Here is a 68,853-nt window from a genome sequence, read left to right on the forward strand (position 1 = left end):
AAAAGGCCGCAACCAACCTGCACGTTTCGCACACCCCCAGCCCATGTTCCGTGCCGCCCTTTCACACTCCGCCCCCGCCCTCCTTCCCCCAAACTTCCCTCGCGCCGGACCCGATCTGACCAACCAACCCCACATGGCGGCGCGCATCCACCGTCCATCCAGCCCCAAACAAACCCTAGCCCCTCGATCCGCCGTCCAATGCCCCATTTCGCACCAACCACGTCCGCACCCCTCGCGCGCCCCCCGCTGGCCGATCCCGCCGCGCGGTCTTCGGCGCGCCGCAGCGGATCCCGCGTGGCGGAGCGAATCAAAAAACCCGGCATGGAACGGAGCGGCCCCGGTGTGGCCCACCGCGTGGGCGGGACGCGCGGATCCACCGGCCCCGCCCGATCGGACGGCCATGGCGCGCGGGAGGCCCCACGCGGAGGGAGGGGGGGTGTACGCGACTGTGGGGCGACGCTGCGGTGGCGGCGCGGCGGAGATAAAAGGGCACGCCCCGAGAGGGCCTTGCTCCCCCTCCCAACTCGACGCGCCTCTGAAAGATCGGAGCCGCCGCCCAGTCTGCCCTCCTCCCCCCGCCTCCGGTGCCGAAGGGTGAGAGTCTCTCCTTCGCGTCCCCGCCTCCCGTCCTCTGCTCCCGATTTAGCCTCGTGCTCTCTGGCTCCTATTTGTGGCGATCCGTGCCAGAGTGGTGTTATATATAGATCTGCTCGTTCGGTTGTCCCCTAGATCCATTTTCTCCGTTTGTTTTCGCTTGGGAATTGTTCGTGTGGTGGTCTCGGCCTCCGGGGTTCGTCCAGATCGGTGCTTCCTGCATCTGGTAAGGACTGAGAGGCTCACCTGCTGGTCGGTTCATCTGTGCTTCAGATCTACCTTGTTTCTTCGTAGATGTGTGCATCGCGGGGTTCTCATGTACTAGCTGGCTCGGAATCTTGAGATCTCCGTGGAATCTTTAGATCGCGAGGTTATTGGTTGGTCAGCCGGGGAAGTGGGACAGGGCGAAGAAAAATATGGCGCTATTTTGACTGTTATTTCGTGATAGTGACGGTGGCGCGTCAGATCCGGCTATGCTGTTTGCACCCGATGGCGATCTGACGGCGGCCACCCGTCTCAATAATATCGGTTTAAATGTGAAATTCTTTAGACTTGATCTACCAATCATCTGAAAACGATCTTTGTTAGCAATCTCCCGGCCGTAGATCTGTTATCAGTTCTGTCTTGCGTACATAATAGCTGTCGTATTCCATGAACACCTTTTTGTGCAGTTTATTTAGTAGGGATATGGGTTTGACTTATGCTTCAAGCTGTTGAAACCAGTTGTATCTAAATGCCCAGTCTCCGTGAACAACTTGTATTTTGTTACTATGTAACCTTAGATCTTTCTGTATTCAAGGTCTTTATTGGTACTGCAAACAGCCACCCCCTGTTTAAGGTTCATCTGTTTTTAAACTACGACTGGAGCAGTCTCCAAACTGTTGATGCTATGATGTTTTTCAGTGCCTATCATAGTTTGGTTTGGAGATCAGGATATTCTGCATTAATACAGGGTTCCTTCGTTCTTAACTAGAGCAGGCTCCTGATGCTATGATGTTTTCAATGCTTATTGTAGTTAGGTTTGGAGATCAGGATAGCATTTGTTATACGGCTTGGAGGAATTTGTTACAGTCCAGAACTGTTAGCATGCTGTATCTTACTGTCTGTAATTTTAGTTGCTTGGTTCCTTTGTATGCATCTGTTTTACTACCTGATAATTGTTTGTTAGACTTAGGAAACATAAGTTCATCTATGTTTTATCTCAACATTGTGCTCTGAATATGCTAATTAACATGATGGTAGCAGATGTTTAATTTTAAGAGTAATTGCTTGGTTGATTTAATATTCTGTTTGTGTTTGAAGGGCCTCCACTTTGTCAACGTATGTTTTGGAACTTAAAAAAATATTGCACCTACTGTAATCTGTTGAAATGTTTGTGCCGTAGCTATGCTAGAAACCTTCAGATCTTTTCTTCATCACAGTCAAATGTAGGTGATCCTATTCTGTTTCTGCTGCTGTGCACTTTCCTAACATATCTGCTTGTTGATGTTATGGTGCAGGAAATTGTTTTGAGGTGGTGATGGCGGACCAGGTCAACCAACCAACTGTCCTTCATAAGCTCGGTGGCCAGTTCCACCTGAGCTCCAGCTTCTCAGAAGGTGTACGGGCCCGTAACATCTGCCCTTCTGTCTCCTCTTATGAGAGGAGATTTCCCACAAGGAACTACATGACCCAGAGCCTTTGGGGCCCTTCAATGTCTGTCAGTGGTGGCATCAATGTCCCAGCGGTGTCATCCTCTCCGCTTTTTGCTAATGCTCCAGCTGAGAAAGGAGGCAAAAACTTCATGGTTGATTTCCTCATGGGTGGTGTTTCAGCTGCTGTTTCAAAGACTGCTGCTGCTCCCATTGAGCGTGTCAAGCTGCTTATTCAGAACCAGGATGAGATGATCAAGGCTGGTAGGCTGTCTGAGCCATACAAGGGTATTGGTGACTGCTTCAAACGTACCATCAAGGATGAGGGTTTCTCCTCCTTGTGGAGGGGTAACACTGCTAACGTTATCCGCTACTTCCCTACTCAGGTAGCCCTCGCCTTTCTTCACTTTCCTTATGCATGGTAGCAGAGTTTTATTATATTTTCCGTTGTTAGCTGTTGTATACCGAACATATGTTTGTTCGGTACTCCTGTGATTACTATCTTTTTTCTAGCATCCCTTTTTTGTCCTAAGGTTGTTTTAGAAACCAGACCCTTTTTATACGAGGTGTATTGAAAGTTCTCTAGCTGTGTATAAAGTTAGAAACTAGATCTGGTTCCTTGATAATCCAATTATTTTGTTTTCTGTTTTGTTGGTGGGTAAATTTTATTTATATTCTTACCTTAACATTTGTTTTTCTTTGTCCTAGGCATTGAACTTTGCATTCAAGGACTACTTCAAGAGGCTGTTCAACTTTAAGAAGGACAAGGATGGTTACTGGAAGTGGTTTGCTGGCAACCTTGCCTCTGGTGGTGCTGCTGGTGCGTCCTCCCTGTTTTTTGTGTACTCCCTGGACTATGCGAGGACAAGGCTGGCCAATGACGCAAAGGCAGCCAAGGGAGGAGGTGATAGGCAATTCAATGGTCTTGTGGATGTCTACCGCAAGACTCTAAAGTCCGATGGTATTGCTGGGCTTTACCGTGGGTTCAACATCTCTTGTGTTGGAATCATTGTGTACCGTGGTCTGTACTTCGGGCTGTACGATTCTATCAAGCCAGTTGTCCTTACCGGCAATCTCCAGGTTTGGTCTACTGCCATTCTGTTTCTCTTTAGCTCAGTTGCTTGGGGTATGAGCGCCCTAAGCTGTGTTTTTAGTGATACGAGAGTAAGTTTGTTTTTGTTCTTTGCAGGACAATTTCTTTGCCAGCTTTGCCCTGGGTTGGCTGATCACCAACGGCGCTGGTCTTGCATCTTACCCCATTGACACTGTCCGCAGAAGGATGATGATGACGTCTGGTGAGGCTGTCAAGTACAAGAGCTCCATGGATGCCTTCCAGCAGATCCTGAAGAAGGAGGGCCCTAAGTCATTGTTCAAGGGGGCTGGTGCCAACATCCTCCGTGCCATTGCTGGTGCTGGTGTGCTTTCTGGCTATGACCAGCTTCAGATCCTCTTCTTCGGGAAGAAGTACGGCTCGGGCGGTGCTTAAATGAAGAAAAATGATGACGAACAAGAGCAGTTTGTTCCCGGTCCTGCCCAATCAGGATCTGGTGAAGTTTTTGCCTTTCATATCCAAAAGTAATAATTCATGTAGAGGGAGGATTCTTCCAACATTCGTTTTGGGTGGAGGCTTCGATCTCCAAACAGTATCTTAACTATCCTAGACGGTGGCATCGGCCCCGAAAACATTTGTCGTCATAGGTTGAGTCGAGTCTGCCCAACTTTTATCAGTCGGGCAATTTTCCTTCATACATTATTACCTTCGATCAAGTATCGGATGAGAGTCAAGTTGCTGCGGTTAATTGTTTTTCTTACATGTTGCCATGCTTTATGTCATCAATGATCTGGTTGAGCTCATTTGTCTTATTTGTTTCGTCTCATGAAAGCTTCATGTGGTGCTTTCCCATGTTCTGATTTGGTTAATTTGGACCTGCATTTGAAGATACCTAGTGCAGCATAGTAAGCTTGGGAAACTTTAGCTCAAAATTGTTCGTTCTGTAGAAGAAGCTCCATAATAAACACATGAGATGCGTCAAGATCCTCCTTTTAGATGCGCTCCTCGTTTAACTTATGATGTACATTGCTATTCTAGCTATTTTCTAGAGAGAAACGGAATCCAAGATCAAACCATGCTATTCTAGCTGTTATCTAGAGAGGAAGTGAGGAACTGAATCTAAGATCAAACCCTGCTAGAAACTGAATCAAAAGGAAAAGATCTGATTGGCATGAAAATGCTGCAGAAGTGAAGACCATCTGTCTCAAAAACGGGTGCTGCAGTGGTCAGTAACTGTAGGTAAGACTTGAGTGGTGGAGGATTAAGGGGGTGTTTGGGAAACACCTGTTAAAGTTTAACACCTGTCACATCGGATGTTTGGATGCTAATTAGGAGTAGTAAACATAAGCTAATTACAAAACTAATTGCACAGATGGAGTATAATTCGCGAGACGAATCTATTAAGCCTAATTAGTCCATGATTTGACAATGTGGTGCTACAGTAACCATTTGCTAATGATGGATTAATTAGGCTTAATAGATTCGTCTCGCGAATTAGCACAAGGTTCTGCAATTAGTTTTATAATTAGCTCATGTTTAGTCCTCCTAATTAGCATCCGAACATCCGATGTGACACTGTTAAAGTTTAGCACCTCGTATCCAAACAGCCCCTAAGAAATAGGAGTTTGGAACCAGATGTAAAGCTGTCTACTGCAGCAGAGGCAACAAAAAACTTTCCAGTTTCTCTGTGATCCTGAGTTCTTATATAGAACACAAAACAGCACAAAGTTGTAGCATTCCTTGTAGTAAACGGGACCATTTTGCCTACAAATTTACAACCTAAACATTCAAGAAACTGAGACTTCGGAGTGTTTATGGACCGAACCGATGCCTAGAGTGTTTAAGGACCGAACCAATGCCGTGATGCACAAATTTGAAGGTGAGTATAATTTCATGCCTTTTAACTTACAAATGAAGAGCCATGTTGAATTGGAAACTAAGGAGCCAATAGTTTTCACTGTAAATCTAACACTGAATTATCAGTTTCTGCAGCAATACTAGCAGCAAACCATATCTGAGGAATTCAGGAGCCCATACAAACAAAGGCAGACAAGTAGCTGCATAAAAAGTTTCAAACAAGCATGCATCTTGGGAATTCATATATAAAACTATGCTGTACGAGATGGCAACCATCCTCTTCTGTGGCTCCTGAACAAGAAACCGAACAGAAATATAGTTTCATTTCGTTATTATAGTGAAACCATAAGTTGGGACAGTAACGAAACCAGTGGACATGTAACCAAAATGACAATGAACCAGCCAGCCTTTATCACTTAATCAATCGTATACATACTAATACTACTTATCAGCAATACATCAGCCAAATCTAAACATTCTCTGATTATCAAATAAGTTAGTGCATGAGAACTAGACTGGGAGGGAATCCTTCATCCAAGCAAGCTGCAGAGGAACCAGTAAGCTGTGTTAAGCAGGAAGAAGACAAGCAGCCAAGAGATCTTCTGAATGCGGTGATGTAACCAAGGTAGCAGCTTAATCACAACATGATTTTAATCAGAACAGTATAAGTCCAATCTGAAGGGAGCATGACTTAACATGAAAACATAGCAGATGTCAGCTTGGGAGACAGAATAGGCACTCAACATCTCTGTTTAAAGTTCTCTCTGTTAGATTTCAGGAGGAAGTTGCCCAGCACATGCAGCGGCATAATGAACTGGTAGCATTGGAACAATTTCCTTGTAACGTTCAATGAACCTTACAGCAAATTTCTGCTCAGTTGAACAAACCACATTGTAGAAGTCAATATCATCTTTTACCAGTCCTTTCGCCCTCAGAACCTTTAGGACATAATGCCGGGGCATCATCCGCCTCTCCATGCTATGACTCAACACTGCTGGCCTATGCACAATGTACTTGGCCTCCAGACCAACCTCCATCTTCAGGAACGCCACTGTACGGGTCAGATTGACCTCTGATAATTTTAGAGTGGTAGGCATCTTGCCAACTGCAATGCGGAGCTCAGTCTCAGAGCATCCAAGAGCTTTCATCAAGAAATCCAACTTTGCGCCGACTCTCTGAGGGTTGATGCTGTAGGTGGTTGCTAAGGCGAACTTGAACATGGCTGAGTTACACGGCACGCCAAGCTTCTTGTGAGCACACTCCACAATTCCCTTGATACCCTCTGGCTTCAACATGAACATCCTAGGGACGAGTAAGAAGAGCTTGGCAATACCATCATTAGTTAAGCCGCATTTCAGCAGAAAAGCAATGTTGGGCTTGACCTCACGCTCGACATTATGACCCAGGAGGTGTGGGTTCATCTTGAGTACTGGGTGCACCTTGTCGTATGAGCCCAGCAAAGAGATGTAGAATGCAAGACGGGGGATCCTGATGTGACTCTGCAAGGCATTGGGCGCGACGGCGATAAAGCGGGAGATCTGCGTACGGGAGAGGCCGATGTCACGGAGCTGGGCGAGTCGGGGGGTTAGGGTTTTGTCCACCCTAGCGCAGAGGATCCGTGGGTCCCTGGAGATTGCAGCGGCGATGTCGGCTTTGGCGAGGCCGATGTCGGCGAAGAAAGCGAGGACGGCCTCTGGGTTGGATGGGGATTTGAGGTGGACGAGGTACCTGGAGGATCTGAGGGCTTGCACCGGCGTAAGGCCGCAGGTGGTGATGAGGAATTCCTCGGGAACAAAGTGAGCGTGGGGTGCGGTGGCGGTGGAGAGGTGGAGGAGGCGGTTGAGCAAGGAATCGGGAGGGAGAGGCGAGGCCGCGCGGCCAGCGGAGAGGAGGTGGCTTCGGAGGCGCAGCATCGCAGCTCCGGCGACAGCGGCGCGCGTGTGCTGACGCTTACAGTCAAGACCCGGCTATTCTCGGTTGGGGTTTCCTTAGTGGGCCGGTCGAGTTGAGTTCATGGCTGCGCCGACTGGGTGGGCTTGACGGGGTGGCCCATGGGGGTGTCATCGGCGCCGGAGCCACTAGGCCCAGCTTCACAATCGGATCCTGATTCACCCGGCCCATATAAGGAGTTGGGTCGCGAACATTATGAACGGGGTAACCTTTGCCGTGCATCAAGCCATCAACAACGGCGCAGGGCCAGCCATACAATTGGCAGATTCGTAGCAGAATTCATCATCTCGATATGCTAGTCTCGGCCTATCTCTAGCTAATATTATATATAGGTGAAGATAAAATATTTCAAAAACTGCGAGTTGATTATAAAAAATTTAAGGGATTTTTTTGCAAAGCTACCGGATAATAAAGTGAGGAAGTAATTCTTCGTGCGATCTGCCTAAATTTTGGTTTTTCGTCCGTCGACGTAGAGTCCCAGTGTAATACCGTTTCCTACACGTGTGGCGGTAATTGAAAGTGAAATTGGAACTGGAACCGGAACCAAATTCTTATTGGCTGCAATATAAAACTCAATCTAACCCAACCCTACAACTACGGACAAGAAGAAGCTTGAAAAGGAACCACATGTACGCCAGGAGGAGGCCGATGTCCCGGGCAATGGCGGGCTCATCATCGATATGCGCTCCGAGGTTGCCGAGCCCGTTCCCGATTCCACCGCACGGCACCCGAGTCAATTAGAGGATTATCCGGCGAGTTGATGGCCAACCTTCTGCACTCTCTGTGCGCATACATGGAGATCAAAGCGGATGTCCTCTGTCGTCTCCCGCTGTGCAGGTTCTTCATCACCTCAAACGGTGCGTCTGCAAATCGCGGCAGGGTCTCATGGACGCGCCAGCTGCAGCTTCCGCACGCCAGCCTCTTCGTCAACTACCTCGAGCACGAGAGGCTGCACTTCTTCGTCGCCCGCTAATCGAGCACGGCGACACGCAGAGTCGCAGATCAAGCACGGCCTTCTCTGGGTGGACTGAGGCAAGAATGCAGTCGGATGAGGAATTGAAGCGGAGCTCCCCGAAGCTCGGCGAGGAACTGCGGGCGAGCCGCCTGGTGGGTGAGCGAGCTGCATGCAAGCCGAGGAGGCAGCGACGGAAACAATGGGGATCAGCCTACGGCCAACTGTGGCTCTAATCAAGCCAACGTGTTAGAGAGTTTTGTAGCAAGAATAGTTCAAATGGATTTACCAGGACTCCATGAGTGCATGACAATCTAGAGAGAAAGGAGAGGGCTCGGTTTCACCATTAATGGAGGAATCTGGCCAGCAGAGCTGTTGCCCAGCTACTTGCTCCTCTCTGTTTTAGCGGTGGTCGGGGGATACACCGAGATAGAGGAGGGGGCAGCTCAGTCAGACGGAAACAGAAAAATACACACACACACACACACACACACACACACACACACACACACACACACACACACACACACACACGAGAGCTGCAGATGAAAGGAAAAGGTACTGAGCACGGCCACGCGACGCCACGACCCACGCGTCCAACTGCTGGTATGTGGGGAGGGGCAGAGAGAGAAAGGGAGGTGATGTGTCTACCGGGGGCTTATGTGATTCAATTTCCAATTCACTTTTCTATTTTAATTAGCTATAAATGGGCATTAAAATTCTCTAGCTATTTTCACCATCTGTACAAAAGTTAAAGTTATAGGTTCTGAAATATTCAAACTAAATCTAAACAACACTGTGGTTATTCAACCGTACAGTACAATGACCACAGTTAGATTACTTACGGGGACGGAAGGAATTACTTAATCAAATCAAAATTTTACTGTACAAAAGTGTACCGATCATATAATATTAAAAAGATTAAAATGAGGAGGTACCCTCAGAAAAGCTAAAGTATATCCGTCCTAATGCTATCCTTCAAACCAAACACGAAACATGATTCTTCCATATTTTTATCCCTCCAATCAAATAGGAACTATGATCATCCCATCCCATCCCATCCTAAAAATAAAGAAAAGTCTTTTCGAACCAAATACTCCCTCCGGTCCAAATTATAAGTCATTCCAACTTTCTTGAGAGTCAAAGCATCTCAAGTTTGACCAAATTTATACAATAAAGTGCTAACATTCATGATATTAAATAGGTACCATTAGTTTCTTCATTAAATATATTTTCATAATATATCTATTCGGTGCCATAAATTTTTGTAATTTTTTTTATAATTTTGGTCAAACATAAAATAGTTTGACTCTCCAAAAAAGTTGGAATGACTTATAATTTGGAACGGAGGGAGTACATGCTAAAAGAATTTGTTTTTGCCGTGATGAGGCATGGCCATTGTGCTATACCCTATATAATTCACTAATATTTTATTCTCACACAACTTTGATAATATTTTCTGGGTCCAGCCAATTTATGAATGTAGGAACCTTTTTATACAAAATGAAGCGCTCAGATTTCGTCCTTAACTCAAAGCTGATTACCCTACGGTAAAAGAGAGCAACATTTTTATTATCTTCGTCCATGCACAAAACCGCGAAAAATAAGGAGAAAACTGGAAATGTGGAACAATGAGATTACATAATAAATAACATTTTTAAAATCATGCTTAAAACCATAGTGTGATATACATATGCTCTTTACCCATAGCAACGCATGGCATATTTGGTAGTATGTTACAAAGTCACTCTAAAAAAAATCTATACAAAAAATTTCCATCACCCTTCTTTTTTAAAAACATTTTTCCGAAAGGGAGGCTATATTAACGCAGCAAGGCCATGGGCGTTGCAATGACCACAAATACTTGCCATTGCCATTCCCAAACTTCACCCGTTGCCTGTGAGACTGTGAAGCTGCTTTCCAATATCAAAGCTTCCATGCACTCTGGACCCCAATGGAGCGGAAAATTCGGCGCAGCAGTTGGCCGTGTTGACGATGCTGAGCCGCGGTACGAGCCACCGAGACGAGTTGGCGTCAGGTGCGCCATTGATTCGAGCGTTAGAGCCAGGCTAATAATTTAGCCTGCGGCTGGCTAAATGCAAGTGCCATGTCATATATAGCTGGTAATATAGCTAGCTCATATAGTAACTTGGCTATTGGCTATAATAAAGATGCAAGTCTTCAATGCTTGCTGTGCATACCATCTGCTGTTGTGGGTTATATCTTTGTAGCCATTTATCAAACAACATGATAAGTATCCCATACAATATAATCTCATTCATTCGTTTTTGAACAGCATAGTTTATTCAATATCTAGATAACAGGCATACAATATTGGACACTTTGATTTGTGCTCTGAAAAATAAGGAAGCACCACATAATAAGCAACATTCTTTATCTTAGTACATCATACCAAGTATCTAAAACATGTATCTAAGTACACCTCAAATTCGTATAAACAAGTAGAATAGACTGGAATTGTATAAAGTGTAAAGCTTCATCGAGACAGAGAATAGACTAGAATCATATAAAGTACGCTGCTTGACAGGGATAAGATTCTATAATCACAAACAATTGCTCTGAGCTAAACATTGTGGTGAAACCGATAGTTAGCAATCTGGCGCACGAGAAATAGCTTTGGCGTGCAAGGAAGGCGGGGTGGAGCACTGGATCGGGAGGGAGGAAGGCGGGCCAAGCAAGCGCCGGCCTTGTCGCCTGCACGGGGCTGGAAGCATGCGCTTTTCTCTCGGGAGATGAGTTTCAGCCGGGCGACTCGCCATCCGCCCGGTTCATTCTCTATCCTCTCCTCCCCTGTCCCTCTCTTCCACCTAGGATTTTAATGACGTGGAACATCTTGCAGCCTCTTACGTACTCCCTCCATCCCTAAATAACTGTCATTTTCGCTTCCCGAGAAACAACTTTAACTAAATACATATAAAAATATTAATATTTATGATACAAATTTATTATCAATAGACAGATATTTGAATTTAGTTTTTTAATAAATTTATTTGAAGATACAAATGGTGCATGTATTTTCTACAAATTCAGTTAAAACGAAAAAAAAACAGTTATTTAGGTGCGGAGGAAGTACGCCGCATCGGATGGCCTTGACGCCGCGGCGGGGAGCTGCTCCAGATCCATGATTGGAGCGTGATGGGCGGGACGGGCCATAGTATCGGACAAGACCCCGGTCCTCGGACAAAGCTGCCCGCGCGGACAGGGAAAGGCACCGGCCAGATCTTTACCTGCCGGATGAATGTCCCGGCAGGCAGGATGAAAACTTCGGCCAGATCAATCACGCCGTACTACATGGAGGTTTCTACCGTCACTGTACTGTCAAACCTACGATTTACCGAGACACTGTCACCGTACACTTGGATTGGGATTCTCCCATGTCGTTGTGCATGGTAGAAACTTTCAAAACCGCCAATGATCTCATCGCATCGAGTCATCGTCTCATCGACTCGGGAATTAAAACTCCTAACCAACGCCACCACGGCTGTACAACCTGTAGAGAGGTTGCATTGCAGGCTTGCAGCGCGGCGGAAGGTCGTGCCCGTCACGTTGTCACCACTCCGTCGCCTCTTCCTCGCGGCGGAGCGAATTAAAGGCCCTTATCCTCTCTGCCGCTGGCGCTCGCTGCCACCGATCGTTGGATCCAACCATCTCCCCCCTCGCCGCCCGCCCGCCCGCCCGCCCGCGCCCTTTGTCTTGGAGCCTTGCGCCGCGGTCCTTTCCCCCTGTCCGAATCCGCCTCGACGTGTCCGCCTCCTCCCTCCCTTCCCTCCCTTCCCTCCTCGTGCGCTCGCCTTTTGGTGCGCTCTTGGTATCTGTGCTCTTCCTCCCGTGCCCCTCGTCCTCCTCGTCTCTGCCACGCTTCCTTCTTCTTGTCTTGCTTGCTACCCCGGCCGCACTCTTCTTCTCTCGGCTGACGCCGCCATTGCACGCGAGAGCTGTGCGCGGCGGAGCGTGACGATGTCGTCAGCGGTGGAGGCCATCTCCTGCTCCAAGGTCGACGTCCCCGCGGCGCCGGAGCCGGAGGCGGCGGCGGCGGCGGCGGTGGCGGCGGTCAAGAATGCAGCGGCGCCATCGGAGAACGGCGATGCGGCGAACGGCAAGTGTGGCGAGGCGACGCCGCATTGCCACGACGACGAGGAGGAGGAGGAGGAGGCCCCCAAGGTCATCGACCTCGGCCCCCGGGTCAGCATCAAGGACCAGCTCGAGAAGGACAAGGTACGTGGGCTCGCTGCCATTGCTGCTAAAAATACGTCCCCATCTCGATCCATGTCTATGATCTTGCTCTTCTTTCGGTTACGAGTAGCTTCAGTTTCAGTGCGTTTCTTCATTTCATTTCTTGGCCGCGTTCGATTCACAGGACGACGAGAGCCTGCGGCGATGGAAGGAGCAGCTCCTCGGCAGCGTGGATTTGAACTCCGTGGGAGGTAAACTAAACTCACGGCAACAGGACACTAAATTTTCCTGCCGAATTGCTGGTCGCGTGCGTTCGATTGGCTCGCGCGCGTCCTCGCGGCCTAGTTTAATGGCGCCAGTGGGGTGGGGCAACGGCACATGCCGCAGCTCCGCATGTGAGAGAGCACCGCCATGGCTGCCGAGATGGTCCCGTGACCGTGAGGCCGTGAGCCATTCGTTTGTTTCCCACCCCGTGCCTAACCCCGTTTCCTCCCTCGCTAATGCGCCACCGGCCACACCCCGTACCGTACGGTGAGGTCCGTGTTGCGTTTTGCCGTAGGAAATAAAGACGCAGGGGTGAAGGTCGGTGGCCTGTGGTGGGCTCGGTTGACGGTTGGATACGTCGGCTGGCCGGCCGGCCGGCCACCGGCTTCCCTGCCTTTTCATGCCGACCAGTTGAAGGAGAGGAGCACTAGTTTTTCTTGAATGCATGGTTATATGGTCTTCTTCTGCAATGTCCAGGACTGTAGTAGTAGAACTAGAGCAGGATATCAATATCAGCAGTCAGCACCTTCCAATCCTGGAAAATGGCATGCTGGTTGTTGGGCTGCTATAGTTGAATGGTGCTGCTTTTGCTGCTTTTAAGGTCAGCGCATTTTGCAGGGCATTTTTCAAGGAGCCCTTGCTTTTAGTTTAGACTTTTTACTTTTTAGACGAACGCTAAACACATTTTCATGCGTCTCGTGTTTTTGTTTAATGTTAAGCACCTTCTGAACAATCCATGTCCCAAGTCGAAGTAGCACATTCGAAACTTTTTTCGGCCATTTAAATGGGAGATGCAAGTATCTCGATCAAGTAGCACATTCAAAATTATTGCTGCTTTTAAGATGAGCGCATTTTCTCAGGGCGTTGTTGAAGGAGACCCTTGCTTTTGGTTTAGACTTTTTAGACGGTGTTATACACATTTTCATGCATTTCGTATTTTTGTTCAGTGTTAAGCACCTTCCCGGTTTCAGTAGTGTTGGACACATTTTCATGCCTTGCGTATTCAGAATAAGCCCTGCTCTCCATTAGAATACAGAATTCAGAGCAATTCAGGTTTGAAATTCAAGTAGCACGTTCAGAACCTTTTCAGCCCTTTGAGTGGGAGATGCAGTAATTCCGATCTCGAAGTGAAGTGAAAATTAATACCATCTGAATTTGATGCCATAAGCAGATCTGAATTTTGAACCTCCTGTACGTTTGCAGAGACGCTGGAGCCGGACGTGAAGATCATGAGCCTGTCGATCCTGTCGCCCGGCCGTCCCGACATCTTCCTGCCGCTACCGGTGGAGCCCAACGCCAAGGGCGTGTGGTTCACCCTCAAGGAAGGCTCCCCCTACCGCCTCAAGTTCACCTTCTCCGTCACCAACAACATCGTCTCCGGCCTCCGCTACACCAACACCGTCTGGAAGACCGGCCTCAAAGGTGAGACACCAACCGCCGGGATCACGCCATTTCCGCGCACGACCACGTTCCGGTCATCGCCCTTGATCAATGATCACACAGCTCACGGTCTGCTGGTTGTTCGCAGTTGACAGGGCCAAGGAGATGCTCGGCACGTTCAGCCCCCAGCTGGAGCCCTACACGTACGTGACGCCGGAGGACACCACCCCGTCGGGAATGTTTGCCCGGGGCTCCTACTCCGCCAGGACCAAGGTAAATTAAATCACATGACGAGGACGAGATCATTCGGTTAATTCAGGGCAGGGGTGGTCAGTAGCAAGCGGTAACTTCAGGGTTCAGAATGAAGGTTTATCTGACAGACATCTTTGTTTTTTTTTGGCAGTTCCTCGACGACGACCGGAAGTGCTACCTGGAGATCAACTACACCTTCGACATCCGCCGGGAGTGGCCGTCGACGAGCTGATCACAGCAGCTATCGGCGGCGGCGAGGCCGGCCTGCTCGAGTCCCTGCTTCAACGTTGCTGTGCCGGAGCAGACCACTCGTTTCGTTTGTGTTTTTGCTCTTCTGCTGGGTTCAACGGTTCATCCTGTCCCTGGGTTTTTATATTCGTCATGTGCGTGCGTGTGTGAATATCGTTTCCATTTGTCAGTTGGCTGTTGTGTTGGTAACGTTGGCAGACGGGCACGGTGAGGTCGGTCCATCGGTCTGTGCGTGCGTGGGCGTGTTGAACTTACGTCAGGGTCTGTCTCGTCTTCGAACTGCCTGTTGAGTTCAGAGCAATGAATTGAAGCTGCGTTCTACGTGATGCACTCGTGACCTTGATTTTGTTTTGTGAATGCAGCTCGTCGATTTTATTGTTTCGGCATCGACGCATCGTTATACTGGGGATCGGGTAACTTGATAACTTTTGAAACCCCTGGCAACATGACATCTCGAAGGCAGTAATCAGTAGCTGTGGGCGTGCAGTTTTCAGCTCACTTTGTGTTCGGTCGTTCTATTTTCTTTCATCGAGTCATGCCGTAAAAGCTCAGCATTATTTCCGCACCATGACGAACGAAGCATTATTCAGTCAGTGCCGAATCGATCGACCAATCTGGGAGTTTAATCCTTGACACTAGAACCAGAGACCAGGTCAGAGGATGCAGATGCCTGGGAAAAAAGGTGCGGCCGTGGACCTTGGTTGTTGAGCTCGGCATTGACGCTGGCGCTTGCCTGTTGCCAATATGGTCCAGAGGCAAAAATCGGCCTCATGCTAGGGCCCAGAGGGCCGAATAAACAGGTCAAGGCAGGCTGACGAAAAGAGAATGGTCTGATCACGCAAGGGGCCAGGCCGACCAATCCAAACCAGTCTAGTTTGGCCCATCACGGGCCGGAACAGAGAGACTGTTAGGGATGTTTGGTTCCTTTGCTTATTTTTCACATCGAATGTTTAAATCCTAATTAGAAGTATCAAACGTAGACTATTTACAAAATCTATTACATAAGTGGAAGCTAAACGACGAGATGAATCTATTAAGTTTAATTAATCCATCATTAACAAATATTTACGGTAGCAACACATTGTCAAATCATGGACTAATTAGACTTAATAGATTCGTCTCACCGTTTAGCCTCCACTTATAATAGGTTTTGTAAATAGTCTACGTTTAATACTTCTAATTAGTATCTAAATATTTGATGTGACGGATGCTAAAAATAAGCGAGAGTAATCAAACCAGGTCTTAGTGTGGTGAATCTGTCTGCTGACCTTCCTTCCGTCGAGCCAACTCGAGCTAAGAAAATAAAAGACGTCGCTTCACGTGAGCGGAGTAAAAATCGTCACGCTACAAAAGACGTGTGGGCACGTTCACGCACGCCCGCGGCTCTCTCCACCTCGTCGGTCGCATGTGCCATGTGAGTATGCGACCAGACGGAGCGAGCAGAGCAAACCCGGCACATACTTTATTCGGAGAGCCGAGAACTCCCGCTCCTTTTCCCTCCGAACTCGGCAATTGGCACCTGCCGCCTTTCTTCTCTTGTTCTTGCCGTCGGACCACACACGCGGTAAAGAGGCCCGGCGGCAGGAGCCCGAGCGAGATCCACGCTCAATATACAAAGCCTAAGGAATGTACTGGTGACCGACGCAGCTGTACGTGCCGTCGGTGCCGATGCCGCTATTTGGTTTTGGCCGGTTTATATATATGCTGCTTGGGCTCGTGGCTGCAAGCCTGGCGATCTGGAACTTTCGGAGAATGCATTTAGCCGGGCGCTGGGACGTCAGCGCGAGACAATTTTTGACAGGGGGAGCGCAATTTGTCAGCTTGGCTGGCTGCGTACACGCCCGCCCAGGCCCGTGCGATGGTCGCTTGTTTCCCGCCGTCTACTTTACGGTGATCTCCCCAAGGCGTTTCCCTTTCATGTCCGACGCGTGATGGGAGTAGGCGAGTTGTTCGAACGCCCATGCAGCTCATACCGCGAGCACAGAAATGTTACTGCATTTTTTGCCGTTTTCTCTTCAATTCTTTTACTAGTTGGAACCGAAAAATTGTAGTCACCGTTAGTCACAGGTTTTTCTCTGCAATTCTAAATATTTGTGCCTCCCCATTTCTGCTGCGGAAGAAGGAGGTGACGAGGCGTACGTGTGCCCACGAGCGGTCGAACGGGGCCACGCGCGTCGCTGTGATGGGGCCAAGGGCGGCGGCGAGGGCAAGTCAGGAAGCCATGTGTTGTCCATGTACGCAGAGCTGGTTCGTTCCGACGCGAACAGTGTCGAAGTCGGAACGCGCCAAGGCAAGGCCGGTGACGCTTTCGGCAACACGAATCGCAAGGGGACAAAGAACGCGGGGTCAGGCGGTGGCCCGCGCCGAATTGTCGGTCCGATAGTATCTCGTGCTGGGATCGGCGCTGGCCGGTGGTGCATTCCCCGGGCTCCTGAATTTCTGTCCGAACAACCTGTGCATCACCGGTTACCGTGTTATTACCAACATTAGTCATGAACCGTTTTTCTGTTTGCAGTCTTGTAGAGTGACTTGTAACAATGTGACAGATTATCTAATTGCTCGTTGATGGTAATGGAAGTTGCTTTCTGTGTAGAGAAACTGAAAATGTTTAATCAGTTCAGCCCTGAAGAAATCAGTAGGAAGGGGGAGGGAAAAAAAAGCAGTTTCCTGGATTTGTTTACCTTTTCCAAAACCCCGGAGGAAACCTAATTCGGCGACAGGAAACGGAATAAACAAACAGAAAGAGACCGGGCCCACCGCTGCCCCTTACCTCCTCTCCTCGTCTCCACCACTTTCCCTCTGCGCCCCGGCCCCCACGAAATCTGGAGACCTGGACGCCATTGCTCGCTAGCCTTTTCCGTCAAGCGCAAGGAAACCGCGCGCCACCACGGGAGGGAGGGATTGCCGTGACCAATTCGAAAGGTATCTCCTCGCCGCGCCGCGCCGCCCCGTCGGCGGGACGCGCCGTCTCCTCGTTGCTTTTTTTCACCCAGGGGTTCCATTCCATCCGGGCCGTGAGTGGCCTCCCTGATCTGGATTCCTCTCGCAGCCGCTGCGGGCGCGGGCGGAGTCGGGCCGCGGAGGTGGGGAGATGTCCGCCGGATTCGTCGGGGTCGTCGTGTCCGACCCCTCGCTGCAGGGGCAGTTCACGCAGGTCGAGCTCCGATCGCTCAAGGCCAAGGTGACGTCCGAATCCGTCGATTCTCCCCTCCGCGCTGGAAACCCGCTGTTGTATTGCGTTTGGTTCGTCAGTTTTGGTCCCGGCTGGTTATTTTTGTTTTTGCCGGTGTTGCAGTTCGTGTCTCTGAAGAGAGATTCCGGCCATGTCACCACGAAGAATCTGCCGGGGCTGATGAAGAAGCTGAGGGGGCTCAATGAGGTGGTCTCCGAGGAGGAGATCGCCGCCTTCCTGTCGGAGTCGTACCCCGACAGCGATCAGGAGATTGAGTTCGAGTCCTTCCTCCGGGTACATGCATCTCGGCGTTTCTCTGAGTTCTCTGAGTTATTGAATTGTAATGCGGACAGGAATGGTGCGGTATTCCCGATTTATTCTGATGGGAGTGGGAAACCTGGCTCTGTTTCTGCAGGAGTATCTGAATCTGCAGGCGAGGGTGAGTGCCAAGGTAGGTGGTGGTGCTGGTGGTGGGGGTGGCAAGACCTCATCGTCGTTCCTCAAGTCCAGCACCACTACGCTGCTGCACAATCTCAATCAGGCAGAGAAATCGTCCTACGTGGCGCACATCAACACTTATCTCCGCGAAGACCCATTTCTGAGGAAGTACTTGCCAATCGACCCGTCTGGAAACCAGCTTTTTGATCTGATCAGGGATGGTGTTCTGCTCTGGTGAGATGGCTGTCTTGTTTCTAGCTAGTAGCAGAGTGCATTCCCTTGAACTGGTTAAACGAAATTTATCTGAAGCTAGACCTTTCTGATGGTCATTTATGGCTCATTTTCTCAGCAAATTGATCAATGTAGCTGTACCTGGGACCATTGATGAGAGAGCAATAAATAAGAAAAGAGTTCTTAATCCATGGGAGAGAAATGAAAATCATACACTCTGCCTCAATTCTGCCAAGGCCATTGGATGCACTGTTGTCAACATTGGTACACAGGATTTGGTGGAGGGAAGGGTATGTTATGTGTTCCCTCCTTGAATGCTGCAGTTTGATTTATTTGGAGAAGTTAAGTGATGATGTTCATGGAACTATCTGTCCTCAATTCCTCAATGTATTGTACAGTGCTTGTTAACTTTGGTACCAAATTTACAGCGGTTACAACTTTGTACCAATCTCTATATTCTTTATATCACCTATTAGTACGTGCTCCCTATATTTTTTGCTCTTCTCCTATCTGCTTCTCTACAAAACTACAACAGGCACTTAGTCACCTTCTTGCATGGACTCAATATTACTCTCAGTTCTTGTTTTTTATCCAAGCAAATCATTGAAAACATCATGGCTTACACAAACTTATATTGTTTTGCATGCAGCCTCATTTAGTTCTTGGATTGATATCACAAATCATAAAGGTAAACATTGAACTGAGCATTGCATTTTGATTTTTGGGGCAATTCAGCATACAGACTATCATCAAACTTCTGGTTCATTGAATAAAGAGTTGTTTGTACTTGTCATCAGATTCAACTTTTGGCTGATCTGAACCTCAAGAAGACACCGCAGCTGGTGGAATTGTTTGATGATAGCAAGGTAAATAAAGGCATTTTGTCATTGTTTTTTCCTCTGCATGTTTTGATTTTTTAATTCTTTCAGCATGTTTTCTTGAAACAAATTCACTTTAACCCCTATTTTGCAGGATATAGATGAGGTTTTGAGCTTGTCACCAGAAAAGATGCTACTTCGGTGGATGAACCATCATCTGAAAAAAGCTGGCTACAAGAAAACTGTTAACAATTTCTCTTCAGATGTGAAGGTGCATATAATAAACAACAATGCCACCAAATTATCAGTCACTTGTTTGTTTGCTGATACATGCCACTTGATTATCTTGTCACTGCATTTGAGTTATATTGACAAACTAAAGCTGGTTATGCACCATTTGTTAAAGACTACTTTATTCTACTATACCCTTAGCTGGATGCAGTTACCAACTTACCATCTTAGGCATATAGGAGTTAGGAAAAGTGTTAGACTGTGCTTGATCCATCATAATTGCTTTCTTTTTTTGATGCTGCTGTGTTTACTCTGATCAACAACCATGGTCACACAAGTTAGTTCTATACAGGATGGTGAAGCCTATGCTTACCTTCTGAAAGCTCTTGCTCCAGAGCATTCCCCTGAAACTACATTGGATACCAAGGATCCCGATGAGAGGGCAAAACTGGTACTTGAACAAGCGGAGAAGTTGGACTGTAAAAGATACCTGACCCCAAAGGATATCACCGAGGGATCTGCCAATTTAAATCTTGCATTTGTTGCGCAAATATTCCAGCATAGGTAAATGTGATTAACTTTGGTTGCATAAAAATTTCAATTACCTCACCAAATCACGTGAGCTAATTTTCCCTCTGCCACATTTACATTAAAAGTTTAGCAGATAATCACTATGGATTCGACATTGTCATCTGATCCTCACTTGGATCCTATTGTCCTATGCTGCGCAGGAATGGTCTAACGAGTGACACCAAACAAGTTACGCTCACACAGACGGCAACACGTGATGATGTTCTATTGTCTAGAGAAGAAAGAGCCTTCAGAATGTGGATCAACAGCCTTGGGGTTGAATCATATGTAAACAATGTATTTGAAGATGTTCGCAATGGGTAATAAGACATTTGATAGATTTTATATTGATCTCTAAATGAGTTTGTTATTAATGTCCATCCTGATGCAGGTGGGTACTTCTTGAAGTACTTGATAAGGTTTCTCCTGGATCTGTCAATTGGAAGCTGGCATCAAAACCTCCAATTAAATTGCCATTCAGAAAACTGGAGAATTGCAATCAAGTTGTAAAAATCGGGAAGGAGTTAAAGTTTTCTTTAGTAAATCTAGCTGGGAATGATATTGTTCAGGGAAACAAGAAACTGATTGTTGGTGAGTCTGTCCACGTCTAATTTACCAGTGACACTAATGGATCACGCTCTTAATATTTATTTGTAGCATCATATAACTGAAGTCTTTGGTGTTGTCTTTCAGCACTTTTGTGGCAATTGATGAGATTCAATATCCTTCAGCTGTTAAACAAGCTAAGATTCCATTCCCAAGGGTCCCAAGGAAAAGAAATTACTGATGCTGATATTCTAAACTGGGCCAACAGCAAAGTGAAAGCATCAGGAAGAACTTCTCGAATGGAAAGTTTCAAGGTGCTTCAATGTCCACTGACTGAAGTCCTATTTATTTGTCTGAAAACTCTGGTTGCTTAGTTTCCTATATTCCCCTACAGGACAAGAGCTTATCGAATGGATTGTTCTTCCTTGAGCTTCTTAGCGCAGTACAGCCAAGGGTTGTGAACTGGAAAGTTGTTACTAAGGGGGAAGCTGGTCTGTTCTCAGCCCTCAGCCCATATGCATTCAGTTGACTATTGGATAGCCTTATTTCTGACTAATCATTTTGTGTTCTCCACAATTGACTTCAAAACTAAATCATAACTAATCTACAATCTGTTTTTTTCAGATGAGGACAAGAAGCTGAATGCTACCTACATCATTAGTGTTGCTAGGAAGCTTGGATGCTCTGTATTTCTGTTGCCAGAGGACATCATAGAGGTAAACTGCTATTGCTAGTAAATACATTACATGTTAATGTATCTGTTTAATGTGCTGTTTATTCTCTCTTTCTAGAACAATGATACTGATTCTCACTTGGGAATTGTTATTTAGCCATTACATTATGGATTCACGTTCTTACGATCTTACCGGTTCAACAGGTGAATCAGAAGATGATCCTTACACTTACCGCTAGCATTATGTATTGGAGCCTACAGAAACAACCTCAGTCACAATCTGAAATGCCAGAGCAATCAGAGCCATCTAGCATGACTTCAGATGCAGCCTCTGATATTGCCTCGGAGGATGGAGCTTCAACGACTGCGCCATCTGAGTCCGAAGAGGTGAACTCGCTGTCTGATAGCATGTCCAATTTGACAACGGATGATGCTACTTCGAACGCCCCATCTACCGAAAATGGAAATGGTGTGGCAGGATCCTGATGGTTATGCAGCTGCAGTTCTTTTTCCACACAGTCCTGGTTTTTAATAGAGGGAATAGTGCTTTCGTTTCCCAAAGTCTTCGCTACCAGAAGTGATTTTTTTTACTACTTCTGCTTCCTGTGTATGGTAGCTTGATAGATACAACAAATGCAGATAGATATAGATGCCGTTTGTTCATTGGATTCGCTTCATATCTTACTATAGGGGAAAAAAGATATAGTATATGCTGCTGGATGGGTATTTTTTGTATTGCTGGTATACACCCATGAAAATCTTATGTGCTTCTGTATCTGGTCGGTCAATTCGTTCATCTGTTCCTTGGACTAGTAGTCATTATGTACTACTTGGTGGCCATCATCTATTGTAATGCGTTGGTATTCTGATGAAACATGCCTGTACATAACATACTTTAAAAAGGTTTTGCCCTGCCCAGGATTTTTTTGTAAATACTGTTCTTTTTTCGTTCTTTTGCATGCGATTTGCATAGTTCAACCTGAGAGCTCGATTTGATTCGACTGTTTACCTTGCAGTCATTTCAGGTCCAATTCAATTCCCGTTTTAATATCATTTGCAGTAGCCAAAATGAGCAACTGCATCGATCACGCTTCTTTCATCTGTGATGACTGTTTCCTCATGCGAACGCCATTCCGTGCGTTGAGTTTCGTGCTTTTTTCCGCCGGTGAAACACGATGACGAGATGACTTCAGTTATATTTTCTTTTTGAATGATCTCAGTTGTTGAGCATCATTATGCAAGTTGATTCTAGGTAAGTACTTGCAGGGCTAAGCACTTGAAGAGGCAGGCTTAGAGGGGTAGCTCCCTGCCATCACTCAGTACAAAGCTGCCTGGTCCCCTACTGCTACTCAATTCCATCATTGCCTCTCCCCCTCTCCCTTCTTCAACTACACAACTCTCTCTTCTCAAGGCCCGGGCACTATGCAAGTCAAGCCCGAAGCCGTGGCCCCCTCCGTCGTCTCCGCCATTGCCATCTCCGCCGCCGCCGCCTACCCATCAACGCAGAAAGGTGGAGGGGAACAGCGGGGCATGAGAGCGCGGCGGTGATCAAGGAGTTTACCGGCCTGCACGTATCGGCGTCGCGGCATACAAGGGCAGACCAGGCATTCGATTTCCTTCGTATATTACTCCTAGTTCAGTTGTACTAGCTAGCAATCATTCATTCTCTTGCTCTTGCTTGCTTAGTTTTGGCTTCCGCAACAACGACATTGTATTGCTGCAGAGGGCTGTGAATAATCTCGCAGTTTTTTCCGGATGGTTGGTGTTGCCTACTTGCCTTGGTTGATCTGTGGTCGTTTTCCTTGGAGAAACACACTTTCTCTGAACTGGATGAGTGCTTCCTTTTGAGCTGTAACGTAACGAGTTTTCTCTATGTGTTGCCTCTTGCTTCTGCCTTGCAATCGACGTCCAAAACGCAGCGGTATATACAGTAGTATATATAAATGAACTCCTGTGCCTTCTCCATTTGCATGTTTGGTACGTCGCGCAACATTGTTCACCACTGCGCCTATCCGGACTCAAACAGCTCGTTCTTGGTAGCATCTAGCATTGCTAGATGGAGGAAATTGAATCTGCAGGATCTCTGTATAACATACCAAAACGACAGTGGAGCTGCTGTACTTCGTTCACTTCCCAAACAGTGCCCCTCTGTGTATATCACCCCCGCCAAATCAGTGTCGTCGAAAATCTTCACCTGATCGAGCACCAGGCCGCATTGGCAAGCACCTGGTTTGGTTCCTCCGCATCTGCACGACAACGGTGGCGTCATCCTCGCGCCTTCTGCCTGTTCTTCGGCGAGCATCCGGGGCCGTATGGCCTCTCCGTGACCCTGAGAACGCCTGACCGACGTCAACGCCGGGCACAGTACACGTGCACGAGCATCGCTCTCATGATCACTGTCCCGCTCGCTGGCGGGCTCACCAGTCGCTGCACGCCTGCGGACGGAGCGCTGGAACGGCTGGCACCGGGACAGCACTTGCCCTGCTTGTGCTTGGCTTTGTTTATCAATCGCGCTCCGGCCGCGTCCCACCAAAGACCCGCACATGCAGTCGTCGCTGTCTGGTTCTCCCATAAATCGTGGTCGGCCCGCTGGCGCCGCTCGTGCAGACAGCGCAGGACCGGGCCGGGGCCTGTTCGCTCCCCCACAGTGCTCGCGGCCAGGGAGACGACACGGTGCCGAGCCGACGCGAGCGGCGGCAACCTCGGCCTGCGACTGCGCTGCCCCTGCGAGGCTGCGAGCGTGTACTAGGCGTGTAGCCCGCCGGGCCAGCACCCGGTTTTCGGGCGTGGTGCTGGCTGCTGGGGGCATTTGGCAAGTTCCGTCTCACGCATCGCATCGCATCGCATGCTGCAGCCGAGCGATCGAGCAGCTCGCCGCTAGATGCCAACGCAAGATTGGCGTCCTCGGTTGGGGTTAACAAGCGCTCGACGGGACGCCTCGAGGGCCGAGGGGTGGTGTACTGGTATCCAATGGCTCTGGCGATCGGCGCCTGCTTGGCCCGTTTCGTGGAGTTGTCATCGTCCGGGCGGGGCTGCGCGACGCGATCGCGTCGCGTCCCGCGTCCGCGCGTGCGTGGGTGGGTGACTGTTTCCTGTGGCTTGGTGGAGTGTGCCGAGCGCCCCCTGTTGGGGATCTTGCCAGCAGGGCCCCAAGATTGACGCGGCTGGCATCGCGCCCGAGAGGGAGGGGGATTGGAGATTTTGCGGTGCCATGGCATTGGCATGGGGTGTGGTGCGATGCGATGCGACCGGGCGGAGCAGGGTTGACCCTGTTGGATTTGAGCGGCAGGGTGGGGGGACACGCGACAGGCTCAGGCGCTATTGAAGTGGTAGCACAGTAGCAAGGGGGTACTGTTCAATTGGTAGCGCTATTGAAGAGGCGCTGTTGACGCTATTGGAACTGTACCTCTATCTCGAGATGGATCGGACGGTCCGCGATGGTCGGATCTAGACGCCTTTGCTTTCTTCCAAATCAAGTGTCCTTGTTTTTCTCTATAATTTTTGTATCCAAAAAACGACCGATTGGGCAATGTAGGTTTCCAGCGGGCCCGGGTCGGCTAATAATACAATCCACATTAGTGTGGCCCAGTGGCCCTTGTCTTTCAACTCGACGACCCAACCAAAAAGATACAGAGAACAGGCTGCATGCCGATTGCCGACCCACGAGAGGCCCAGTACATGCTGATGGCCAGTCTATGACTGCAGTGCTGGTGCATGCTGATTCCAGATTTCCAGTTCGTTCCCTAGCTGTTGACAGTGTTGCTAATTATGGTGTTAGAATACGTAGTTCCAAACTGTGCTTGTAATCCGTTTCAATTATCTCTTCTAAACATGAATTGGCAGAGCTGCGTGCTGCCGTTGACCAGTGACCAGCCTGGGAGAAGCAAGCCTCGCCACGGGCGGCCACGTCATTCGCTGGCGTAGCAGCACTTACGGCATCGGTGTATGTTTGCAAGGCTTGCACGCCGTGCGTAGCGAGAGAGATGACTCTTATTCTAACTCTGGTCGGATAAGACAAGGGACTGATCGATTAGGAGAGCTTCGTGACAGTGGCCCTAGGCGTTGCTTTATGAAAAATGTTTCACGTGAAGTTAACCAATCACGTATTGTGGTATACGTTCAGCAAATTCAAGGCAGCGTACACTGTCAAGACTTGCGAGATGTACTCGTTGGTACGTCAAGACTCGTGAATATTGTTAGATTTGAAGAATGCCAATTCGACATTTAAGATGCAAACCAAACACCTGAAATGGCATTTAGACTCCGTTAGGGTCTTAGGGAGGGTATCTTCCTTTTAAGCTTCACAGGCTTCATAAATCGGAACTCTACCAAAAGGCTCTTAATGCATCACTCTGTCCAACCAAACAAAACCTATGATCCCACCTCTAGTGCCCCATTAACGTTACCAATCCCGGAACCAATCGCTATCTTAGTATTGGAGTCTGCTAGTAACATGTTTCAATTCTCTCCTCCAACGTGAATTGGCAGTGTTTTTTAGAAGAAGAAAAAAGGACTAGCTCCTGACCAGCCGGAGAGAAAAGCGAGCTTCGCCACGGCTCTCCGTCGCGTCATCCGCTGGCGTAACAGCACTTACGGCATTAGCGTATGCTCGCACGGGACGCACGCCGTGCATGCCGCAGCGAGAGAGATGGCTTATTTTAACTTTTGCTTCGATAAGACGAGGTACAGAGCGACTGGGAGAGCTCCAACCGTTTCTGTTAAAAAAAAAAGTACTCGGTCGTACGTGCTCGTGTGAGACAAGTAGTCGAGCACGAGCAGGGAAAGTGACCGAGCTTTGGGTCTTGTTTAGTTCCCAATTTGGGAGTACTAAAGTTGGGAGTTTGTCATAAATGCGCAACTGTAGCATTTCGTTTGTATTTGTGAATTATTGTCCAAACATTGACTAATTAGGCTCAAAAGATTCGTCTCGCAAAGTACAACAAAGCTGTGCAATTAGTTTTTAATTTCATCTACATTTAGTACTCTATGCATGTATCGCAAGTTTGATGTGATGGAGAATCTTCTTTTTGCATAGTGTCAAAGTTGGGATTTTGGGGAAACTAAACATGGCCTTGGTTAAACTCCCCCCGGGCCTCCGCCGCGTCATCTCTGCTGGCGTCGCAGCGCTTACGGCATCGAGTGCGTTCGTTCGCCTAAGTCGGCCGCAGGATTATTTATCTCTCGCGGGCACGGTTAAAACGGCGTCCCCGCGCGCCCGGCGACACGGTCACAACTGACGTCGTTCTCGCGTGTTTTTAGATAGTTGTAATCTTACAAGAGCACAAGTTGTATACACTTCAATGTATAAGTTAAGACCTACATCCTACGCTTATACTCATATGCCTATCTTGAAGCGATGGTCTCGGATATCAGTTTTCAGTACATGTTGCGGCTGCAATAGTTCAGAAAAAATCATGGAAAATCCTCCTGAAATCCATTTCCAGAGAGGTTCGAACCTGGGACCTCCTACTGAGCCCGGTGCTACCTGGGCTTCCGGTGACCAACCGATCCCCAGGCCCATTCACTCGTTCTCGCGTGTTAGAAAAAGTCGCCGTTATGATAGGAGCCGATGGACGCTCGATGGGTGGAATCGTCTGGCCTCAAGCAAGCGGTAGTGTAGTGCTAGTACTATGGTGATTGGTGATGGATGCCTAAGTAACTCCAAAAGCTCCTTAAAACAGCTCAAAAATCTGATTTAAGGAGAAAAAGAAAAAATGTATGCTCCAACATGTCCTTCAACCTTACCGAAAAAATACGGCCACCCGAATGCGAGAGCTCGGCGCTTTCCCAATCACTGGATGGGTGGAACCGGACGCCGCGCATCAACTTCCTGCGGCGTACCTGGACGCCGCGATCGCGGTATGCTTCGTCGCCGCGAGCGCGGTGGCGTGGCTGGCCGATTTCGTCGCGTCGCGGCCATTTGACGCACCTCGATAGGGACGCGTGGGCTGCCACCTCCGTGCGCGTAGTTACAGTTGTTTGAATTAATCGTCCACATAGAGTGGTACTACAAAATTACCACGCAAACTCTTCCCTCACATCCTCCTTCTTCGCCGCTGCCTGATGGTGATAGATGTCGATCATGATCGGGCATAGTGTGCGACGTTCATCCAATCCACCTGGACGCGTGCAGTTCTTCATCAAGATGCAGATGGAGCTCACCAAGGCTACCGGCTGCGATGCGATGCCGCGGTCACGAGAACGGGTATGACCGCAGAGGTAGGCAACACAAACTCTACCGCTAGCCCAACTGAGAGGCCCGCAACTGCTGACATTCAGTTTTGAAGTATTGTGAAATTTATTGTTAGGGATCTGCTGTGAGGTGACGTGATTTTGAGAAAAAAATTTAATAGAATTCTAGTAGGTAATTTTGAAGAATTTTTTTTTGAAAAACTCTTGAAGTTGCTCTATGCTGCTGTCATTTTCCCGCGAGGGAAGGAATCTAATTTCCTGCCATCACGACCATTGTTGGTCCACAACCGCAGGTCTCGATCGGGGCCAGGGGAGCGCACGCCTAAAACAACGGCGGCACGCGCGCGGCCACGTGGGAACGACGCGAGCATGGGCCCAAGTCAGTGCTAGTGTGACTGTAGACTGAGACATCGCGCGCGCGGAGCTTCGTGGTCACATGACATGATTGTCCCGGACTCCCGGTGAGAGCTTGCAGCGTGAAAAACACAACGCATCTCCCCTCTGCTTGAGAATCGGAACGCACCCTCAGAATCCCGGACTCCACGAGTATGCGCACACGCTCCTCCCCTTTTGGGCTGCGTAATGAACATCACTTACATCAGGGGGAAAAGAACCCCTTGTTTACTTCACCCCCAACTTCCAACTTTGACACTATGCAAAAAGAAGATTCCCCATCACATCAAACTTGCGGTACATGCATGGAGTACTAAATGTAGACGAAATTAAAAACTAATTGCACAGTTTTGTTGTACTTTGCGAGACGAATCTTTTAAGTCTAATTAGTCAATATTTGGATAATAATTCACAAATACAAACGAAACGCTATAGTGTACTACAGTGCTGTAACAGTAATTTGGCACCTCCCAATTTTACCAACTAAACAAGGTCGAAGTTTAACGGGATGCCTTTCTAGCTCATAGCATAGCCGCATAGGTCCTGGGCTAGTGGCTGGTCTCTCGCGTCCCACGCGTACGTTTTAATTAACAGTACACATGGTTGGTGCGAAGCACCACTCATTCGAACGACACTCATCTGCAGGTGCTGCTTTCACTCAAAGAAAATCGCTATGCATCCTAAGACGTCGGACTCACATACGACCATGTTTGGTCTATGGGCGCCCGGCACGGCACGTGAACCTCCGTGACCTTGATGTGAGATTGCCTGGCTCAGATCAATCAAGGTGGAAGGGTATGATATATCAGAGGTCAGAGCTTATATTCGGTGTCTAGAAGAAATCTTCAAAAGGTACCAAAGAAAGAAACAAAGATCCGTTTTTTTTTTTTGTGGTTGCTACTTGCTAGTAGAGTCTAACCTGGGCTGGTCATCAGAGATCAACATGCATCGGCGTTTGTTGGTCGAATAGACTAAACGCCTCACTTAAGTCAGAATTATAGGAAGTATAGAGTCACACTACTTGACAAATCAGAAGACAACTCATGGTATATGTTATCTATTAAGTTGTTCTATTAAGTTGTTGAGTTTACGTTGGATGAGACCAATATACACTACGGCAGAAAACATCTACCTGGCAGCTAAAATATATTTGGCGGGTTTTGCACCCGCCAACAACTTTCTATCAGTACAAATGCGATCTGCGCTGACGGGTGCTAGACCGTCACCACTGCACTGGCGGATGCTTAAGAAACCCGCCAGCAAAGATAATTTTAGAAAAAAAAAGCTGAACATAGGCGCTCGTCCGTCAGCATAATGGCCGCGCGCGCCGCCTCGTGTTGCAGCTCACGTCGTCGTGAGCCCCGAGGTAGACCTTCTTGGCTCTGGACTCCACCGCGTGCGCCCGCCCCAGAGTGCCGCCGCGTACGTGCAGCGACTCAGCCTACACCACTGCGCCATGCGCCAGCCGCGAAGCTCCACGCGAGTGCGCCAAGCTCGGAGGCGGTGGCGAGCCTCTTATGCCTCCTTCCCCAACCAGAGTCAACGCCGAGCGTGTAGGCCCGCGTAGAGCTCGGCAGTGGCGGCATGCCTCTGATACCTCCTTCCCTAATCGGAGCCGTAGCCAGCTGTAGCGGCGGCTAAGGATATAAGCAGCAGGGTCACCTCATCAGCAGTTCGCTTCATCCCCGGTGCGTGTCGGCAATCACCCTCCACATCCTTGCCAACCTGAGCAACGAATATGAATGAAACAAAAGTGCTGCAATGATTTTGTTTTTGATCATCTACTACAATTAATTTCAGTGCCGTTGTTCTTGCAAGATTGAGCACGTACCTTGGACGAGCTGCATGAGCAGCGGCAGAAGCTCGCCATCGCGCACCGGAGCTGCCCATGGGTCCGCCGGCCGCAACGCCTCTGCCCGTGTTGTCGCAGCTGCCTGTGGCTCAGCTGACGTGGCTCGTGCCCGCACCAGACACCAGTGTGGGGCCACCAGCAGCGGCTCAGCCATCTGCAACTTGCCGACGCAGCACGTGCCGGCCACCGCTCCATCGTTTGAGTCAGCCACAGCTTCACTGTGGAGACAGAGATAAGCAAGAGAAGTGTGCAGTGAAAGTGATGAGGTTGAGCAATGCAAAGAGAAAATGTAGGGATGGAGCAGAGGCACCGGGTGGAGATAAAGTCCGTTTGCTTCGCTAGCTTGGTGTCATTTGTGCTGGCGGGCCACCTACAGCACAGATGCATCCCATCTATGCTGGAGCCTAGCGGCCTCGATCACCTTTGTGCTGGTGGGTGCCAATTTCGCCCAGCAGCACACTAATTTCAACGTGACAGCACATATCGTTTCTGACGGTACGATAATTATCTTAATTTTAGAATTCTCGTCCTTGTACGCGAACTTAACCTCCCAGTAAAATCATCTTGCCCAACCTGTTTAGTGTTCACCTCCATCTCTCTAGCGACAAGAAAATCGCTCGATGCCCCGTGCCCCGTCACGCTAACGTAGTTAGCTCCACCAGGCCCATCACCGTGATCCCCCTGCCCATCCAGCGGTCCTCCATCGCCCGCTTGCTGCCCCCACCGTTCGTGTCTGTGCTCCCGCGCTCACCACCGCCACGAATCAACCTATCTCTCGTGCTCCCGAGCTTCCTTAAGGGGTATTTGAATCCTGAAGCTAAAGTTTAATCTTTATCATATCGAATATTCTGGCTAATTAGGAGGACTAAATATAAGTTAATTATAAAACTAATTACGAGGTTAAGCGGCGGGACGAATCTATTAAGCTTAATTAATCCATCATTAGGTTACTGTAGCAGCACATTGTCAAATCATGAACTAATTAGACTTAATAGATTCGTCTCACCGTTTAGCCTCCATATGTGCAATGGGTTTTGTAAATAGTCTATGTTTAATGCTCCTAATTAGTATCTAAACATTCGATGTGACAGGGATTAAAGTTTAACCTGGGATCAAACACCCCTATGCCGCCAGATACCAGTGACCCCCGCCAAATCTCAAGCGTGTCGGGGAGCTCGTTGGAGCTTCATCACCAGAGTGTAAGAAAAAAGCCTCAAGCGCAAATCACGACTCAAATCTGGTGGTTACAAAATCTAGTGAGAAACACCCGATGCCAATCAGCTTACCCGACAAGAAAAAATAAAATACATTATTAAATACTCCGTTTGTTTTAAATTGCAAATTTATAATTTTTTTATGTATAGACATACTTAAAATAACCGGAGGGACCAGCTTTGATTGACGGCCGGCTGACTCCTGTTGGCCAATCCTGAATGACCAATAATGTAGCAATGTCACACGTCCTGTGCACGAGTCGTTGCTCCAGTGTTACAATGGTGTATTATACGAGTGGAATGAACTACCACTCCTAAGAAGCGCGCGTAGATTTTTCGTAAAATGATATTTTGAGTCTGTGGCTGGTACCGGCTTAATGCTTCGAACGCAAGGACCAGTGAGAAAGGGCCCAGCTGGATACGGAGAACACCACGCGGCTCCACCGGATTGGGGAGCACCAAAGGCGTACGCTCAAGCTACGTGAGTTTGGACTCACTCTCCTTTCAGCTACTGCCAGGCGCCTATAAATTGGGGAGCTCTACTGACCGTGCTCTGCAACCACAACGTGCCACAGCTAGCGAGAGTAGAAGTGATAAGCAAACAAGTTTGCCACTGCTCAGCACCTGGCCGTTAGCGCAGCCATGAAGGTAGAGCGCGACCTCCACATGAGCCGGGGCAACGGCGAGACCAGCTACGCCTCCAACTCCAGGCTTCAGGTCTGTGAGCTTCTGCATCAGCATCTGTAACCTGTAGACTGCAGTATGCATGGCTGAATGCCTGAATCATACGCATGTTAGTATGATGTTAAAAATGCATGTTAATATGATGTTAGCAATGCAAAACAAGGAAGAAATTGCACTTGTGCATGCGTGTTAATTGTAGTTGTTCTTCAGGAGAAGTCCATACTGAAGACGAGGCCCGTGCTCCACGAGGCCGTGGCGGCGGCGCACGCGGCGTCGCTCTCCTCCGCCGCCGGCGCGATGGTCGTCGCGGACCTCGGCTGCTCGTCGGGGCCCAACACGCTCCTCGTAGTCAACGAGGTGCTCGGCGCGGTCGCCGACCGCCGCGAGGACCTGATGATGGGCGGCCAGCAGCCGCCGGTGGTGCAGCACGTGCAGTTCTTCCTGAACGACCTCCCCGGGAACGACTTCAACCTCGTCTTCCAGTCCCTGGAGCTGTTCAAGAAGCTGGCCGCCGCCAAGGATAAGGGCGAGTCCCTGCCGCCGTACTACATCGCCGGGCTCCCGGGGTCCTTCTACACCAGGCTCTTCCCCGACCGCTGCGTCCACCTCTTCCACTCCTCCTACTGCCTCATGTGGCGCTCCAAGGCACGCACAGTTTTAACCAATCAACCGACCGGCCCGAGCACTTCTGATGACATAGCTCTATTCGTGTGTGTCTAATAGGTTCCTGATGAGCTCGCGAGAGGCACGGTTCTGAACGAAGGCAACATGTACATCTGGGAGGCCACGCCGCCCTCGGTGGTGAAGCTGTACAGGAAGCAGTTCCAGGAGGACTTCTCGCTGTTCCTCAAGCTGCGTCACAAGGAGCTCGCGTCGAACGGACAGATGGTGCTGACGTTCCTGAGCAGGAAGAACAAAGACGTGACGCATGGCGAAGTCAGCTACATGTGGGGGCTGCTCGCGCAGGCTCTCCAGTCCCTAGTCAAACAGGTTTGTCATTTGCGCAACATTATCGTCAACTGCAGATGATCTGTGTAGATCAATCCATCACTCATGAACTCAGCCCTAGATAATCTTCAAAAAGTGACAGTCTGACAGAGACCTGAACCATGGATCTTGCATTCTTCTTGTTGCGTGGCAGGGCCGTGTGGAGAAGGAGAAGCTGGACTCCTTCAACCTGCCGTTCTACGCGCCGTCGGTCGACGAGGTGAGGGACGTGATCAGGCAGAGCGAGGCGTTCGACATCAACCACATCCAGCTCTTCGAGTCCAACTGGGATCCCCATGACGACCTGGACGACGGCGACCTCGTGCTCGACAGCGCCCAGAGCGGCGTCAACGTCGCCCAGTCCATTAGGGCCGTGATCGAGCCCCTGATCGCGCACCATTTTGGCGACCACATCCTCGACGATCTCTTCGAGGTTTATGCAAGGAACGTCGCCAAGCACCTCCAGAAAGTGAAGACCAAGTACCCTGTCATCGTCGTTTCCTTGAAGGCGAGACGCGCGCCAAAGTGCCATGCGAATGACAGGTGTCACTCGTTCACACACGGTCAGTTTGTGTAGGATCTGGTGTCAATGTTACTTCTACTATATACAGCAAATTAAAGTGCAGAGAAATAAGACGAGGTTGTTGTATATCGATATAAGAAAATAATGAAGTAGTTAAAGGGACTGTCAGTGGCAGAGAATAGTTCCTCAACTACGTCCTTTGGATTTATAAGATGGTTCAGTGTTCCAAAAAGTCGATGTATGTATCCCGGTAGATATGTCCTGTAATCTTATGTGGAATTGAAGCAAATACGTTTCGATGATTTGGGTCTACTCTTGTACACCTAGGTAGTATCTTGTTCACTGATTTTGGGTCAATGCATGAGTACCAAAGAGATGCAGAGAAATGAAGTACTTCTTTCTTTCAAAAGAAAAAAATGCAATTCTAAATTTATCCTAAGTAAAATATTTTTAAATTTGGTAAGTTTATAAAAAATCCAAATATTTTACGTGGAAGTGAAGTAAATATTTTACAATGATTTGGTTCTACGCTTTGTTTGGTGATTTTTTGTCAATGCATTAGTGAAGAGTAGCAAAGAGATGCAGATAAATGAAGTGCTTCTTCCATTAAAAAAACGAATCTATTCTAAATTTGTTCTAAATCAAACATTTACAGGTTTAATCAATTTTGAAAAAAAATCAAACATTCATGATACCCAATAAGCTTCGTTGAATCTACCATGAAATAGAATTAGTATTAATACTCTTCTCTAAATTTTGGTCAAATGTAAGCTAGTTTGACTTAGGATAAAAATAGAATTACAAATTATACCATCAAAGTTGTACGTCTTGTGCCCTCAATGACTAAATTAGGTCAGTACGCGCATAAACTCCACCAAGAAATCCTTCATCACATTGTACAATCTTCAGCGTCAGAGAGGCTATACGATAAGTAGCCCAAAGGCCAACGAGAAATCATCAGTCATCGTCTCATCGAGTAACATCAATCAAAACACATCAGGAGCATCTGCTGCCTGCACCTGACGCACTCAAAGTCTGAAACCACAACGTCTACTGAAACTGTCAATTTCCGATTTGCCATCCAGCCCTTGTTTACTTCCTACAAAACTCCCAACTTTGACACTATGCAAAAAGAAGATTCCCCATCACATCAAATTTGCGGTACATGCATGGAGTACTAAATGTAGACGAAATCAAAAACTAATTGCACAGTTTTGTTGTACTTTGCGAGACGAATCTTTTAAGCCTAATTAGTCAATATTTGGACAATAATTCACAAATACAAACGAAACGCTACAGTATCGCATTTATGGCAAAATGCCAATTTGACACCTCCCAACTTCCCAAGTAAACAAGGGCCCAATGTTCAGACTTCCATCCAGCTTTCTTCAGCCCAGTGTGACAGAATGAAACCATTTCTAATCCGATCAGATCAGCATCACCTTCAATCCTCACACGCCATGAAAGTGAATCTCAAGAGCTTGTATACACCCCAAAAATGAAAAAAGAACCTGCGTGGACTCTGTTGCCTCCCTTCCCTTCGACTGAGTTTGTACTGCAGATCACGGGTTGCACGAAGCCGCATGGTGTCTCTGGAGCTAGGAAGGAATCCTTCACCGTCACTGTGCACAATTGGCGTTGCCCTGTGGAGCGGAAAAAACACCAGGGCCCAGACCATCTCTCGCCGGCGATCGAACCGCCTGCCACTGCTTCGCCCGCGCCGCCGCAACACCGGCGCGGCGCGGACGCCAGCGCCTGGCTGCCTCATCGAGGCTTCAAATCTGAGGTAGTGGGGGATTATCCTCTCCGTATCCATTTCTGCAGCATCTCCAGCTCCGCGTCCGCCGCGGCGGAGGCTCGCCGGAGCTCCGCCGCCGAGATCCACCTTTTTTCACTTTACCCCTGATTTGGATCGCGATTAATAATCGCGATCCGATTATTTTCATTTTACACCCTAATTTGGATCGCGACCATTAATTGCGATCCAATTTTTTACACTTTAGACCCTGGTTTTTTATACTTTACCCCTAAACTTTACAGATCACCCCTCCTGCCGCTCCGTCGTTCTCCTCGTCCTCCCGCCGCCGGCGCGCGTTCGCCGCCGCCCGGCCGGCGTCGACCGGCGCATCAGACGCACAACGAGCGGATATTCAGCGGGACTTTTTTTTTAGGCGCCGCTTCCGTCGCCTGATTAATGATAATTTTTCGAGGTACAACCCTCATCTACATCGTGCGGATGGCTTGGGCAGTTCTCCCTCCATTCCCACCACGCACCCTTCTTTTCGGTACGCCGGCGCCGGGGCGCTCCTCGAGCTTCTGTTCGCTGTCGCTTCTGGGAGGCGTCATTGCCGTCGTCGGTGAAGGAGGTCCAGGCGTCCAGCTTCCACGAGCCGGCGATCCATGGTGTAATTCAAGCCGGTCTCTGGTTTGCAGTACTTCACAGCCACGAGTCCACGAGGAGTCTGGAGCAGGTCCTCGAAGTAAACCTCCATCACAGTTTCATCATACAGGCAGGGTGTTCTCTGAAAGAAGTCACATAAACAATGGCGCTCAAAGTTGATTCGATGATTGTTTTATACTCAGGCTTTACAACAGACAATTTCTGATGAGGGTATCGCCACTTCATGATCTATCAGCAAGGTGTCTGCTAGCACCAGTATCGGCATTAATGGTGCTGGATTTGTCCTCAAAAGTTTGAAACTCCTCCAGCCAAACGACCTGATAAAAGGAAAAAAAGGATGAACATATTCATAGGCACAAAGAAACAATTATCATGCATGTCTCTTAATCAGGAGAAGACTGGGGCATTTCAGTAGTTATATCTCAATCATAAAGATATACCCTTGTCAAGTCTTAGCTTATCAAATACTTGCAATGTAATTCAGAATAAGTTCATGTTCTTCCGAAGTAGCACTACCTCAAGGCCTGTGTTCATATTCTTACCTCAGTGCGAAGATCGCTACTTGGATTAATTTGACGATTGCTCAATAAGTTTTAGTGCGCTGGAAAGTAGGAGGCGTGTTTAAATTGAGGACAAAGTTTTGTGGCAATTTAGTTTCCCTCTATTTTGTCATCGATGAGCAAGAAACTGTGCCTCATTTTTGCTGCAAAGAATTCCTTTTAGACTCTTGAGCATTGTGTATTTGCATGTCAGCTCAACCCAGAAGAAGAAAACTACAGTACAAGTCACTGGAGCTCGCTATTCAGAAGATTGAAGGACTGAAAGTCTCCACAACATCTAATGGATCTGCGTTGCATCTTATTTCTGTCAGAGATGCCAGGTCCGTTCGTCATCTCCTTGGACATCATTGTCAACATAGTTCTGTTGAGATGTGTACCGAAAGTTGCTGCCCTTGTAAGTTGCATGGTCGGTTGCCATGGTGCAAACTGAATGCTTGTTAGTTAATCAACTCTGAATTCTAGCTGTCGTAATACCTGAGTAAATTTTCTGATGGATTGCCATTTTCTTTCTTTTTTTTGTTACTTGTGAATTCTCTTAACAGGTACAGAGGCCATATATCTCTCCACAATTTTGAAAAGGGATTTACGTGTGAAGTGCTTTTTACTGTGCATAAAGAACATCCAACAATTCAACATTTACATCTGTAATCATACCTGATTCTGATTTGCCATCCAATGTTCAGACTTCCAACTTTCTTCAGCCCTAGTGTCACAGAATTAAACGAAACCATTCTAATTTGATCAGATTATCATCATCCTCAACTCTCACACACCTGCAAAATTATAAAAGAACCTGCATGCACTCTGCTGTCTCCCCGCTTCCAAGAAAAAAAAAACGCTTCAAAAAAACTCTGCTGCCTCCATCTGAGCTGTGCAGCTTGCAACAACAGAGAACAGAGCACGGCGCCCCATGGTGTATCAGCTAGGAATCCGTGACCGTCCACCATTAGCATTGCCTACCTGTGGAGCGCAAGACCAGTGCCCACACCATCCCTTGCCGGAGACCGCACCGCCTGCCCCTTCTTCGCCCGCACCGCTGCAACACCGCGCCGGCGGCGCGGCGCAGACGCAAGCACCTGGCTCCCTCATCGATACTTCAAATCTGAGGTACTGGGTATTATCCTTGCCGTATTCTATTTTTGGAGCATCTCCAGCCCCGCATCGGCCGCTGCTGGGGCTCGCCGGAGCTCCGCCGTCGAGATTCACCTCATAACATTTTGCCCCCTGATCTGGATCGCGACCATCGAGCGCGATCCGATTATTTTCATTTTACCCCTAATTTGGATCGCGTTCTTTAATCGCGATCCAATTATTTATATTTTACCCCTGGTTTGGATCGCAATTATTAGTCGCGATCCAATGTTTTATACTTTACCCCCTATATCTTTACAGATCACCCCTCGTGCCGCCTCGTCGTTCTCCTCGTCCTCCCGCCGACCGGCGCCCCGGACGCACCACGAGCAGCCTTTCGGCGGGACTCGGAGTTGCTGCTGCCGTCGCCCGATGAATGAGGATTTTTCGAGAAAGTGAGAAACAGTCCTCTTTGTACATGCGCGGACCAACGGCTTGGCCAGTTCTCCCTACAATCCCAACGCGTGCTCGTCGTTCCGTACGCCGGCGTCGGGGCGCTCCTCGAGCTTCTGTTCGCTGCCGCTTGTGGTAAGCGGCATTGCCGTCGTCGGTGAAGGAGGTCCAACTTCAATGAGCCGGCGATGCGTGTAATTCAAGTGATCTGTGGTTTGCAGTACTTCGCAGCACAATCGTGTTTGTTTCTGACTGGAAGGATGTTTTCCCCTGCTTTTTTCGTGCAGCACGACGAGCCTGGATCAGGTCCTCGAAAGGATATGAATGTGTCTCTTGATGATTGATTTTAAACTGAAGAAACTGACTGTTGGCTTCTGAATTCCAGCTGTCATATAATACCACATGATGAATTGCGAGGTCATATATTTCTCAGGAAACTCGAAAAGGGGTACACGTGTGAAAGTGCTTTTTACTGTGTACCTGACTGAATCTGAACCTCTTGGGCTCCAGCATCGAATGCTTGGATCAGGTGTCAGGTGGTGTCAAGCTCAAGCTGCCAATTTCTGATTTGCCATCCAATGTTCAGACTTCCAACTTTCTTCAGCCCCGGTGTGACAGAATGAAACCATCCTAATTCGATCAGATCAACATCATCTTCAAGTCTCGCACGCCATGCACAAGTGAATTCGATGAACTTGCATACACCCCGCAAAAAAAAAAAAAAAAAAACCTGCATGCACTCTGCCATCGCCCTTCACCTGAGCTTGCACTGCAGCTTGCAACAACAGGGAACAGAGCACGGCGCCCCATGGTGTCTGAGCTAGGAATCCGTGACCGTGCACCATTAGCATTGCCTGCCTCTGGAGCGCAAGACCTGGTCTGCACCATCGCTCGCCGGGACCGAATCGCGTGCCACTGCTTCGCCCTTGCCGCCGCAACATCGCCGCGGCGCGGACGCGGGACGCCATCACCTGGCTCTCTAATCGAGGCTTTAAATCTGAGGTAGTGGAGCTCATCCTCGGCGCTTTCAATTTCTGGAGCATCTCCAGCCCCGCGCCCGCCGCGGATGGGGCTCGCCGGAGCTCCGCCGCCGGATTCAATCTTTTTCATTTTACCCCCTAATTTGGATCGCGATCCGGTTATTTTTCAGTTTACCCCCTGGATTGGATCGCAACTATTAATCGCGATCCGATTATTTATACTTTGACCCCTATATCTTTACATATTGCCCCTCCTGGCGGTAGTTCGTTCTCCTCGTCCTTCCGCCGCCCGCCCGTTCGGCGTTCGCCGCCACCACCGGGCGTCGACCGGCGGCCTCGGACGCGCCACGAGTTCAGCTAGATCTGGAAGGCGGCGCTGCCGTCGGCCGATGAAGGAAGCTCTTCGACCATCTGTTGCGTGCTGGGAAGCGGGCAAGCGGCGTTGCCGCCATTGTCGTTGCCGTAGTCGGGGAAAGAGGTCCAGGTCCAGCTTCGGCAGTTGGGCTTCCTGCAACGAACCGATGACCCATGCAATTCAGCCCATCTGTGGTTTGCGATACTTCGCAGCCCAGTATTTGTTGCGACTTTTCTCTTTTTCTTTTTCCGTTCAGAGAAGGACCGAAATCTGTTTGTTCCAACGGGGAAGAAAGGCTTCTCCTGCTGTGGGGCGGTGGTGCCGTGGTGGTGGTGGTGGAGGATTTTCTTCCCCACGGCGATTGGACGCGATGACGGCGAGGTCAGGTAGGCGAGCGCGGGGCCAGCTCTATGTTTTGAAAGGCCTAGAGCAAAGACGGCACCGTGGGCCCTTAAAAGCCTTATATTAAGGCAATATATGTGTATTGTATATATGCATATATATATGTCTACTTTGACTTGCAAAGTAATAAGAGTTAACTTCCAACCACATACACATTCTTAGTTATGTCTAGTCATGATTAATGAGCGATGTCATATAACTGATCCCCTTACATTTTCTTTCTCAGCATCCGACAAATGTTTCATAGGAAATATTGTAGCACCTAAATTATGAAAGAAAATGACACTTGGGATTAGAAGTTTAGAACTCCAACAATTTAGCATGCTATAAGTAAATAGCTAATAAGCAATGGATTGAGCCATTGAGGGATTCACTGTGTGAAGGCATACCCGGAGAGCTAATCAGTTCCTAGCGACTAGTGACTTAAATTGTGCATCAAATACTGAACAAGTCCTAAGAGCCAATGTTTAAACTATTTAGACTTCACTTTAGCATGCTAGTCACCTGATAAAAGCATGTCGGCAGCTGTGCTATATGCCTCTCCGAGGCTTCATTTCTGTATAAACTCCTGGGCCCCCTCCAGGCTTGGGCCCCCGGCCGTCGCTCCTCTGGCCTAGCCACAGAACCGGCCCTGGCGAGCGTGCGCCCGGCGAGGACGATGCTGTGCGGCGCGGCGCACGACCATACGGGAGAACCAGCCGGTAACTTGGACTAGTTTTTGGCTCCGCGCGCCGCGGCCGGGCGCACATGGCGCGGGGAGGGTCCGGCTCCGGCCGTCCGGGTGCGCCGTGCGCGGTTGATTCCGCCGCAGGGTGCTGCGCGCTTTTGATCACGTTTCCGGATAGTTCCGGTTCCGGAGGGCCCTTCCCTCGGTGGGTCGAGCTGCTGATTCTGTCGGCGCCACTGCTCGTAGTTTGGCTATGCACACTCGCGTGTCGCCGCTGCCCGTGTTCCCACTCGCAAGCAAAGTGCGTGCTCAGGGAAGATAAGCCTCGAATTGCAACGGATTGAGCGCTAAAACTTAAAAAAAGGACTCCGAATCTTTGCACTGGACATCAAAAGATTTTGAGCAATTACCTTTCAAGTGGTCTGTGTAGCTGTCGCTGAAAATTTCTGTTGTTTCTAAATCTTTGTTCTCTGGAAGCGAAATCGAATAAGATTGAGACCATAAGCATATTATTAGCTAGACTAGACTAGGGGTGTTTGATACACATCTGTCACATCACATCGGATGTTTGATACTAATTAGGAGTATTAAATATATGCTAATTAAAAACTAATTGTACACATGGAGTCTAATTCGCGAGACGAATCTATTAAACCTAATTAGTCTATGATTTGACAATGTGGTCCTACAGTAACCATTGCTAATGATTAATTATGCTTAATAGATTCGTCTCGCGAATTAGCACAGAGTTCTGCAATTAGTTTTATAATTAGCTCATATTTAGTCTTTCTAATTAGCATCCGAACATCCAATACGACACTGCTAAAATTTAGCATCTAGTATCAAACATCCTCCTAGATTGTTTCGGTCCTTGCTTTAGCTCTGCCATATTTTTCTGGAAACTCTGTTTCAGCCACGCACTAATGCATGTTCTGTAGCCGGTAGTGGTGTACGCAGAGCAGTGATGAGCAGCACATCCTGACCTCAGGCACCGAAAGAAGAAAATGCAGGTGCGGAAAGCCGTGGACCACGACTGCATCACTGTGCGCTCGACGATTCCAGATATCGGCCAAAGCAAACTGCACAAGCTGCAGAGCACACTCCCCTTCGCTCGCCTGATCCAAAGCTGCCCGCGCTCACTCCCAGGTCCCCATGGGATCCTACCACCACTACACCTCCACCTCCCAATTCGTCTTCGCCGCCGTCGATTCCAACCCCAACCCCGCCCACAAACCCAAGACCACCGTGCAAATCCCCGTCACCTCCCCTTCGGAGGAGTGGGCTCGGGAGGAGCAGGGGTCGCGTGACGCCGCGGCGGCCGCCAGGATCCAGGCGGCCTTCCGCGGGCACCAGGTCCGTCGGCACGTCGCGGCCGTGCGCGCGGCCGACGCCGAGGCGACGCGGCTGGAGCGGCTGCTCCGGCGGCAGGAGACCGTGGACGCGGTCCGGGGCGACGGGCGCGAGCGGGCCCGGTTCTCGGAGGCGCTGATGGCCGTGCTGCTCCGCCTCGACGCCGTGCCGGGGCACTACCCGGCAGTGCGGGACGCGCGGCGCGCCGTGAGCCGCCGCGTCGTCGGCCTGCAGGAGGTGTTCGACGCCGTGGTCGCGGCGCCCGGGGCGCAGACGTGCGGGGTGCCGGCGAGCCTGGAGCAGGCACTCGAAGGGATCTGGGGCGCCGGGGAGGCGCCGATGCCGGCGCCGGCGGTGGAGGAGGAGGACGTGAGGAGGAGCGGGTCATGCTGGGGGAGGTTTTTTGGGGGAGTATAGCGAGCAGTGTAATACTGTACGGTACAAGGAGGTGTCGAGGTGATCATCGGACGGTAGAATACGAAGTGTAATACGCACTCATTTGTACATGCATTTTGTGGGCGTATTGTATACCCATGTTGCAGTGATCAGGAACGATCTGCATCAGTGCATCCATTTGTCAATGTTCTGGCTGACCTTCAGCCCAAATACTCAGCAGCACAGCATGAAGAACAAGCTTGTATGTCACAATGGCTTTGGTTGTCGAAGGCTGGGCTCCAGAAAAACTCGATTTCCTTGCAATCCTCCCGCTCACTGTCTCACTCACCAAGTGACGAGCCTTCAAAAAAGATGGACTTATTGAACACAATTGGCTCAAACGCAGAGTTCCAGGATCTCTTGAGAACCTTTGGCAGATGGCAGAGGAAGCTCATGCACATAAGGTGGCTTAGATGATGCAGAGATCAGAGGTAAAACCATCCTGCAGAGATCAGCAAACATCACGTACTCTTGAGGAATTTGCTCTGACTCTCCGTGCAGCTTGCCCTTCTCACACGCTTAGGCTTGTTCTGCTTCACACGCTTCCTTAACCAAGTAGCCTGTTCGCTTCAGCTTATTCAACCGGCTTATCAGCCACCAAATAGTATTTTCCTCTCACAACAAATCAGCCGTTTCAGCTTTTCAGCCGGCTTATAAGCTGAAACGAACAGGTCCACCTTCAGCTGATGGGGTGGGTAAAGTGCTTGGCGAAGAGTAGTACAGAATGGTGTTGATCAGAAATGGATCTTGACAATAGTATCAAATAAGAAGATTACCTACTGACCTAGCCAATGCTGATGGATCCCAAACATTTGGAATCGCTCGCTTAACACTCTCAAGCAGAGTAAGTTCTTGACTCGTAATTATCACTCGAAACAAAGGCAGAGAATAGCCATCAATCACGAGGGCCTTTGTAGCCGCAACATCGTTCTTCCATGAACCGGTGAAGCTGTAACAACTCAGCCATTTGCCAACAAAGGCATCAGAATCAGATAACGAGAACTGAACAGCCGCCGAGCTTAGGACATCGACTAGGATTCAGATCACAAGTGCACAGCAAATAGAACAGAAAGCCGCGCACGATCTGATCGGAAATTCCCAACCGGGACGAATTATCCTGCTTACCTGCGGATAGCTGCAGACGAAGGGCTCGTCAGCGGCTGCGGGGGGCGCGCCGTGGGGGGCAGGGGGCCGGAACACGGGGTTGCTGGGGCACTGCTCGACCTCGAATTGAGCTCGAGGATTCCGACGGGCACGTATCGAATCGAGCTCACGAATCGTCCAAATCGAGCACCAAATCGGGCTTCTTCGAGCAATCCACCAAATTGAGCATCTTCTTCACCAAATAAGCGGAAGAGGAAAAGGAGATGGTACTGAATCGAGCTTCTTCTTCGACGACTAGAAGCGGAGGCCGACAGGGGTAGTCGAGGAGGCAAGGCGGCGCTCCACGGCGGCTTCTTCCTTGCCTTCTCCTTCCCCTACGTTGCTGGTGGTCCTCGCCTGTGCGCTCCTCCTCGACACCACGCATGTGCTTGGGGCTGCGCTCGAGTTCTCCTATGCGCGGCGGAGCTCGTGGCCACCCGAGCGGCGTGAGATGTGGAGCGGCAAGATGGCCGTGATGGAGCGGCATGTCGGCACGGACGAGTCTGCGCGGCAAGAGAGGTAGCCCATTCGGCCGGCACCCACCTGTGCTCGCGTCGCGGCCACCCGCCCCGCCGGGTGCGAGAAGTTGGGGAATAGGGGGGAGCGAGAGAAATAGGGCGAGGGACGCGGGATTGGGAAGACCGCGATCTAGCGAAAATATTTGGGGCTGAGAGTGCGTTTTTTCATGTGGCCAATCTTTTGGGTGAGTTTTAGGTGGAGTATTGGAGTTCATTTTTTCTCTTTTTTTTCTTCTTAAAAAATAGTATTAAGGTAAGATTAACAGCCTCTTGAAGTTGCTCTTGATGTCTGACCTCTGCTGCCCCGTGCCTACGCCATTGTGTAGCAGGTTCTTGAAGGGATTCAAGGCGCCGGAGAGGGGCTGACACCGGTGCCGGTGGCGGCGGTGGTGGAGGAATTCAGGAGGAGCGGGACATATTGGGTGGGGGAGGGGTTTTGGGGGGTGCAGCGAGCAGGGTGGCTACTGTGTGTAATGATCTCTATGACGATGGCATTCGAGCACAGGTCCATGTAAAAAAGCAAAATTTTCTTTTCGAGATGACAATATATGTGACGCAAGCTGGATAGGCAAAGCCCAGGCTGTATCTTTTAGCAGCCCACTAGCCTTCTTCCGTCATCAACCTGCCTGGCAGGCCGGCCCAGCCCGGCAAATCTCTACGGCAGCACGGAGGCCTAGGAACCCAACAAATCAACGCCATCCTTTGACCTCTTTGTCCCGTCCGCCACATCCACGCCGTCCATCCACCCACCAACCCAACCCCGACTCCCCACCGCTCATAAATCGGCGAGAGGAAAAGAAAAAAAAAAGTCCCCGTGCTCTGCTGTGTTCTACTCCCACACCTGCGACTAATCCCCCCCTCTCGCCCGCCCCCCTTCGTCTCGTCTCCCCCCCCTCCGCTTCGCGCATCTCACCGCCATCCTTTACCTTCCCGCGTCTAATTGAGCGCCAAAGCGGGGGGACATTTGAATTCCCCGCAGCTTCTGCTTCCTGCGCGGTCTCGTACCGTCCGGAGGCGCCGCCGGCCGGGCCCGGCCCTATCCCCTTCCCCTCCTAGGGTTTCGCGTTCCCCTCGGGGGATGGGGGACGCCCCCGCGGCGGCGGCGTCGCTCGCGGGGAAGCGGCGACGCGGCGATGAAGGCGCGGGGCTGAGGCGGGTGGCGGAGATCGTGATGGTGCTGGCCGCGGCCGGGGAGGTGCGGGGCGGGAGGGAGCCCACGGCGGCGGAGCGGGCGCTCGCGGCCGAGGCGCGGGAGAGGCTGGCCGCAGCCGTCGCAGAGGGGGCTGTGCGGCCCAAGGATCTGTTCCCCGGGGAGGCGGTGCGAGCGGTCGTCGAGGATCTCGGCCTCAACCGCGCCAAGGACCCCGCCGCCATGGGGTTCCGCCCGCCCAAGGCATCCATCGCCGATAGGCTCATGCTCACTAAGCGCAAGGTTTGCTAACTCTCTCTAGTTTCGATCCGTTACCGCCCAGTTTAATGGCCTTGTGGTGAACTGGTACGAGCTGCGAGAATCTGAGGGGTGATTATTGTGGATGTCAGAATGCTCGTCAGACTATTGAGCTGTATTAGTTCGTATGACATGACACTGCTGCTAGCATGGCGCAGGCTATAGCATCTGAATGATACATTACCGAATAATTGATCCTGAGGGATTTGTTGGGGCGCTGCTCGTGTATTGATATGCTTTGTTACTCTTGTTGTATTCTAATTCAAAGCGTTTTATTTGCTCTTGAAGCTTTGCATGTATGCGCTTGAGCAAATGTTTAGATTTACGTTACTTGTTCTTGTAGAATTAGTATGTCTGACTTCTTGGCACCCTTTGTTTGTGTCCGTTAAGCTTACTATCTGTGTTCGTTGATCTCTTTGAAATAGTTTATTTCCGTGTTGACATGACTTTTTTTTTAGCTTAAGCGGTTTCATGTAGGTTTAAGGTTATGAATTATCATTACCATTGACTTGAAAATTACTTGAAAATTGGTTTAAGGTTACCTATGATCTGCGTAAGAAACACTATGTATTTACACTATTTGACTATTTCACTTATTTGCTTTCACACAGATGGAAGAAGTCAAGGAAGCTCCAGTGCAACCAACAGTTAGCACACCTCAAACTGCTGTCTCAACTGGAATGGCTGAGTTCCATGGTTTCAATGGAGCTTCTAAGTTTGGTGTTGGAGTTCCTAGGAACCCACAAGTTGCAGCTGTAGCTGCGACTAGCCCATTAACCTCAACATCACCAGTTGTCTTGAAGCCACCAGGATCATCTCCTGTAAAACCAGTTGCCAACTCCTCAGGTGTTGCCCTACCCCATACTGGTCCATCACACCTTAAATTGGACAAAGATGTTAATGGTCCTCTGAATTTAACACGCAGTGGAGGTATTGCTCTATCTTCCTGTCTGCAGCATCCAATGTTAATTGCTTATTTTGCTTTTTTTTGAGTAAAATTAGACACTTCCTACTTTAGTTTATCGTAAATAAGTTTCTTACTTGGCTCTTGATGCATGTTGATGGCTTTTGCACATATAAATCCTTTGACTGCTCAAAGCTGCAACAAATATGTCGTGCTTAAATGTTTTAATTAGGAGAAATACCCCTCCCCTCAGTTTAGTTTATATTGTTCAGGGGTGCACAAAAGCACATCACCTAAAATGCAGCAACTGTATGACAGCCGCGGTGGTTAATAAAACTAGTGAAGCTATTTTACAGTAGCATTTCTATCTTTTTTCCCCCTGAACACTCTTGCTTTGGGGAAATTATGCTTACTTGATGAAACTGTTATTTGCTACTTCCTCATTTGCATACAAGGGGAGCTTATTTTCTATGCATATCCCTGATTTTATAGAAAGGATGATATTCTTTTTATCAGCTTTGCTCAGAAACTAATTTGCCCGTATTGCTTGCTTCTGCAGCAGCTGTTGTCCACCCAAACAAGTCTACTCTAGACACATCTGCTAGGTCCAATGTAAATGCTGTACAGAGTTCCAATCAGTTGTTGAAAAACCAGGACACAAAGCCAGTGGCAGTTCAAGCTGCCACAGGTAATACTGTTGTGGGGCATCGTGCTACACCAGGTGTGGCATTTGTTCCACCAAAACCTACTTTTGTCAACCACAATGATATAGCAAAGACCGTTCAACAGTTTCTGCACCAACCTGCAAACCATCCTAGCTGGACTCCACCATCAACTGAGTACATGCATTCTCGCTTGGGCTGTCAAATATGCAAAGTTGCTATCACTGATACAGACAGTTTACTTGTTTGTGATGCCTGTGAGAGGGGAGTACACTTGAAATGCCTTCAGCAGTATGGTAATAAAGGTGTCCCTAAAGCTGAGTGGCATTGTTCAGCATGCCTGACGCAGAGTAAGGGCAAACCCCTGCCACCAAAATATGGCAAGGTTACAAGAACTGTTGTTGCATCAAAGGCTGCACCACCAGGTGGTGGAGCACAAGTTTCCTTGCCAGGATCAGCAGAAAACATGGCCGCAAAGGAGAATCACCAAAAGTTGGCTGCAAATGGAAATCTTATGAAGCCAATCTCCATTCAAGGTGGCAGCACTGTACACAACATTAATGTATTGGCGCTGAGTGCTATCACGGCTGGTTCACAATCACAATTAGCTTCTACCTTAAGACCTCCAATAGGAAATACTGTTAAAGCTGAAACCTCCTCTAATGGAAAGGAGGGAACTGGGCAGCAGTGCAGTAGTATGTTACAGCCTGATGTGAAACCCCCTCCTGATAAAAAATTGAGAAGTGGTTCCTCTTTGAACTCTGCGGGGTCAGCAAACGATATCATGAATAGTGAGCAAACTGCAGAAATTTCTGGTGCTGAAGCAAAGATCAAGTCTGAAGCAAACTCTGACCCCCCTTTGAGCAGGAATGAGGAATTGGTTGATAGTAGTGGAACATCTGTTGAGCAAACTAAGATTGTTGGTTCTGAAGAAAAGCCTAGTGCACAAGCGACCTCCGAGACAGATAAAATGAAAGATAGTGAAACAACTGCCAACACTGGATCATCATTAGATCAAAGAAGAAACTTTGCTACTGAAGAAAAGCTCCTCAGTGAAGCAACTTCTGAGGCACTCACAATCAATGATGTGAAGATGACTAGTACTGGAATTGCTATTGAAGAAAAGCTCCAGACTGATGCAGCCTCTGATCCACCTAGGATCCAAGATATGGAAATGGGTACCAACAATGGACCACCAGCAGATCAAAGCATCAATCTTGTTGCTGAAGAAAAGTCCCAGTCAGAACAAACCTCTTCAATTGGTGATACAGATGTCACCGCTAATGCTGGAATACCAACAGATCAAACACAGCATTCGAATGGGTCAACTGAAAATGTAGTAAAAAAACCTCCTAATGGAGAACCATATAAAGACATGTTAGGCTGTAATATAGTCTCAGATTATGTTTCTACTCAAAAAGTAGCTTCAAATGGCATCTTACACCCTAAGGATGAAACTTCATGTGTTCATGAGAATGAAGCTGTTGGTTGCAACACAGAAGCAAACTAGTCCCAGTAGAAGGTTGCATCCAATTTTCTTTTTTCAGGTGTGTTTCTAATTAAACCAGTTGTTACAAATCTTTATGCCAGTCAAAATTTATACTCCCTAGTTCTTTGAATCTTTGATTTTGGATTGATAGTGGCTCATAAAGTATCATATTTGAAAACTGATGCTTGTAGCTCTGAGTTGTTCCTAACTTATTGCCATGCCAATAACATTAGCCTGTTTGAACTCATGGTACAAGTATGCTCAGGAAATCTTCAATCGCCCATATTTATTGCCGTGCAAGTTTTTGCACAAACTCTGAAAACTGAAACCTTTATGTGGGCCTTTTGGATTGAACATTTGTATCTGACCTTATATTTAATCTTTTATCAGATGGAACTATGCCGAATCTACCATTAATTTTACCAGCGTCATGATCAACTGTGTTCTCTGCATTCTCTTGGATGACATTATACATTTAGCCATCGCCAACCATTTTTCCAGGAGGTTTGTCACTAGCCCCTTCCTCTCATTTTTTTTTAATTTTGAGATAGCCTCTTTTAAAAGTGAGAACCCTTGGAAACTTGCTCATCAGGCTTACTATTCATATTTTAGTAGTTTCACCATAACTTTTTTTTAGTATTTACGTTCCTGCTGACATGAGGTTTACTTTAAACTCTGTAGGTATCTACTACCTCCTGGTGTAGCTATAGCAGCCTAGAACACAGGAAATGTAACCCCATGATGTTGTACTTTATGTAGATTGATAATCTTGAGTTCCTAACTATTTAATTCCATTTTCCCTTTTGTTTGTTCTGTGTTTATCTGTAGTGTTGTAATTAGATAGGGTTTAGGTGAGTGAGGACTGGATTATCATGTCACAATAATGATACTTGCCTTCGCCATTGCCTTGGGTCAGTTATCAATGTGGTACCGTGTGCCCTACAACTTAATGTTCATTGAGTTGCTAATTCATCCCATTGGCCATCCAGTGTTGTTCCTTCTGTCAGGTTGCTAGCTATGCCTTTTTGGAGAATGGGAAACGTTTACTCGGGATGTTTGTCGTTGCAATTTGGAAAGGACTTACAATCTGGGGATTGATGCAACAAAGCCTTGCAGCTTGCGGGACAGAGATGGATGCTACAATCCCAATTTTTTCTTTCTTCTGTGTTTGTTCGTGATCCTGAATATGCAGATGAAAGAGCATTGCTGCTAGAACTGTGCTTGTCCGCAGGTTTTCCATTCCTGAACTACTGTCACAAAATCGTGGAACACTTTTGGCTTTGATACTTCACTTCGTAAAAAAGTATAACAAGTATTACTTGAGATAAACGAGAACTTAATTTAGAAGCAAAGAATAACGGTAACATTAGTTTCGAGCTCTTTAGTGATCTCTGTATACTGAGTGAAAACAGTTGCATAAATGAAAAGAGAGAATTAGCAGCACTGTTGACAAAATATACTACAACTGATTTTGAGGCTAATTTGCCTGCGGTAACAAATAGCCTCCACTGCATGTTAAAAAATTTGGTCCTCCCATATTGATCTGGAGGTAGAAAGCAGAGATCTGTGATTATTACCCCTATTCGCTCTTTTTAGAAAAGAGTAAATGGCAACAAATCGCAACTTGTGACATATACAACTTCCAATCCCTCGATCTCTCGATATTTCTTGACCACGTGAAGTTCATAGGAATTAGGAAGAGCAAAATTATGAAAATTATATGACATGTTGACGTGTCCATACAATCTTTCAATTCTTTATACCGCCTTTTTATTCTTATAATCAGATAAAATGTTAAGGAATAAATACTGAGAGGGAAAAACTTTTAGCTCTCAACTGATGCGTACTAGTGTTCCCCAACTGAAGTAAACTATGATGATCTGCAAGAAATCACAGGAAATAGCACAGAAGAGGCAAAGGTTTGATCTCTACCGTGCCTATGAGTTATCTTCACTAAAGTCACTTGCAAGTTGCAAGTGTTGTTGATCTGTTTGAAGTTGACAGCAGAGTTTTTCCCCCTTGGTGCTTTATATGAACACTGTCGTGTCTTTAAAGAAGTAAATATATATTAGTTCTATCGATCATGTAAATGTGAGGATCAGGTGTCATTGCTCTTTTGGGGGCAGGAACATTACATTGCAAGGTGAGGATCAGATGGCTACACTTTTGGTCGCAGTGGAATCGTAAAACGCTACACTTACGAGCAGAGGTCACTGGGCTTTGCATACGCTGTGGCTGTATGAACTTTGCGTACGCCCGGTGCTAGAAGGTCGGAAGGAGAGGTGTGATAAGCTTTGAGTAACTCTTAACTATCTGCACGAATGGTGTAACAACTGCCCCGCTATCTCTGACATGGATTCAGTAAAATTGAATTCTTCGTGAAGATACGGAGTACCAACAGCTAAACGGTAAGATCCTGTGCAGTAGCCATGGTACAAGCGGGGTCAGAGGATAACTATTTTTGGTGGAATTAGGGCTACTCCCACCATCAAAAGTCATGCAAAACTTGTGGCTACCATGCTCGTGGTGGCTGTTTGGTTCCAAAGTTTGGCTGCTACAGCTTTTTACTAAGACAGGACGTCACCACAGGTGTGGCATCAATTTTTTTTCTCGCCACCAGCTTTAATGTTGGCGGCAGCATGGCAACATGCGGCTGACTACCAAGCAGGTCTTTAGGGTCAACATGGCATGCTGCCAACATATTAAAGCTACGGAGAGTATACATCAGTAGTAGGCAAGGCGGACCAATATGTAGAGTCCAGTGAGGTCATGTATAAACTTCATAATTTCAACTTTTCTTCATGCATACCCCTCTCAACTCCATAATTTCAACTTTTCGGTAAGCGCCTCGTGCTTGATCTTGTTCAGTAGTTGTAACTACCAAAGTATCAGCTAGCGGTGAGTAGAATGTAGTGAATCACCTTCTTCCTCTCTTAACGCACTGACCGACTGACGCATGGACCAACGAAGAGAGATGGATTTGACCTCCATCAAGGCAGCGTGGTTGAAACAGCAACCCAAGACAAAGTTTAGGTGATTAACGGGTAAATACGTAAAATATCTGACCACAAAACTAGAACATCTATTTACCATGAAAAGGAGGAAGTATTTTGCATTTCACTCAACATAACAAAATTCTATGGCACGACTAATGTATAGCTCCGTTGGAAGACGTTAGCTGTATTGGCCATCGGCGCTCTACTTACACAGTCTCATTTTTAACCTCCGGCAAAGTGGATACATTAGGGACTAGCTTCTCAGCTAGTTTGGTTGGAGGCAGTTGGTCGGAGGGAAAGGGAGTAAAGATCTGAGAGATTAAAATTCTCTTATTTGTTTGATGAGTATGGGAGTTTTAATGGGATGACAAATGGGAATTTAGAAGGGCAACTGCCACCAATCACTCCCCAGGAGGAGGAGTGGGAATTGTGTAAAAATTTATTTTAAGTGAAAGAAGGATGCATTTACACTATTAATCGTAGCTTAAGATATAATTTCTTACCTCTGAACCCTTATACCAAATAAGGGATATGAAGTCTCACTTAAATTTCCACTCTTAATTCCCTCCGAAAGACAAACAAGGGAATGAGACTAAAAATCATATTCCAAGTGAATTCCCTCCTCCAACCCCCACCACTAATTCCCATGCCCCTTCCCATTAGTTGCCAAACGCACCCTTCAGTTCCCTTCCCAGTTCCTAGCCGATTCATCAGAAATACAGGATTTTACAAGCCATCTCTGTTACAAGACGCATCACTTTTTTTAATGAAAATAATCTTTCCAATCTAAATTATATTTTATTTTGAGTTTGTCCAAAGTCAAACTTATCTTACTTTGACATCGTTTATAGAAAAATTATTAAAAAAGTTATATAATAATTGCAATATTGAATAAATGCATTATCGAGGTATGGACCATGGTATATCTAATGAAATTAGTTTGATGTTATAGATATTTATATATTATATAAATTTGATCAAATTTTAGAAAAATATGAATTAAATGAAATAAGAATATTAGAAAATAATAAAATAAAACTAGAAAATAATAAAGGGGGCAGAGACTTCTACCGGCCCTGACCGGAGCGGATTCGGTGTCACAACGTACCTTAGAGCATCGCCAACAGATTACTCATCCTCCATCACCTATACATTTTCTCTTTCCCCACCAATAATATTTTTTGTGTTTTTGTAACTAGTGCCGTAGCATATTATCGAAACACCTCGTACCCATGAATAGAGTACAAGGATGAATCCCCTTCATTTGGGTGAGATGAAGGTGTGTTTTGGTGATCATCTTTTTGATAATAGGGATCGGATTAGTAATCTGCTAGAGCACCTCTCATTACCAAAAGGACAGATTTTTAGTACCAGGGAGAAGGATTGGTAATCTGTTGGAGATGTTCTTGCCTTCTAAGCTTTGAAGCACATGCTGTGCTGATAAGTAGAACCATTCATATTCAGAAATTCATATATCAGGAACCTATTCAGACATTCAGAGGTAACAACATGGACTGCACCAATATATTCAGTAGGTAACATCGAAATTCAAATAGGAGTCTTGACACTGAAATTTAAAACCAACACATGGCACATTAGGGTCCCTTTGGTGGGGCTTTTCAAAGTGCATTGGCTTCAAAAAAGTCAAAAGCCAACCAAAGGGGTAAATCCATACAATTGACTTCAAGAGAAGCAACTTTCCCTCTATACAACCGGTTATGAGGGGCAACTTTTCCACGAAATTACCTGCCTGCCATCGGTTATGAGCGTACCTCTTCGATTTTTTTCTTTTCCTATAAGCTCTCCCTCTCGCGTGGTCCCCTCCTCTACTCCCAGCGGTGGCGCCCCTTCCCGCTCCGCCCCCCTTCTTTCCTCCCGGCAGCGGCGCCCCTCCCCACTTCAGCCTACTCCTCTCCTGGTGGTGGCACCCCTTCCCACTCCGGTCCCCTCCTCTCCTCCCGACGGCACCCCTCCCCGGTCCCCCCTTCCTCTGCGGGCTAGAAGAAGAAGAAGAAGAAGAAGAAGAAGAAGAAGCAGCTGTGCCCACCGCATGTTGACACTCGTTATTTACACACTTTTAGTACCATTTAAATGATGTTTTCATACATATTCTTATACTAACCCACCACTTGGCACTTGAAATAACCTCGTTTTCGCATATACATTGTATTTTGGAGGATATTTTGTTTTCGCAGGAAATTAGATTATATTGGAGCATAATTGGACAAGGTCCTGGACAAGCAACAAACCAAAGAAAGATGAAGGCCAACGGACCCAAAAAGGGCATGGGCCGATCGTCCTAGGGTCTTTAGGGCCCCAATCATGCTCATTTTTGGAAAACATTCCTCCAAGATTACTTGAGGCTAAGTTTCTGAAGATATGGCAGGATGACTCGGGAACAAAGAGGATCAAGCGGAGATTTGGAAAGTTATCAAAGATCAATCTCATCCCGATGCTATCGATGTGCCAGGCCTTCATGCAAGTGAAAATAAGCTTCCAGAACATTAGAGAAGACTTGACGACAAAGTTGGGCATGAGGGGATAAAAGGAAGGGCCAGGCTGATCGGCCTGGACCCCCCATAAGCCGATCGGCCTGGGCCTTTCCCTCGCCCGTTCAGCTTCCCTTTTATACCACGCGCTCTCCAAATTATAAATATGCCCAATTTTCATTGGCACACAAGAATCAATCCACCAGAACTCGACGAAACCAATGGGACACACCAAAGGGAGCTGAGGGTGCTGCAAGTCTTCGAAGTTGCCTAGGATATGGTTTAGGCTAGACCTAGCCACCATTGCCTCCCTGCATGGTTGTGCCATGGTGGAGTTCAGGAGCAGGAGTAGATCATCAATGGTATATACTCAGAGGTGATGATCTAAATACATCTATCATATGAGCAATGTTTTTCATATCATCCGATCTGTTAGCGACTCAATGCCTACTTTTATGCTCTTCTACCTATCATGAATATGCTTGTTCCTTAGTCTAATTCATGGTTAGACTATATAGCATATGTAATCATGATGATTATATCTAGTGTGTTAATCCTTCTTGATAGCTAGACACGTTTACCTTGTGATCATGCCCTTAAATTGCCTTCGTCGATAGGGGGGATCGTGAAGAGATCTGCTTCCGTGTAGGGTAGGGATTTTCAAGAGGTTGATCGGATGTGTTAGTTTAAAGATTGTTTTGGATAAGATGCATGTTGTGCTTGCTTATCAGCTAGAACTGCAATTAGAAGATGAAAGGCTCTTGCTAAACTTGGTGGTATTATCATAGATATATGCATAAGATCTACCTTACTCATGATATTCATCACCTTACTCATGATATTCATCTTTACATTTAAGTTACCCTTCATATGCAATCAATGCTTCATGTTAGGATTAGATCCGTTGAGCTAGATAGAAAATCCTAGTTAGTTCGTTGTCAATCCATGAATTAATAAACCTTGGATAGAATACTCTAAGGAAAAAGTTACAATGATCCGTGTGCTTGCGGTTAACAACTTGGCGTGCTAACTGCTATCAACACCGCGCTGGCCGAATCCACCCACCTTCGGTCATCCCCTTCAAATTGCTTCCACCCAGGCCTCCCTCACATCCATATTTTCGTCCTCCACCACTGCTAGCTGTTGCCATGGCTCGGGCAGCCAGGAATTGAAGATCCCACGGCTGCCATTGCTACCCATAGCCGACATGTAACACCCCAGTGTTTAGAAAGATTTAAGAAGGTCACACAGAAGGTTAATGTAAACTTATGGCTTTAAAAGAGATCATTTGAGCTAAGATCAAATTTGATCAATAATTCAAATTAAAGATTCAAATTTGTAAGAATTTGATAAAAATTTGGAGAGGAAGATGTCGGTGTTTAGATCCGGCAACCTACTGAGGGGGTACCTGAGGTAGTGTTTTGGTTGGTGGGGCTCGTCGAGATCAAGAACTCGAAGGTAAATGAAACATATGATTTAGATAGGTTTGGTCCACTGAATAGCATAATACCCTACGTCCTGTGTGTTGGTTGTATTGAATTGCTTTGGAGGGAGGTGTAACGCCCGCAAAAATCATTAACTAAAATCACCCGTTAAAAACTGTCTTTAAAACCTTTTTACCGCTGAGCTCCTGGAAATCGGAAACCTCCCCGGCGATTTCGCCGTCCCGGTACCCATGCCGACCCCCACCTGTCTTTTTATCTGTGCCCGCGAATCTCGCCGCGTGCCGGTGTCAGACGCCGTGCGTGTGCTCCGACCGCGTGCCGCGAGTGCCGCCGGTCTCTCCCTTTTTCTTTCTCTTTTCCTCCCCCTTTTCCCTTTTCTTTTTCCTCCTTCTTCTTTCTTCCTCTTCCTTCTTCTTCTTCCTCCCTCCTTCTCTCTCCTTCTCTTCCTTCTTCCTGGCACCACCCGTCCGGCCCCAGCTCTTAACTCTCGGCGCCACTGGCGCCACTCCGCCCGGCCTCGCGCGCCAGGGGCACGCTGCCGGCCTCGCACGCCAGGGGCCCGCCGCCCGGCCGGTGCCACCACGCCGCCCCTCGGGCCGTGCGCCCGACCCAGGCCCCGGTTGCCTGCGCCGCCCACTCCGGCGTCCGGCCGTCCCGGCCCCGCGCGCCGTCCCCTCCACGCCGGCCTCCTTCGGCCCCGCGCCATACCCCCGTTGCCGGCCCCTACCCCCTCCTCTTGTTGGAGGTATGCCCTAGAGGCAATCATAGAGATGATGATATTCCATTTGTATCCATGATTTGTATATTGTGTTCATTGAATATCCATTAAAGGGTACTTGAATTGATTTGCAATTATGTGAATTGTATGTGAAACTCTTTACTTGTATGGTTATTCTAAAGTTGTCCCTAGTCGGAGTTCATGTGAGGACACACATGAATATTAGACTAGCACATGTATTAGTTGATGACTATGTTTCACAAGTCATGGACATGGAGATGTTGAACTAATAATGTGGACACATGTGGAGACATGTGTTAGGACTGACCCAACACGAGAAGTAGTTTTCTCTTTAAACAACATATACGCTTTGTCCTTAGACCTGAGATTGTCGCATGTATTCTAGATGTGGATTGACCTACTTAGGGGCTATCAAACGCTACGCCGTAACAGGGTAGTTATAAAGGTAGCTTTCGGGTTTGTCAAGAAGCATGCTATGAGACATGGTCAATCAAGATGGGATTTGCCCCTCTCTGATTGAGAGTGATATCTCTGGGCCCCTCGAGTGATCGGATCAGAAAATGCATGGCCATGCTACGTACGGTTAAGAGTTAACCTACAAAGGGATTCCGAATCACAGGATCGAGAAAGAGCGGTCGGCTTGAAGCTAGACCAAATATCGTGAGGCAAAGGGAATAGCATGTATATTATGTTGTGATGGTTCGTCTGATATGATCTTCGTATGCGTATAGGAGTTGGCACGTCTTGCTAGAGGCCGCTACCGACTATTGGGCCGAGTAGGAGTACTCGGGCCATGTCTATGCGTATCCGAACCCATAGGGTCACACACTTAAGGGGCTGGAAGCCCAATTCGGATCTGATCCGAGTTGGATTAGGTTTAGGAGTACTAATGGGCCTCGGATCCAGAGGCCCATCAGGAACCCCTATAAATAGAGGGGTGGGGGCGCCCTAGGGTTTCACACCTTTTGGCTGAACACACTTGCCGCGCCTCCCACGCCTTCGCCTGTTGCAACTCGCGGATCTAGCAGTCCGGCTTGCGACGCTTCCTCCCTGCACGTGTGGATACCTTGGAGGTGTTGCGCCTGCAGCACTTGGACGAGCCATCGACGAGCCGCCGACGAGCCACGACGAGCCGACGACGAGCCGCGGCACCGAAGGCGATCTTGCTGTGCACGTGGACGAGCTGCTGAGGAGCTGCTGGACGTGATCGACTACGTACGACTACGTTGTTCGACTACGTACGACTACGTGATCGTCTTCACTGCACCGACGCATATCTACATCTTCCGCACCAGTAGTGCGTCGAGTGGTAATCCCGTGATCCTTATACGGCAGTTCTTCCTGGTTATACGCGGTAGAAATTTTGATTTGTGCTAGCGTAGCCTACCTCGTATCCCAACAGTGGTATCAGAGCCGTAGCTGCTTAGTTTTGGATTCGGGATGTGTGCACATGGAGATATGCGAGTTCTCTGTTTGATCTATGTCCTGATTTCGTGCCCTTGCTGCAATGGTAGTGTAACGACATACTCCTACCGGTCGGTTTCCGCCATCGGAGTTAAGTGATACACGTAAACCCAGTTGCAGTGAGGGAAGATCAATATGATTGGTCAAATCGAGATCCAGGGTCATACGCCAGGCGCATTAGATGTGCAATAGTAGATGTGATCTACTGCCGGGGTCGGGATTTTGCCGTATGCGCATGCTTCGGTAAATCAGCCGTAACTTTTCGGTACGATCTCGGATCGGGGCGATTTCTATACGAAAATTGATCTACAGAAAAAGTTACACATGAAATTCAACCGCTTCGCCGTTTTCGGCGAAATTAGATTTCCCAAATTCGGCTTGGAAGATGGAGTTTCGGGCCTCCGAAGTTTGGAACGTTAGGACGCCTAACTCTCTTTTGCAGGATGTATGTATCTTGTGATCAGTATGGCCCATTGTGTATGTGATGCATGTGTGTAACTCATTCGTGACCTGCGTGTCGCGCGTACGGCAACACGGCAGGAGCCATATGTGTTGTCACTTTATTGTATTTAATGGTCTGCGTACCAATCTGTGATGATCCAAGCAACTATGTAATCTTCATTACTAGATTCTTTACTAGCTATTAGGTGTAATAGCATACTCTAGTTCTTGGAGGACTCATCACCAGGAGGATGGCGCACATGGAACATGGAGATGGAGATCACCATGGTGAACAGGTTCTATGGAGATGGAGATCACCATATGAAAACGGGCCATACTGTGTCACAACTATGTGAATGCTATTCTGTTTATGTTTTACTTTCTGCATGCTGTGATGTTAGAAGTAGAACGATCCCTCACAAAGTTTAAGTTAGTATGCCCTCCCAACTAAAACTTGCGCCGTCCCATGTCTTGTACAATTAGTGGTGGGTCTATGAAATTAGAGTGCCACTAGTTTTCCTTGACTAGACGGGTTTGTGTCGGACACTTACACGCATAAGGGTTGGTTTACTTAACAAGGTTATCTTAACGGTTAAGGACCTTGGGGCATAAAGGTTGGGCGCCGAGACATAGAGATGTCACCCAACAACAGGAGTCATATGTGATATGATTAGCAAAAGTTGCTTACCGATCTACCTCGTTTGCTAGCGGTGATGCTAAAGCTCACTAGTAGACTTGTTAGTTGTGGATTCTGAATCACTAAGTTTCAATAGAGGGATATTGATTTTAGTGGGAGTAGATTCTGTTAAAATAGTTTAATGTAATTTGCTCTATCATGGATACGTTTGTCTTAGTGTATTTTGCATTACTTTTGTTGTAGATTAAATGGCACCTAGCAACACCACCACATCGTTTGCTTTGCGTTCGGTCCTTGAGAAGGACAAGTTGAATGGAACAAACTACTCGGATTGGATCTGCAACCTGAGAATTGTTCTCAGGGCTGAGAAAAAGGAAGATGTTCTAGACAACCCACTACCAGAAGAACCTGCTGAGGATGCACCTGCTGCTGCTAAGAATGCTTACAAAAAAGCATGTGATGCTAACCTCGAAGTAAGCTGCCTTATGCTTGCTTGCATGGAACCCGAGCTGCAGATGCAGTTCGAAACAAACCATGAGGCGCACGATATGATCGTGGCGCTTAGAGACATGTTCCAAACACAGGCCAGGACTGAAAGGTTCAATGTGTCTAAGGCCTTTGTTGAGAGCAAGCTAGCAGAAGGCGCAGCAGTAGGACCACACGTAATCAAGATGGTTGGTTACACTCAACGGTTGGAGAAGCTAGGCTTCCCACTGGGCCAAGAGTTGGCCACTGATTTCATTCTTTCATCTCTTCCGGCTAGCTATGGGAACTTCATCTCGAACTACCATATGCATGGGACGGAGAAGGGTCTGAATGAGCTGTGTGGTATGCTCAAAACAGCAGAGGCTGACATAAAGAAAAGCGCTAGTACCAGCCATGTGATGGCGATACAGAACAAGCCCAGCTTTAAGAAGAAGGGCAATTCTTGGAAGAAGAAGGGCAAGGCTGGAACGTCCAAGCCAAACCCACCGCCCAAGGTTAAAGCTGGACCTGGACCTGCTCCAGATAAAGAGTGCTTTTACTGTCATGAACTTGGTCACTGGAAGAGAAACTGCAAGCAGTACCTAGCTTCCTTGAAGAACGGCGGAAGTAAGAGTACTTCTACCTCAGGTACGCTTGTTGTTTATGTTATAGACAACATATTTCTCGCTGATACAGTTATTAATTCTTGGGTATTTGATACCGGATCGGTTGCTCATATTTGCAATTCGATGCAGGGAATGATAAGAAGTAGAAGCGTGGAAAGAGGAGAAGTTGATTTCCGCGTGGGCAATAATGCAAGAGTTGCTGCTTTGACCGTCGGGACGATGCAACTCCACCTCCCGTCAGGATTTATTATGGAGTTGAATAATTGTTATTTTGTGCCTAGTTTAAGTCGAAACATTTTATCTCCTTCATGTTTGATGAAGGATGGTTATTCATTTGCGAGTGAAAACAATGGTTGTGTGATCTCTAAGAATAATATGTTTATGGCTTTTGCACCCATTGTGAATGGATTATTTGTTTTAAATCTTGATGGTTCACCTGTCTGTAATGTAAGTGCTAAAAGGCCTCAGCCTAATGATTTGAGTCCTACCTACTTGTGGCATTGTCGTTTGGGTCATATAAGTGATAAGCGCATGAAGAAGCTCCATTCTGATGGACTTCTAACTTCGTTTGATTTTGAATCATACGAGACATGTGAGGCTTGCTTGCTAGGCAAGATGACCAAGACGCCTTTCACAGGATTTCCTGAGAGAGCAGTAGACTTGTTGGAACTCGTACATAGTGATGTATGCGGACCAATGAGCACGACGGCTAGAGGAGGATTCCAATACTTCATAACTTTCACTGATGATTTTAGTAGATACGGCTATGTCTACTTGATGAGGCACAAGTCTGAAACCTTTGAAAAGTTCAAGGAATTTCAGAATGAAGTTGAAAATCAGCGTGGCAAGAAAATTAAGGCCTTACGATCTGATTGTGGAGGCGAGTATTTGAGCCACGAGTTTAGCAATCATCTAAAGAGTTGCGGAATTGTTCCACAACTTACGCCGCCTGGAACACCTCAGAGAAACGGTGTGTCCGAGCGACGTAATCGAACTTTGTTAGACATGGTTCGATCAATGATGAGCCAGTTGGACCTACCGTTGTCATTTTGGGGATATGCTCTAGAAACAGCAGCTTTCACACTTAATAGGGTACCATCTAAATCCGTAGTTAAGACACCATATGAGATGTGGACTGGAAAGGTTCCTAGTTTGTCTTTTCTAAAGATTTGGGGATGTGAAGTGTTTGTCAAGCGACTTCAGTCGGACAAGATCACACCCAAGTCGGATAAGTGCATTTTCGTGGGATATCCAAAGGAAACTTTGGGATATTATTTCTACAACCGATCAGAAGGCAAAGTGTTTGTCGCTCGGAACGGGGTTTTCCTAGAGAAAGAGTTTCTCAAAGGAGAAAAGAGTGGAAAGACAGTGCATCTTGAAGAAGTTCAAGATGAGCCAATCGGGCAAGAATCAATGAGTGATGCTAACGTAGCAGAACAAGTTGAGATACCCATGGCAAGAGAAGCACCGCCACAACCACGAAGGTCAGCAAGGCTCCGCGAAATGCGAGAAATATTATTGTTGGACAATGATGAGCCTGCGACATATGCAGAAGCAATGATGGACCCAGACTCCGAAAAATGGCAGAGTGCCATGCAATCCGAAATAGAGTCCATGGGAGACAATCAAGTTTGGAACTTGGTTGACCCGCCTGATGGTGTTAAAGCCATAGAGTGCAAGTGGATCTATAAGAAGAAAAAGGACATGGATGGAAATGTTCACATCTATAAAGCACGACTTGTCGCAAAAGGTTTTCGACAAGTTCAAGGAGTTGACTACGACGAGACCTTCTCGCCCGTAGTGATGCTTAAGTCCATTCGGATTATTCTAGCTATAGCTGCATATTTCGATTATGAGATATGGCAGATGGATGTCAAGACAGCTTTCCTGAATGGAAACCTAGCTGAGGACGTGTATATGATACAGCCCGAGGGTTTTGTCGATCCGAAAAATGCTGGAAAGGTATGCAAGCTTCAGAGATCCATTTATGGATTGAAGCAAGCATCTAGGAGTTGGAACATTCGTTTTGATGAAGTGGTCAAAGGGTTTGACTTCACCAAGAACGAAGAAGAGTCTTGTGTTTACAAGAAGGTTAGTGGGAGCTCTGTAGTATTTCTAATCTTATATGTGGATGACATATTACTGATTGGAAATAACATTCCTATGCTTGAGTCCGTAAAGACTTCACTAAAAAATAGTTTTTCGATGAAGGACTTAGGAGAAGCGGCATATATTCTGGGTATTAAGATCTATAGAGATAGATCGAGAAGGCTTATAGGTTTAAGCCAAGATACTTACATTGACAAAGTGTTGAAGCGGTTCAGCATGGAAGAGGCAAAGAAAGGGTTCTTGCCTATGTCACATGGCATACATCTCAGCAAGACTCAGTGTCCTTCGACTCCTGATGAGCGGGATCGCATGAGTAGAGTGCCATATGCCTCGGCTATTGGATCTATCATGTATGCAATGATAAGTACTCGCCCAGATGTTTCATATGCGCTAAGTATGACAAGCAGACACCAATCTGATCCAGGTGAGAGTCACTGGACAGCGGTGAAAAACATTCTTAAGTACTTGAGAAGGACTAAATATATGTTCCTCGTCTATGGAGGTCAGGAGGAGCTCGTTGTAACAGGTTACACCGATGCTAGTTTCCAAACCGACAGAGATGATTCAAAGTCACAATCAGGATTTGTGTTCATGCTAAATGGTGGTGCTGCTAGTTGGAAGAGTTCCAAGCAGGAGACGGTGGCCGATTCTACGACAGAAGCCGAGTACATCGCGGCTTCGGAAGCCGCGAAGGAAGGTGTTTGGATAAGGAATTTCCTCATTGAGCTTGGTGTGTTCCCGAATGCGTCCAGCCCATTGAATCTCTACTGTGATAATAATGGGGCAATTGCGCAAGCAAAGGAGCCAAGGAACCACCAGAAGAACAAACACGTAATGCGGCGATTTCATCTCATTCGAGACTTCGTTAACCGGGGTGAGATCAAGATATGCAAAATACACACGGATCTGAACATTTCTGATCCGTTGACAAAACCACTCCCGCAGGCTAAGCATGATGCGCATGTAAGAGCTATGGGTATTAGGTACCTTCTAGATTGACTCTAGTGCAAGTGGGAGACTGTTGGAGGTATGCCCTAGAGGCAATCATAGAGATGATGATATTCCATTTGTATCCATGATTTGTATACTGTGTTCATTGAATATCCATTAAAGGCTACTTGAATTGATTTGCAATTATGTGAATTGTATGTGAAACTCTTTACTTGTATGGTTATTCTAAAGTTGTCCCTAGTCGGAGTTCATGTGAGGACACACATGAATATTAGACTAGCACATGTATTAGTTGATGACTATGTTTCACAAGTCATGGACATGGAGATGTTGAACTAATAATGTGGACACATGTGGAGACATGTGTTAGGACTGACCCAACACGAGAAGTAGTTCTCTCTTTAAACAACATATACGCTTTGTCCTTAGACCTGAGATTGTCGCATGTATTCTAGATGTGGATTGACCTACTTAGGGGCTATCAAACGCTACGCCGTAACAGGGTAGTTATAAAGGTAGCTTTCGGGTTTGTCAAGAAGCATGCTATGAGACATGGTCAATCAAGATGGGATTTGCCCCTCTCTGATTGAGAGTGATATCTCTGGGCCCCTCGAGTGATCGGATCAGAAAATGCATGGCCATGCTACGTACGGTTAAGAGTTAACCTACAAAGGGATTCCGAATCACAGGATCGAGAAAGAGCGGTCAGCTTGAAGCTAGACCAAATATCGTGAGGCAAAGGGAATAGCATGTATATTATGTTGTGATGGTTCGTCTGATATGATCTTCGTATGCGTATAGGAGTTGGCACGTCTTGCTAGAGGCCGCTACCGACTATTGGGCCGAGTAGGAGTACTCGGGCCATGTCTATACGTATCCGAACCTATAGGGTCACACACTTAAGGGGCTGGAAGCCCAATTCGGATCTGATCCGAGTTGGATTAGGTTTAGGAGTACTAATGGGCCTCGGATCCAGAGGCCCATCAGGAACCCCTATAAATAGAGGGGTGGGGGCACCCTAGGGTTTCACACCTTTTGGCTGAACACACTTGCCGCGCCTCCCACGCCCTCGCCTGTTGCAACTCGCGGATCTAGCAGTCCGGCTTGCGACGCTTCCTCCCTGCACGTGTGGATACCTTGGAGGTGTTGCGCCTGCAGCACTTGGACACGAGCCATCGACGAGCCGCCGACGAGCCACGACGAGCCGACGACGAGCCGCGGCACCGGAGGCGATCTTGCTGTGCACGTGGACGAGCTGCTGAGGAGCTGCTGGACGTGATCGACTACGTACGACTACGTTGATCGACTACGTACGACTACGTGATCGTCTTCACTGCACCGACGCATATCTACATCTTCCGCACCAGTAGTGCGTTGAGTGGTAATCCCGTGATCCTTATACGGCAGTTCTTCCTGGTTATACGCGGTAGAAATTTTGATTTGTGCTAGCGTAGCCTACCTCGTATCCCAACACCTCTCTCGCCCGGCACGGCACCGGTGCCGTGCCGGCCATCGCCGGCCGCCGCCCGGACCCCCACCCCCGCACGCCTTGGACCGCCCCTCGCCGGCCTATAAAAGGGGGCGAGCACCCCGGCCACCACCATCACAACCTCCACATCATTCGCCGCCGCCTCCCTGCACAACCGCCGCCGCCTCCCTGCACAACCGCCGCCGCCTCCCTACACAACCGCCGGCGCCCTTGCCCCTCCTTCGACGATGCCGCCCGAGGTGAGGCAAAATGGGGCCTCCACCCCATCCTCCACCGCCCGGCCCTCGGCCGCCGCCGGCGCAGCCCCGTCGGCCGGCCGCCGCCGGCCACTTCTCCCCCCCTCTCTCTTCCTCTGGTTCATGGAAGAAGAAGGAGCCAAAACTCTAAGAATTCCGATCTAACCCTCAAGTTTCCCCAAATTACACATAAGCCCCTCCACTTCCGAAAGAAATTACAAATAGGTCCCTGGTTTATTAAAATCAGCCCTAACCCTCCATTTAAGCCCCTAATCAATGTTTAACCCGTCATTTCATGCGCCAAACTCCCTCCAATTAATCCTAAATTTTACCACGTCATCCTCCAGAATACTTTCGCCGATCCATATCCAAATTTCCCAAAAATAATCCCTCTATCTATTTTCCGTTCGCATTTCCTGTTCGGAGCTAATGGTTAAAAATCGTTTCTCTTTTATTTTATTTGTGTGCCTGTTTGTGTGTGCCGTAGATCGCGGATTGCCCGAGGAGGAGCCTGAGGAAGAGTTTGACCGCGAGCCCGAGCCCGAGGACCAGTACCGCGAGCCGGAACTCCCGGAAGGCTTTGAAGATGGCAAGTCCAATCTCACCCCTTTGATGCATACTTAATACCTAGTTTTTCAAACACAAGCTACTGGCCTGTTTTACAAAATGCATATTATTTTATCGCAAGACATGGTTGGATAGCCACTCCTTGATTGTTATGAACATTCCTTGTTATCCTATGCTTATCTCTAAATATGACTCGCTCTGTTTAGTTGATAACCGCCGCTAGAACGCTTAGGAACCTGTTACTCAAATGCAAACATTATTACAATGGTGTATTCGGGAAATTAAGGTGTGTGTGTGTCCAAGTAAGAATAATGGCTTTTGGTTCGGGAAAAGAAATGTGTGGACGGGATGGATGGGTGTTCCTTGTGTGGGATGCCCAGTTGTTGTGCTCGTACCTTGGTGGTTGGGCAATGTTGGGAGATATCCATCCGGTCGTAATTAAGGACCGAGTTAATGTGTCATCTTGCCTAATTCCACTATCGTGCAACCACTCGACCGTTGTGTGGGCAACGGCTTAGCATAAATCCCGCTAGCTGGATGGTTAGTCCTCAGGGGTGCTGGTGAGCAACGGAAACCCATGGAAAAGGAGTAAGATCTTAGTGACTTGAGTCCCGGTTACGGTCTCCTGAATGAGCCGTGGACCCCTTGGGTGTTCCGTGAGAACTAGCCAGTCTTAGCTAAGGTGGGTAATGGCTTTGCTAGGATCCGTACCGTCACTAAGGTGATTGTGCTACGGTACCCTACTTGTGGGAAAAGTGTACACCCTCTGCAGAGTAAAAACCTATCCGGGTAGCCGTGTCCACGGAATTGGACGAATTACGGCTTGGTCACATAACTAGTGTTTGGGCTGTCATGAGTGTGTGTGTGTGTGTGTGTGTGGAATTTCAGAAGAGTCCGGCAGTCGTGCCGTGCGCTATGACGGACGGGGAGTCCGATAGCGATAAAGGCTTGGATCCTTTGTGTAGGATCAACCCCACTCAGTATTTCGGGTATTAAAGGGAACTTTACAAAAACCTTTCCGAAAACGATCCCCTGCATGTGTCGAAAATTAGCGTTTCCGTAAAATAAACCTTAACCTGCCCTTGTTATACTTGTGCATAATCTTGCTTGTATCCCCTCCGTGGATGGGGTTGGACTTGTTGAGTACGTTAGTACTCACCCTTGCTTCATTGCTACAGAGGAAGACCCTGAGTACGTCGCAGAAGACCTCGAGTAGAGGTAGTGTCCGCACCCGACGCTGCCTGTGGTGTTGCCCTGCCCAAGATGCTGCTGCTGCCGTGTAGTCCCGAGTGCTGTCTTTTGGCAGTCGCTTGGTTAGCCGCCGTTATCTATTTACTGTTTATCGCTGTGTGGCTTTCACGCCCACTCCCTCGGGAGTTGTACGGTAACTGAATTATCTGTCGAATAAATGTGTTATCAGCCTCCTGGGACTGATATTTGTATCACATTTAGTCTCTACTTATGTGGGGACGCTTCAGGAGGTCCCTGCCTCGCCTTATATACACGGGGGCAGGGTTACAGGTCAATTGATTATAAGAATACTAGTTGGATACGATTAGGAAGATCCTACTCTGCTAAAAATCCTCTCCAACTTCATAGGGTCAACTCAATCAGCTTTGAAAAGTCCGTATGGGAATAGTGGCAAGTAGCCAACTTTGAAATTGATTTATGGAATATTACACATTTGATCTCTGGATCTCTTTGGACAACAAGTAAACTAGCACCGACAAGTCCAGCGCTTCCTCGAACTACCTCCTCACTCTCTTCCTACTCTAAGCACTAGCTATGCAGCGCTTCACCTCTGCAATGGAGCACTAATTCTACTCTTGAGTGGTATGTCTTGAAATGAGACCCCTCCCCTTCTATTTTTAGGCACTTGGGGTCGGTTCTCGAGGGGAATATCTGGGGAATCTTCCTTAATTGCCATTTCAACGTCGGTAACTGGTGACACGTGGCGACTGGAGGCGAACGGGGCCACGAGAGGTTCGGCCGAACCTGGGCAACCGCCTCTGGCTGGGTGATTGCCAGGTTGGTCCTCATGTGGGTATGGGGTGTTTTGCGGTGAATCTTGTTGGTTTACTCCCGTTTGTGGACCCATGGACCTGCATGCTTGCTCCTGATTGGTTAAGAGTGTGTTTCCTTACTCTTGAGGTGTGTTTTCTCCTATAATGGACCAATATACAAATATTCACCAACACTTGTGGAATTTGTTAGTAATAACCCTACCACTAATGTTAATGCTTGCCTTTCATATGTTTGTGTAGGAGTTGATGGTATTGATTTGGTACTTAAGAGCCGTCAACAACGCTACTGCCAGAGGTGATACAACCGGCCATGGGAGAGGGAGAAGAATCGAGGAGACCAGATTCCCTACTTGTCAGCGAGTCCACGTCAGCTTATGATTCCACCTCAGCGATCCAGTGTGGCAAAACTATACTGTACAAGACCACTTCAGGGGTCATTGGCCGTGGACAATATTTGGCTTTGCAGACCAAACGCAGCCGAAACCAGCGCGGCTCTCCTCCCTGCGGAAGCGGCAGCGTCGACCGGCCTCCTCATCTCCACTACGTCCCAGGCTGGACAACGGCCTCCCTTGTTGCGCCCGCGACCGACTTTTTTTTTATTTTGGCCCTTTTCGTGAAAAAATCTCACAAATAGGCCCCTAGCGAAACCAATTCTGAAAATGGATCCTTAGCTTGGTGTCAGGATGGCTGGCGCCAAGCTATAACGTCTTGGCGCCAGGCATCCTGGCGCCAAGGTCCCCCACACGCGCCTCCGACGTGGCGCCGGCCCCCTGACGTGGCGCTGGGGCTTGGTGCCAAGATCTATGGCGCCAAGCCTTGGCGCCAAGATCGATGGCGCCAGGTCTCGGCGCCAGCCTCCCTGGCGCCAAGCCTCCCTACATATACCGCCCCCTTCTTTCTGCCCGAGAGTTCCTCCTCATTCTTCTCCACTCTCTCGGGTTTTTACTCTCCCTACTTCGCCCTAGACTACGAATCGACATTGTAGCTTAGGAAACTTTCATTTGATCCGTGGATCCTGAAGAGCAAGGTATCCTCTCTCCCTCGTACCTTTTTTTCACATCGATTCGCTATATATTTGTTGCATTTTTGAACTTAGGGTTTCATGCAAATGTAGGATGCCGAGGCGTGGAAAAGCTAAGAAACTAAGGTAATCTCAGCGCACGTAGTTATGTTATATGCTCATTGTTGTGGATCAAATGAAAAAAATCTTAATTGTAGGTTTATTGTTAAGTGCGTTTGATTCATAGAACGAAATAAACTAAATTGTAGTTATGGTGCAAAGAAGACCGGAAATGCATTCGATCCATTGCCTCTGCCTAGTGGTGTTCCAGTGCCGATGTGCTTTTGCGGCGATCCTTGCAAGGTAGCCAAGTCCGAAGAACATGCCACGTATAGGCAGAGGTATTGGATGTGTTCCAACTTTGCGTTTGAACCTACACTTCGTCAGCGCCGCATTAACATATTGGTAAGGAATTATTGTTGTCTTATAATTATTGTCCATAATTTTTTTTGTTTTATAACAATTGCATTTGTTGTAGACCCCTCCATTGCTATGTGATTTTGAACAGTGGATCGACAATGAGATCAATCCTGAAGATAAGGAATTTTTGGAGTATATGATGCGCTGGGATGCAGAGAGGAAGAAGGTGTACGAGAAGAGGCTCATAGAGGAGGCTGCGGAAAAAGAGCACAAGGAAGAGGAGGAAAGGAGGCGGGATGCTGCGAACAGGGAGGAGAGGGAGAAGAAGCTTGAGCGGGCACGCCGAGCGAAAGCAGCGGTTGAGGAGAATCCCGATGCCTTAAGGAAGGGAAAGTGGCCTCGTTGCACTCAGTAGCCATATTTAGGTTCTAGTTCTATGGTTTATTTATGAACAATATTTTCTACTGTGTGACTTTTATTATGTTGTCATGTAATAATGCACTTTAAGTATGGACACGCAATTTGTAGACGACCTATTTTTATTTTGAGATGTAATGCATTTCGAAGTCGTAGTCTAGTGAAATTTCCGCAAAAAATAAAAAAGGTACTTGTTAGCGAAATTTCGGCAGAATTTTCCCTACTTTTTGATGCAATTCATACAAAATTACGAGATGAATTGTGAACATAAATACAAACATACAAGCATAGAAGCATATGACACAAGCATATGACACATTCATAATAGATCCACAATAGTTCAGAATGAAAGTCCATATATACAAACAGTCCATATAATACAAAGTTCGCAATAAGAACCGTCACTGCCTCCTAGTCTTACCCTTACCCTGGTGACCAAGAGCGTCGGTGCCTGGAGTGTAAGGAGAACATGGACGACGTAGTCTAGTTCCTACAACCTGTGTAGGCTGAGTCAAGGGAGCCTCCTGTAGCTGAGACGGGCCAAGCTCCTCGGCCCTCTGCTCATCGTCGTCGTCATCCTCATCCTCGGATGCAATTGCTTTC

General features: G+C 47.8%; 7 protein-coding genes across 8 annotated transcripts; 6 read left to right on the forward strand and 1 right to left on the reverse strand.

Moving 5' to 3' along the window:
• Window positions 1–452: 452 nt before the first annotated feature.
• On the forward strand, window positions 453–4,079 carry LOC101755180 (ADP,ATP carrier protein 2, mitochondrial). The gene is made up of 4 exons (XM_004953648.4): window positions 453–594; window positions 2,094–2,611; window positions 2,934–3,305; window positions 3,415–4,079. Exons 2-4 carry the CDS (start codon window positions 2,114–2,116, stop codon window positions 3,709–3,711), a joined length of 1,167 nt encoding a protein of 388 aa, XP_004953705.1. The 5' UTR covers window positions 453–594; window positions 2,094–2,113; the 3' UTR covers window positions 3,712–4,079.
• Window positions 4,080–5,900: 1,821 nt separating this feature from the next.
• On the reverse strand, window positions 5,901–7,046 carry LOC101755588 (transcription termination factor MTERF2, chloroplastic). The gene has a single exon (XM_004953649.4). It carries the CDS (start codon window positions 7,044–7,046, stop codon window positions 5,901–5,903), a length of 1,146 nt encoding a protein of 381 aa, XP_004953706.1.
• Window positions 7,047–11,718: 4,672 nt separating this feature from the next.
• Window positions 11,719–14,704, forward strand: LOC101755995 (rho GDP-dissociation inhibitor 1). The gene is made up of 5 exons (XM_004953650.3): window positions 11,719–12,271; window positions 12,414–12,480; window positions 13,697–13,915; window positions 14,022–14,146; window positions 14,277–14,704. Exons 1-5 carry the CDS (start codon window positions 12,014–12,016, stop codon window positions 14,355–14,357), a joined length of 750 nt encoding a protein of 249 aa, XP_004953707.1. The 5' UTR covers window positions 11,719–12,013; the 3' UTR covers window positions 14,358–14,704.
• Window positions 14,705–17,158: 2,454 nt separating this feature from the next.
• LOC101756393 (fimbrin-4) lies at window positions 17,159–21,986 on the forward strand. Its single transcript, XM_004953651.2, has 15 exons — window positions 17,159–17,296; window positions 17,424–17,555; window positions 17,670–17,840; window positions 17,962–18,218; window positions 18,334–18,505; window positions 18,865–18,903; window positions 19,013–19,081; window positions 19,188–19,304; window positions 19,617–19,828; window positions 19,996–20,154; window positions 20,226–20,425; window positions 20,528–20,694; window positions 20,775–20,871; window positions 21,005–21,096; window positions 21,258–21,986. The coding sequence occupies exons 2-15, from the start codon at window positions 17,466–17,468 to the stop codon at window positions 21,537–21,539; spliced, it is 2,124 nt and encodes a 707-aa protein (XP_004953708.1). The 5' UTR covers window positions 17,159–17,296; window positions 17,424–17,465; the 3' UTR covers window positions 21,540–21,986.
• Window positions 21,987–31,267: 9,281 nt separating this feature from the next.
• Window positions 31,268–33,210, forward strand: LOC101756800 (anthranilate O-methyltransferase 3). Its single transcript, XM_004953652.2, has 4 exons — window positions 31,268–31,421; window positions 31,599–32,033; window positions 32,112–32,378; window positions 32,530–33,210. Exons 1-4 carry the CDS (start codon window positions 31,347–31,349, stop codon window positions 32,950–32,952), a joined length of 1,200 nt encoding a protein of 399 aa, XP_004953709.1. The 5' UTR covers window positions 31,268–31,346; the 3' UTR covers window positions 32,953–33,210.
• A 7,436-nt stretch (window positions 33,211–40,646) lies between these two features.
• On the forward strand, window positions 40,647–41,692 carry LOC101757216 (BAG family molecular chaperone regulator 5, mitochondrial). Its single transcript, XM_004953653.3, has one exon. It carries the CDS (start codon window positions 40,940–40,942, stop codon window positions 41,552–41,554), a length of 615 nt encoding a protein of 204 aa, XP_004953710.1. The 5' UTR covers window positions 40,647–40,939; the 3' UTR covers window positions 41,555–41,692.
• A 2,377-nt stretch (window positions 41,693–44,069) lies between these two features.
• Window positions 44,070–48,723, forward strand: LOC101757605 (PHD finger protein At3g20280). Of its 2 annotated transcripts, none has more exons than XM_004953655.3 (5): window positions 44,070–44,665; window positions 45,292–45,610; window positions 46,147–47,793; window positions 48,126–48,239; window positions 48,417–48,723. In XM_004953655.3, the coding sequence occupies exons 1-3, from the start codon at window positions 44,312–44,314 to the stop codon at window positions 47,754–47,756; spliced, it is 2,283 nt and encodes a 760-aa protein (XP_004953712.1). In that variant the 5' UTR covers window positions 44,070–44,311; the 3' UTR covers window positions 47,757–47,793; window positions 48,126–48,239; window positions 48,417–48,723. The 2 variants fall into 2 exon arrangements, with proteins under 2 accessions (XP_004953712.1, XP_004953711.1); XM_004953654.3 differs by having other exon boundaries at window positions 44,072–44,665; window positions 46,144–47,793.
• The last annotated feature ends 20,130 nt before the right edge of the window (window positions 48,724–68,853 follow it).

Source organism: Setaria italica, chromosome I (assembly GCF_000263155.2).
Source record: "Setaria italica strain Yugu1 chromosome I, Setaria_italica_v2.0, whole genome shotgun sequence".
Lineage (NCBI taxonomy): Eukaryota > Viridiplantae > Streptophyta > Magnoliopsida > Poales > Poaceae > Setaria > Setaria italica.

Excerpts from the sequence above, each read along its gene's own strand:
- LOC101755180 (XM_004953648.4), top strand. The coding sequence starts at position 2,114 with ATGGCGGACCAGGTCAACCAACCAACTGTCCTTCATAAGCTCGGTGGC. Across the intron at positions 2,612-2,933 it reads TCCGCTACTTCCCTACTCAG|GCATTGAACTTTGCATTCAA; the intron begins GTAGCCCTCGCC and ends TCTTTGTCCTAG. Across the intron at positions 3,306-3,414 it reads TCCTTACCGGCAATCTCCAG|GACAATTTCTTTGCCAGCTT; the intron begins GTTTGGTCTACT and ends TGTTCTTTGCAG.
- LOC101755588 (XM_004953649.4), bottom strand. The coding sequence starts at position 7,046 with ATGCTGCGCCTCCGAAGCCACCTCCTCTCCGCTGGCCGCGCGGCCTCG.
- LOC101755995 (XM_004953650.3), top strand. The coding sequence starts at position 12,014 with ATGTCGTCAGCGGTGGAGGCCATCTCCTGCTCCAAGGTCGACGTCCCC. Across the intron at positions 12,481-13,696 it reads GGATTTGAACTCCGTGGGAG|AGACGCTGGAGCCGGACGTG; the intron begins GTAAACTAAACT and ends GTACGTTTGCAG. Across the intron at positions 13,916-14,021 it reads CTGGAAGACCGGCCTCAAAG|TTGACAGGGCCAAGGAGATG; the intron begins GTGAGACACCAA and ends GGTTGTTCGCAG.
- LOC101756393 (XM_004953651.2), top strand. The coding sequence starts at position 17,466 with ATGTCCGCCGGATTCGTCGGGGTCGTCGTGTCCGACCCCTCGCTGCAG. Across the intron at positions 17,556-17,669 it reads TCCGATCGCTCAAGGCCAAG|TTCGTGTCTCTGAAGAGAGA; the intron begins GTGACGTCCGAA and ends CCGGTGTTGCAG. Across the intron at positions 19,305-19,616 it reads ATTTCTCTTCAGATGTGAAG|GATGGTGAAGCCTATGCTTA; the intron begins GTGCATATAATA and ends AGTTCTATACAG.
- LOC101756800 (XM_004953652.2), top strand. The coding sequence starts at position 31,347 with ATGAAGGTAGAGCGCGACCTCCACATGAGCCGGGGCAACGGCGAGACC. Across the intron at positions 32,034-32,111 it reads GCCTCATGTGGCGCTCCAAG|GTTCCTGATGAGCTCGCGAG; the intron begins GCACGCACAGTT and ends TGTGTCTAATAG. Across the intron at positions 32,379-32,529 it reads TCCAGTCCCTAGTCAAACAG|GGCCGTGTGGAGAAGGAGAA; the intron begins GTTTGTCATTTG and ends GTTGCGTGGCAG.
- LOC101757216 (XM_004953653.3), top strand. The coding sequence starts at position 40,940 with ATGGGATCCTACCACCACTACACCTCCACCTCCCAATTCGTCTTCGCC.
- LOC101757605 (XM_004953654.3), top strand. The coding sequence starts at position 44,312 with ATGGGGGACGCCCCCGCGGCGGCGGCGTCGCTCGCGGGGAAGCGGCGA. Across the intron at positions 44,666-45,291 it reads TCATGCTCACTAAGCGCAAG|ATGGAAGAAGTCAAGGAAGC; the intron begins GTTTGCTAACTC and ends GCTTTCACACAG. Across the intron at positions 45,611-46,143 it reads GAATTTAACACGCAGTGGAG|CAGCTGTTGTCCACCCAAAC; the intron begins GTATTGCTCTAT and ends TTGCTTCTGCAG.